General features: G+C 41.9%; 8 protein-coding genes across 9 annotated transcripts; 6 read left to right on the top strand and 2 right to left on the bottom strand.

Annotated features, from left to right (window-relative positions):
* Positions 1-4965: 4965 nt before the first annotated feature.
* LOC119116452 (gamma-aminobutyric acid receptor subunit rho-1-like) lies at positions 4966-16734 on the bottom strand. The gene is made up of 10 exons (XM_037241818.1): positions 16625-16734; positions 13542-13589; positions 13095-13201; positions 12054-12121; positions 11756-11979; positions 11251-11333; positions 10912-11052; positions 10340-10492; positions 8704-8900; positions 4966-7273 (listed from the first exon to the last, which is right to left on the bottom strand). Exons 1-10 carry the CDS (start codon positions 16732-16734, stop codon positions 6971-6973), a joined length of 1434 nt encoding a protein of 477 aa, XP_037097713.1. The 3' UTR covers positions 4966-6970.
* Positions 16735-18930: 2196 nt separating this feature from the next.
* On the top strand, positions 18931-27387 carry tonsl (tonsoku-like, DNA repair protein). The gene is made up of 28 exons (XM_037241817.1): positions 18931-19184; positions 19277-19372; positions 19708-19850; positions 19935-20115; positions 20211-20340; positions 20420-20591; positions 20678-20792; positions 20964-21115; positions 21226-21378; positions 21450-21575; positions 22058-22256; positions 22334-22389; positions 22464-22553; positions 22743-22815; positions 22899-23062; positions 23147-23270; positions 23340-23578; positions 23737-24202; positions 24276-24478; positions 24556-24662; positions 24730-24886; positions 24954-25032; positions 25154-25461; positions 26085-26256; positions 26332-26507; positions 26637-26710; positions 26803-26936; positions 27015-27387. Exons 1-28 carry the CDS (start codon positions 19160-19162, stop codon positions 27212-27214), a joined length of 4314 nt encoding a protein of 1437 aa, XP_037097712.1. The 5' UTR covers positions 18931-19159; the 3' UTR covers positions 27215-27387.
* A 1507-nt stretch (positions 27388-28894) lies between these two features.
* Positions 28895-32033, top strand: LOC119116337 (actin, alpha cardiac muscle). Of its 2 annotated transcripts, XM_037241641.1 has the most exons (9): positions 28913-29012; positions 29969-30119; positions 30192-30320; positions 30490-30600; positions 30676-30760; positions 30875-31036; positions 31098-31289; positions 31362-31543; positions 31611-32033. In XM_037241641.1, the coding sequence occupies exons 2-9, from the start codon at positions 29991-29993 to the stop codon at positions 31752-31754; spliced, it is 1134 nt and encodes a 377-aa protein (XP_037097536.1). In that variant the 5' UTR covers positions 28913-29012; positions 29969-29990; the 3' UTR covers positions 31755-32033. The 2 variants fall into 2 exon arrangements, with proteins under 2 accessions (XP_037097535.1, XP_037097536.1); XM_037241640.1 differs by having other exon boundaries at positions 28895-29012; positions 31098-31543.
* Positions 32034-33632: 1599 nt separating this feature from the next.
* Positions 33633-35160, top strand: LOC119116624 (rho GTPase-activating protein 11B-like). The gene is made up of 5 exons (XM_037242127.1): positions 33633-33802; positions 33879-34135; positions 34219-34379; positions 34470-34595; positions 34750-35160. The coding sequence occupies exons 1-5, from the start codon at positions 33638-33640 to the stop codon at positions 34938-34940; spliced, it is 900 nt and encodes a 299-aa protein (XP_037098022.1). The 5' UTR covers positions 33633-33637; the 3' UTR covers positions 34941-35160.
* Positions 35161-36859: 1699 nt separating this feature from the next.
* On the top strand, positions 36860-38812 carry si:ch211-173a9.6 (olfactomedin-4). The gene is made up of 5 exons (XM_037241672.1): positions 36860-36916; positions 36989-37156; positions 37249-37461; positions 37805-37946; positions 38019-38812. The coding sequence occupies exons 1-5, from the start codon at positions 36860-36862 to the stop codon at positions 38810-38812; spliced, it is 1374 nt and encodes a 457-aa protein (XP_037097567.1).
* A 4221-nt stretch (positions 38813-43033) lies between these two features.
* rps6kl1 (ribosomal protein S6 kinase-like 1) lies at positions 43034-47554 on the top strand. Its single transcript, XM_037241619.1, has 12 exons — positions 43034-43130; positions 43623-43738; positions 43869-44042; positions 44378-44502; positions 44685-44777; positions 44865-44912; positions 45000-45132; positions 45240-46547; positions 46618-46707; positions 46807-46889; positions 47018-47113; positions 47421-47554. The coding sequence occupies exons 3-12, from the start codon at positions 43907-43909 to the stop codon at positions 47529-47531; spliced, it is 2223 nt and encodes a 740-aa protein (XP_037097514.1). The 5' UTR covers positions 43034-43130; positions 43623-43738; positions 43869-43906; the 3' UTR covers positions 47532-47554.
* Positions 47555-48137: 583 nt separating this feature from the next.
* Positions 48138-53952, bottom strand: dlst (dihydrolipoamide S-succinyltransferase). The gene is made up of 15 exons (XM_037241620.1): positions 53819-53952; positions 53003-53036; positions 52885-52924; positions 52655-52716; positions 52505-52579; positions 52372-52427; positions 52040-52148; positions 51729-51911; positions 51552-51628; positions 51363-51460; positions 50173-50303; positions 49806-49879; positions 49627-49710; positions 49171-49338; positions 48138-48747 (listed from the first exon to the last, which is right to left on the bottom strand). The coding sequence occupies exons 1-15, from the start codon at positions 53879-53881 to the stop codon at positions 48613-48615; spliced, it is 1389 nt and encodes a 462-aa protein (XP_037097515.1). The 5' UTR covers positions 53882-53952; the 3' UTR covers positions 48138-48612.
* A 788-nt stretch (positions 53953-54740) lies between these two features.
* Positions 54741-63117, top strand: prox2 (prospero homeobox 2). Its single transcript, XM_037241621.1, has 5 exons — positions 54741-54818; positions 55978-57522; positions 59567-59674; positions 60759-60953; positions 62322-63117. Exons 2-5 carry the CDS (start codon positions 56008-56010, stop codon positions 62487-62489), a joined length of 1986 nt encoding a protein of 661 aa, XP_037097516.1. The 5' UTR covers positions 54741-54818; positions 55978-56007; the 3' UTR covers positions 62490-63117.
* The last annotated feature ends 5197 nt before the right edge of the window (positions 63118-68314 follow it).

Here is a 68314-nt window from a genome sequence, read left to right as displayed (position 1 = left end):
CAACCCATTAAAAGACAATAAGCACCACAACCGCCTTCATTCCAACCGAGTGGCTCTTGTAATCGTTCCCATCAGTCGTAGCTGGGAAGGAATACTGAACATGTTCGTCATTATTCATTCGGGAGGAGCTGTGAATTTGTGGCAATCACATTAGCAGATAAACAGTGAGGCCCAAGGGAGACACCCATGAGTTCCTGCTCCCAATTAACACCCCTGGCTTTCTTCCTCTCACTGTGGAAGACCCAGCGACACTGATTCTACCTCGTGTCAATTTTTTTTCATTATCATTAGGAAACACAGTCGACATGCAATTCAATTTGCATTGACGTTTTAATGAGTGTTATTGTTTACAAGATTCACTCCATGTCTTACCTGATGATAATGACATTTGATTGAGGTGATTTTCTTGCGAGAATTAGTCACTGTCACTTGTACACGATTGGTACGGAATGACTGATAATGTTTATTGTGGGTGATGTTGGTTCTTACGTGCGAATGAAAAATTATTCAAAAGGTTTCTCAGTGGATTTGTACACTGCAAACTACAAGCACATTTCCAAGAGTGCATTTTCTCTCTGAGGTAAACGTCAACTCTGCTTACCACACTTGGCGCTCCTCCTCCATCTCACGCTTGCATGGTAAGGTTGATGTTATTGGAGCAGACAGCATCCTTGCCACGGCTGTCAAACAAAGGAAGGGTTCATCTCCTGTAAGGTTGCTCTGCTACTCGAGGTTTTCTTATTTTAGAGACAATTGCTGCTTTCCAACAATGTGAGCTTGAGCTGCATGGTGATTGTCCTTAACCAAATCTACAAGTCCAGACAATGCCAGTCTTGCTCTTTCTCTCCATTGTAATGACTTTAACCACACAGGGCATCATGATTTTGTTTTGCAAATTACCAAGTCATCCGAGACAGAAAGAAACAATGCTGAATGGGGAAGGGTGGAGTTTTTCCGAATCTGTTGCAGCTATATCAAATCGTTTCATTCAGTTTAGACTGAAATGCTTTAATAGAAAAATATTCATGTGGTACGACCCCCCCCCCCCCCCACAAACTTCATCCCCTGAAGATGTAGAACGAGGTGTTAATATATTCTAGCTCGAAAAACACAAGCGTGCACTGATGTGATGCCAAAGACAGCAATGGCACACATGCACATGAATACACATATATGTACCTCGGGGTGCAATTGGAAATGCATTGTTGTAGGGTACCCCTTCCAAGCGTGAGATGCTGACAGGAGGCTCAAACTGACAGTGTCAGCTTCCTTCAGCAGGGCAGAACCGTCATGTTTAAAATCACTCAACACCTTGTCGGCTTTCTGTCTTTTGGAACAAACTGGAGGGTAACTGTTTCTTGAAAAAATAAAATAATATAGTATATATATATATGTAAAATAAAAAAATATAAATACAATATATAAATAAATTATATTATATTATATTATATCTATTATATATTATATTATACTATATTATATTATGTTATATTATATATGTATATGTATATGTGTGTATATATGAGTATCTTTGTCATTCCTTGACAAATGATTCATCTGTAATCAAGCTCATTTTCCCACTGGGCAAACCTTCCTCTAAAACAATGGGGTGACTCATGGTTTCCCCCCACCCCACCTCACCCCGTCCCCTCACTCCCATTCCCTTTCCATGTCATTTAATTAATGCACAATAGAGAGTGACGGACATAGTCAGTGGTGCGTAAAACCTCGCTGACGGACAGGTCACGTCAAGCGGCCGACTCACTGAGTGCTGTTCAACATGTCCCCCGCCTTGTGAATGACAGCCGCTCCCAATTAACCCCCTGCACACACACAAACACGCAGTGCACTTGCTCACTCCCACGCACCGGGTTGTGTCTTTATTAATTCCATTGACCTCGTTCCAGATCAGCAACTCATTTGCATGTTCCATTTGCAGCACGATGTATATTTGTATGCATACAGATCCACGTTCACTGCCATTTCACAGAGGAGGTCTGGGTCCCTCTAGCGTGCTTCCAGAGTGACGGCCAGTGGGTCGGATCGATCCTGGCTTGCATGTCATGCATTCTCATCATGTTCAATCACGTGTGCGACCTCCCTCTGACCTTTTTAAAACAATGGCGGCACATCGCTTCCTACATCAGCATGGAAACAATAGCAGTTGTCCTGTTAGGTGGACTTTAGTCATTAATAACTATCATGGTGAATTTGGTTTTTGGATTGTTTCCAAATTATGTTTCATTAAGGATGAAATTGGGAGATAAATTGTTGAATATTTCATAGGTACAGTGCTTATAATGAGAAAGCTTACGCAGTACACCAGCAGATGGGGCCATACGCTTCAGAGAACCAGACAACGTTTTATTTACTGAGGGATGGGCAACTTAAATGATGAAGCACTGCACTATTTTTCTACACTTCTACTGGGGGCCTGCAAAGGACAAAACACTTTGTAGTCAGATCCATGACAAAAATGCCGTTTTAAAAAGAACCAAATACTTACACATCTGTTTTTATTGAACCCATGCACATCATCACATGTACATCACTGTAGCAATTTTCAGATTCTCCTTAACCTTACCATGTGAATAAATAAACAAATAAATACATAAATATAAATAAATATAATAAATATAAATAAATATAAATAAATAGGTGGATGATAATCATGATTTTCAAAATTATTATAAACCAATTAAAATGTTAATGACATTTTATACTAGAACTTCCAAAGGTAGTGTGTTATAGGGCCACCATTTCTCAATGCTTTCTATCGTTACCAAAAATCAAAGTGGGAATATTTTTTCGTCCAAGAATACATTTGGATTCTTTGCTTGTATCATTTTTTACCCCTGCAGGAAATCATGTAAATTGATTTAATCCATTACAATGTTCAACTGTAGCCATATATGACAGTTTTTCCATTTTAGCATTCGTAGCTTTCATTTCTTCAAACGTGTTAAACAAAACAAGGTCTGCCTCTGCTTATTTTCTGCTTTTGTGCTTTTGGAAGGAGCCACCAATTTCCACAATACTTAATAAATGAGTCTGTCAAGGGAAGAATACAATCATTCCCCGAGGCCAAGTTGTTTGAGAAAGCTGAACAAAACCATTGGCACTTTCCCAAATGTTGTAGTGGGAGTTTCTTCTTCTCAATTTCAAGGACTTTTCTCGTTTCACCACTTGTCCAGAATCCTTAGCCCACTAAGGCAGTGTTTTTGAAGATGCGAGGCACGTGTTTCACACGGCATACATATTCAGACAACATGCAGACATCCATAGAAGGTCACAAGAACGATCTGCGGCTTTGAGTTAGGACATTTGGGCTCATCCTGAAAATATGCTCTGGATCAGTTCCTGCGCTTCTTGAACATTTTTATTTGTCTGGCTGTGACATTCAACTACTTTCACAAGTCCAGAAAAATAAAACACAAAAGAGTCGACTAGAGTGGTCTGCATTCACTATATTAATATGTTCACAGAGAAGTCCTTCCATCACCGTCCAAGAATGTTCCTCAATTGTTGCCATGGAGACCTCGGCTGTCATCTCATGATTGACTAAAGAAGAAGCTAACCTCCCAACAGAGCCAATTCTTCCACACTCCTGCTGTGTTTCACATTCTCCACACGTACAATTCAAACAGAAATATTTGAGGGAAGAGACCGCATGCAGCTGTAGTAAATCCCTCAGGGTACACCGAAAATAAACAGACTCTAATGTTAGGGTTACGCATTCGTGTGCTGTACTAATGCAGTGGTTTCATTTTTTTGCTCCTGTAGTCCCTTCTTGAACGATAAGTTTGTCATTGTGATATCATGAAGAATTCGCCTTTAACGGATCAATTATTATGAATTATTTCAGGTGAAAAAAAATATTGTTTAAATGATCAAAATATTACAATTGTAAATAATATATTTAAATATACACACCTGTATTTAGTGTGGATCAATATATAAAATATTTGCTTTTGCCTATACATATATAATAGCAGATAGTACCATGGGAAGTATTTTACTTTCAAGAATAATGTAAAAATAATTTTTCAATGTTACTCTGATGTCATATTAGATTTTTTTTAGGCCAGTGGTTCTTATCTACCTTTAATATTGTAAGCCACTCTAACATTATTTACTTTCAACAACACTTTTCTAAAATATAGTGTAATTTTTTTCAATATATATTTTTTAATATTTATTATTTTTAATGTAGAAACAGTCAATTTATTACATAAATTGCACATGAAAGTTCAGCAAAAATCTAAATGTTTGAAAGTTGAGTACAACTAAAATGTGCCTTATTGAATTAAAATAAGAATTTAAGGTACATTACGCACAGTTGGAACATTTCATTCAGCAATACTTTTGTGCACCTCTAGAGGGAGCCTGCATATTGTAAGCATACCACACTTTAAAGAATGACTGCTTCGTATCCAAGTAGTGGAGCTGAAACAACATGGCCTCAGCTGCTTGGAGCCATGTAGTGCACTCCACTTTGCCTCAACTGCTTCAAGACACGATTAATCCACTTTCACACTGTGGACAGACATGAGTGAATGCACACATTTGTCCTACCTCAGACTTTGGCAACGTTCGAGGTACCATGCAATCCGTCCCTTCTTCTACATTGGCACAGATACGTTTAATCACACCAAGGGGTACGCCAGAGCAGCAGGTGGTATAATAATTCTTGCTTTAGCCATGTTGTTTGCCTGTTTACTTCATGTCCATTTGATGCCATCCCTTCCTCCACGTCAGCTGTGTCTTTGCCAAGCCAGATGTACACCCTGAAGGTGGCCAAGGCTCTGGCCATGACAGCTGTAGATGTGCAGCCCACATCTGCTGAGCCCAAGTGAGCGAGGACTTTGCAAAAAAAACTGGCGAGACCTCGAAACATAACAGCTCACTACAAAATATTTGAAGCAGTTTTATGCAAAGGAAGAAAAAAATCAAGCCAGTTGCAGAGGTTCTACAATTTTGCTTTTATTCACCACTGCAATGGAATCCAAATGAAGCAAAAGGAGCTTTTTGCTTAATTTAAAAGGTTTCACAAAAACATGGCATTTACTGTTCAGATATAAAAGCTATTTTATCAAGAGAACTCGAAGCGGCCGTTTAACAGTTCGAAGTGAAACCGTTTATTTTCAGAGAAGAAATCTGGAGCTTCATATTGACTGCAGCATATTCGCTTGCTTCTTGTTATTTTTTCTGCTTTCATGTTTGTTCTCTGCTTATCAAGAACATATTCAAAAGCATGTTGGATTCCTTTCTTTCATAAAACTTTATAAAATGTTGAGCAAGCTTCTTTATTTAATGTTTTTTTTTATTCAGGAACGGTGCCTCTCATCCCACACTTTTGTACTTGAAGGCAATGACATTGATGATTATTCAGTGGCCGAGTCACTCGAGTATGCTTTTCACTTATGAATTCAAACTCGAAGGTCATCGCCTATAAAGCAAGTATTGCAATTTATCGTTAAGCATGCCAGACCTACTATGACGATAACGTTGTCAACCGAATCCAACAGCCACTATTGGGTAGAAATAACTGCAGCAAATTGAATTGCTTTTAGTCTCCTGGCAGCATCCCTGACCAGTTTTATTCTCATCTTTTTATCAATTTCAGAGGGATCATGTCCAGTTCTTGGTAATGTCACCGTGGTGGCGTATTTCTAGCTGTGCTGGTATCAATAAAGAAGAAATAGTCATTTTAATGATAAGGTACATCAGCCAGTGCTTTTTTTTTTTTTCTTTTGTCTTTTTTTTAAAATTTATAACAAACCATTGTCCAATCACAAAGATGTAATGCGGTAGCTTCACAGCACTGATACGAAAGTCACACAAGGAAACGTACATCGAGTCATATTTCACGTGCTGATTGTCTTGAGGAGGTTTAGAGTTGTGTGACTAATTGGCAAATGTGAAAATAGAGTTGATGCAGTGTCTTTCAATGGTCTCCTCAGGGATGGGCAACCTACGGCGCGTGGACCAAAATACGTCCAGTTGATTGGACCCGCCATGCAATTCTAAAGAGAAAATGAAGCAACAAGCATTGATAAACAGGGCCTCACATCGATTTTTCATTGTGAATCCACAAAATGATCAATAGAGTTTGATGGCTAGCACATCAGCCTCACAGTTGTGTTTGAGTTTCAGCTCAGGAATTCCTGTGTGTCGTTCCCATGCTTCTTCCAGAAACATGCAGGCAGACGCTATTGTCCATAGGTGGGAATGTGAATAGTGGATTATCCATATACGTGCCACCCAATTGACTGACAACCAATCCAGAGGTCCAAAGTCAGCTGGGATAGACTTCAGCTCACCCTAATGTATTCATGCACTATAGAAAATGGATGGAATTCAGCAGAAGATAGCTTCTTTTTTTTTTTTTTTTATGTGGGGATTTGGGTTAGCTCTGTTGCTACAGTAATTTAGCATTGGAGACAGTAACACTCTTTTCTATTATTTCATTCTTGTGGCAAGCTGTCATGCTGAGAATCCCTAAAAGACATCAATTTTCACCAGCATACACACATTTGTGACATGTTGAGGCCCCCCAAAAAGGCGAATAAGCAAGAGGCCCTTCACGTCCTAAAAACACCTCCGAGCGACTATGATGAAAATAAAAAGCTCCCAAACAGTTAATACTTATCATCTATAATAAGAAACATATTTGTGCGGTGGTTTCATCCTTCAAGGAGTGAAAAAGTGCTGCTTTCGCCTCTCATAGCAGGCGGTACATTAAGCGACAGCAAACGTCTTTCTATGCACGCCACGAAAGTCACTGCATGACACACACAGATACACATACGCGCGCACACACACATTTGGAGCGGTACCAGTGCAAGTCACCAGTCTTAAGAGGCTTCTGTTGAGAAGGCGACGGTCCTCGTTCCCGGTAGCGTTTCCACTAAGTCCTTACGTATCAGTTCTTCTCAGCTTAGCGCACATTACTCCCCGTGCGTACACCTTACGAGTAGATGGACCAGTAGATGATGTTAAAGAGGATGTAAGCTCCGGGAAAGACCACCCGGGAGTATTTGTCTATGGCGTGTGTGTCGATCCATATGTTCACGTAGCCCCTGGAGGCCTTGACCTGGCCTGTGAGCTGTGGATCGTTCAGGGCCACCTGAGCCAGAATTCGATCTTGGCGCCCGCCGTTCTCCGGCATGCCGTAGTTCCCCGTGGTGTTGATGTCCATGGAGCCGTATCCGGTGATCTGGGGGTCGATCATCATGTCGTCCGGGTTCCCGATACCGCAAGTGCAGGGCAGCTAGGAAATGTTTTTGAAAAAAAGGTTTATTAGTTTGTTGATCTCCTAAAAGCTATAAATAACCTCTGATATTTAAGAAATCCTGTTTGTGCTGTAAATCTTTCCCGGTGGTAACGTGGGTGATTTTGGCTCCATATGCCCTCGCATTTGCCAGATGAAATATTATAGAATGGTTGAGCTCCAGGCCTGCATTGATTGGCCATGGCCCCGAGAGAGGCTTACACTGATGCAATGTAGAAAATAGTCAGTGCAAATTAAGATCATATATTATTCAGTCTGGCGTGTGACGCCTTACAATTCCCTTCACGATGCTTAGCGGCCGATTTGTTGAATTGGTACTCTTGGCTTTAATTAGTTTTCAAACTGTAGTAAATAATGTAAAGTGGATTATTTTGTAGGGCAGACTCAAACTACTCACTCCCTTAAGAGAATTTCATGATTTCAGTACATAGATAAAAAAAAAAGGAACAAGCTAGGCAGGCTTCAGCTAGTTTTTAACCAATATGCAACAATATGCTCGTCTATAGTTCATTTGCGTGTATAATTGATTGATAGGTCTGAGGGAAGCTTAAACTGATGCAATTTTAAAAATATGTCTTTCAAATGAACGTCCACACTAGATTTGCCCGTACTAATTTTAGAGCTGTCTTTTAATATGGCATATCCATCCTGTCCTTTTTTTTTATGGTGGCCTTCTTCATCAAGGTCACATGTGACTTTACCACGAATTAGCACAATGTATTGAGTCAGCCGGAGAAATTCTTACTCCACCTCCACCACATCATCAAACAGTTTTATTCTAGTTTACTTTAATTTAATGATATCCCTTGGCTCATCCTCATACACTTTTATAACAGTCAACAATTACTTTTAAAACTACCAGCACAGCTAATAAAGGCTTCAATTATTTCCCACTGGGAAAATGCACACATTATATTAATCTTTCTTTCCTGTTCCAATTTAGAACTATTTGAAATGTAATGTGGGGTTTAGTTTGTATTTTCACCAGTCACAGAGGCTATTTAAGATGGAAAATATGACTTGGGATTTGCTTCATCCAAATATCTGTTTCATATTTATATATTCTCTTCTTGGTCTCGGTCTTTTGCACCCAGTGGAATAGCAAAACTTCCTCCTGGCAGCAGGAGCATTTATTCATGTGTTTCGCAAATAAAAGCACATTGATTTAAAAGTGAAACAATTTCATCGTTGTTGGCTTAAATAAATCACCCCTCGGCACCACCTTTGTTAGATGAGGCCTTTAAACGCGATGACGGTATAAGTATTTTAATCTTCCTTGGATAATTTGTTTTCTCAAATGCAATGCAGCCGACAATCGTTGAAGCAGACGATGCGGAAGTGCATTTTTCAACATCATGCAGGTTAAAAGCGCCATTAAAAATTCAAACGGTGAAAAGAGTATTACTTACTCTCTCCCTTAGCTTCCTCTCTTTCCTCTCCTGAACTGTGGAGAGGTAATTGACGGCGGCGTACTCGATCACCGACAGGAAGACAAAGACAAAGCTGACCCATAAGTAAATGTCCACCGCCTTAATGTAGGACACTCTCGGCATCGAGGCGTTGACCCCGGTGATGATGGTGGACATGGTGAGCACAGTGGTGATGCCTACCATGAGAAACACACACACAAAAAAAATCCCTGTTTCATTACAAGACCATGTTAAATCAAACCCAAAAATAGAAAACGGTACAGAACGGCGTGAAATTATTTGCACGATTGTGCTCCAAAAGCAAGGTCAGACAAGAAGTAAACATTGTAGGACACAGATTGCCTGCAGCTGTCCGCCGTGGTGGGCCTCTGGCTTGAGATTGTCACATTTAGAAATAAACAGGTTTTTATGTGTGACGCTGAAGGAGAAAAAAACATGCATTCAAAAAAAAAAGTGTTTTTTATTCACTACGCACATGAATACTAAGTGTTATCTTCTTTCTCAACTTGATAAATGTACCTGTTTGTATTACAAATAGGCCTGATAGTTATTCGATTGTTTGGCTAATTGTGTCTTAAAGCAATTGAGAGTAGACAACTTGGACGACGTGACTTGGCAACGATCCTGTTGATTGAGTCGCAACTCGTTTGCTGTCTAAAGAAAAACGACATGTCGGGAGCAATGGGAGCTTCCTCCACTACTCCTCTGGGTAGCGTTATTCTGATTAATAAAACGGTACCATGGAGACAGGAGTCCAGATGATACAAATTGTATTACCTCATTAAAAATAATAGTGTGTAGTCTAATGTCAAATAACCTATGTAACTCCAGTTATATGTCTGGCTTTAATTAAAAAAAATGCAGACATTTTTTAAAGACTAGACACCTGTGAATGAATGTTTTGGGGCATTTTTTGTTTTCCTATTTGTCAGCGCAGTGCTCAAAATTTGCATAATGCTGCAGTGGGTCACAAAAAAAACAACTTTTGGAATATTAGCTCTACCTTGCTTTTGGGTCTATTATGCTACTGCTTTTTAATGTCGCTCATTATGGTGGTAATTGGAAAGCTAAGAGTGTTTTATAGTGGGAGCTTTTCTGTGGAGATTTGACAGCCAGCGTCCTTGAGAGAACATCGATTTAAAACCTGAACAAATATAGCAGAATTAGCTTTTTTGTTAGGTCTACAATGTGCTACCTTTCAGGAACTGAGAGTACGATAAGCGATAGCATTGCAATTTTGGAGGACTCTAATAGAACCTAGATGATCAGATTACAGGAGCATATTTGATTTGGTATCTACTGATTGCTATGATACAATTTGATGTACTCCACTGTGCAAGTCGTGCATTGCTTTCTTCTTTTCATTTCTCCCTTAGTCAGAAAGAGCATCTCGTGCCAATTTGTAAGGGAATTGCAATCTCTAATTGTCATTACAGTTTCTATTACGCCGTTAACGTGTTAATTAAATCTAAATGAGCAGGAAAAAAGTCTTTTGTGCGGCTCAAGGCTGCTAAGGAGCGCCATAGTCACACTTTTCTTTCAAAGTCTTCCCATGTGAACATTATTGCTGTATAATGGGTAGAAAATGATGAGACTCAAAGGGGGCGGGGCTTACCTAGGGGTACTCTAGCAGGTACTGCCCTGCGGTCGATCCAGAATGACACCCAGGATAACATGACCATGAGCGTCGCAGGGAAGTAGGTCTGCAGCAAGAAGAAGAAAATGTGGCGACGCAGGGTGAAGTGGATGTACAAGCGGTTGTACCAGCCTGTGAAGGACAAACCAAACACACACATTTTCACATATAAAATGGTGTGTACAAGCAGTTGATAGGACATGAAACCTCCCAAAGGAAAGGTTCATGCTATTTCTGGCAAGGGAAGATAGCGCGTAAAATCCTTTTAACACTTCAGAGGCTCTTGTGAGCAGGCAAGTGATGAGCGCCCGGAAAAAAAATGCCGCAGGGCCTTCAAAGCGCCGCACAAGTTGTTCGAAGTCATTTGATTCATTCAATGCCACTGTGAAATTTAAATAGTTGTTGCTTGCACTGTTTTCATCCAGCTGGAATTTGTTTTCCGATATTCTCCCACACTTGGGGATCAGTGTGGGAGAGACTTTGAAAGCTAAACGAGGTGAACTGGAATTCTCATGTGGAAGCTTGAACACACAGGAAGGAGATTAGGTAACCTGTGCTGCTGTAGAAAGCCAGTTTGGTGGTGGTGTGAAATTTCTGGATGAGGAACTGGGAAAGGGATATTCTGTCATCCGTGTTGAGGGATTCGTTGCCTTTCTTCCAGTAAAGCATCAGGTCATCGTCCGTGTACGCATCTGTGGAAAGGGGCAGGCAATTAAAAACATCAACCCTGCGATCATTTAGGTCAATATTTCTTTTGTGCACTTTATCTAGCGGCATCAGATGCTGCAGAACACAAGATGAAAAGGAGTTTGTTTTTTCGTTTTCATCTGGGCATAGCTTTTGGGAGTCTGTTGTCAAGATGTGAAAGATGCAATGATGAATCCGCTCACAGCTTTCGATCTCCAGAGAGCACGTCTGGGTATCCAGAGGGAAGCGGCTGAGGTCCATATTGCACATGGCGGTAACTGTGACCCTAAAAGAAAAATATATTTCATATACTGAGCAACATCTTTTTTTAAAATGATGAGCCTTCAATGATTCATTCACAGAATGTATTATATATCACTCCACATTGTGACGAAATGAACAATATCATATTTGTCTCGTATTGTGATTATTACATAACGACAGATTCAAGGTGCCCTTCCCTTGCAGTAGCAACCTTCAACTTTTATTTATTCGTATGCTGCAGTTTCCATTTGCAATTCAGTTTCATCCCCGCTGTGATTCGGGGGAATAGTTTTTATGTAGTTGACCATCTTTTCACACAAAAAAATTCATGAATAATAAAACATTTTTGTGTGTAGGAAGTTGCAAACATGACAGAGATGGATATTTTTCCTTTTAAATGTAAAATTTCAGGAAAGGAAATTGTTTACCGTCCGCTGTGTTTACCTGAGACTGTACAGCACGTTGCCATCAGGATAAACCCTCAGCATGACATTGTCGGTGGTGGTGTCATGGATGAAAGAGCGCTTTGAATGCACAAAGAACATATCCGGGACCCAAATTTTCTTCACCAGGCGACTGTCAAAAGTCATGCTCTGGTTGTTGGTGCTTGGAAATGACAGTCTCTCGTCCTTCCAGTAGTGACGAAGATAAAGTGTCATGGTGAAGTCCTGGAAAGAAAAATGTACTCCTGCATAGCAAAGTGCTGCCCCTGTGACTTAAGCAGTAGTTTTTTTTTGCTCACCATATCCACTTCAGAGATGGTGTCCAAACTTTCGACTTGAACATCTACTCCGACTGGAATGGGAGGACCTAAAATAAAAAATGATAGTGACACAGTGATGCTAAGTTTACACAGATGGCTTTTACTTTCATAGTCACTTATCAAAACATATTTAGTGTCAACGCAAATCAGTCTGGCTGTGGGATTCGAGAATCCATGTGACCTATTTCCGCTTTGAGACTCCACAGCAACATCCTCCGATAAGTGCGCGAACACAATTAGGTCGCAATAATGGATCAAAGTTGATGCAGCGGCAGGATGAAATCCAGCTTGTGCTTGCATTTTTAGAGGATGTGCAGTTGAAGTGTGAAGCAGGGGAAAATATTTGTATTATGATATTTATATTTGAATAACATGAATACTACTACTGCATACTGAGAGTAGTTTTTCTTTGAAAGTTGAAATGCTAGAATCCACAAAATGTATAAACAATAGAAAAACAATTGAATAAGTAAACAAATAAATAAATAAATAAATAAATAAATATTTACATAAATATTTAAATAAATAAATAAATTGTGACTTTTACTTACTATGTTACTTTTTTCTAATTCATGACGCATTTTTTTGGACTGTTGAGACTTACTCCGGAGGAATTTAGTACAAAAAAAGATTTGTGTATATATTCCAGTGTCAATCTAAACTAAACATTATTTTCTTTGTAAAGGAATAATTTTCCTCCGTGAGAGCTCATTATTGAGGTGACTACTGAGTGTGCATTCGCATAAGCTTGTGAATGTTTATCCCACAAATACATTTTAGTCAACAACTCTTGAAATCCCCTTTCTACTCAGCACTAGGAGAGACGAGATAGTACAAAGCGCTCAGCTATGGCTGCTATAGCACTACCTGCTTTGATAAACTACTCGAGCTCAGCTTATAAAAAGAATTGGCCAGTGTAAGTGACAGCACAGCACTTATGGCTTCAAGCAAGCCATAAATATATATTTTTTATTTGCACTACTCAAAGCTAAAAGTCATTAAACACATCTCTTGGCTGACCTCCAAACGCCGGCCTCATGGTGAAATCGTGGTCGTCTATCCTGAGAAGCTGCTCCGATTTAGTCATCAGAGATTTTGTCAAGTCAGGGCTTCTTTTGTAGATTGGGCTGCGGAAAGAAACATATTTGAAGTAGACGTGGGCCATTTGGCTACATTGCTTGGATTTATTGTGAAGGAAATCAATTAATGGGTTTGCTATTACTTTGGATGGGATGGGATCATCTCTAAATGCTCTGAACTACTGTTTTCATTCCAGTGTAATGAGCAGAATAATGTTATGCCATAGTGGATGGCTGCATGGATATGGCAGCTCCATTAACAGTCAATTGAGCGAATAATGATTCCTCTTGCTGTGTAATGAAATGCATTTCTAGTGTTTACATTTCACAAAAACTGAAGATAAATAAAATGCCTCTTTGCAATACCAAAATAAATAGATTTCCTCACCTTCCGGTTTTGTGACCTGAATCATCCATTCTTGTTTCCCTTCGGGACCTGATCATTGACATAAAATAAGAAATATTAGAATGACAGAAAGTAGACTGGACTGTAGTTTGATTTTGGTGAATTTGACCAATGTCATCATTTTTTTGTTTTATTTTACAAAAACCTGAACAGGGTGTGTCAACTTTTTCTATCCACTATATGTACTCAAACAGGCTTACAAGAGCACACATTTCTTTAAGCAGCTCTCGATTACATCACATAGGCTTCCATCCCGGCAGCAGTCACACATGGGCCAAGAGGGCATCATCTCATCATTGCCTCCAAGTTGAGTGAAGTCATGTCTTCTCTGATGTCACTCTTCCAGAGGCGTGCCTTCAATACGTTCATGGCTTAACCGGCTTTCGTCAGACCACATGCGGCACGAGGGCGAGGGAGAAAAAGATGAGTTTCCAAACCCCTCCAAAATGGATTAATGGAGTAGAGCATGTTGTGACAGACAGACAGAGACAAATCCCTCTGACAAGCACAGACGAACATAAAGACGACGGCACAGAAGCAGATGCAAAGAAAGAAAACGAGATGGGAGGGAGGGAGGAGGGAAAGGAAATAAGGGCAAATCATGGGTGCTGGCTTCACACATGGCCGATGGGTGCTACTCGTCTGCTTGCATCCAGCAGCTGGTTCCTAATCCTCTTGGCAGAAATGACGCTCCAATCCCCTCTCGGACTGTCATCAGAGCACAGCCGACCGCCTGTCTGCACTCCGCTTTACCTCGCAGCGCACCCAGTTGTAGGCCTACTTAATCAATCTCCAAGAGCCCCCGTGTTTTCAATTTGAATCGCACAAGTGAACGTCAGGGATGATTTCTCCACGAGGAATCTAACAGGAAACACACCCACAATACAGCAGCAGCGTGTTTGTGTGATTTCACACTTCTGGGAGACGACCAGAAATAAGAGATGATTACCACTATGAGGAGGATTGTGGACCTAAGTCGAAAAACGTGCGCAACTTCAGAACATGCGGCATCTGAAGGAGAAACTTAATTCCGCTTTGGCACCAACCGATTAGTGTTTAGCATTTTTTTCATATTTTTATATTTGTGTTTTGGAAAGGTTTTGGTTTTTTTGGGTCAGAAACCAATGTTTTTGTGAAACTATGCATATTCTACTGCTGATTGTTAACTAATGATCTTTAATATGGAAATATATTTAGTCATACTTATTAATTAAAAGATAGGTTCAGCAACAAGTGGAATTATTTTCTGCAAGCATTTGCAGATCTAACTTAAATATGTCAAAAACCTGACATGCTAGAAAAAGAGTTAAGACATTTTTTAATTACCGTAATTTTCGGACTATAAGTCGCGGTTTTTTTTCATAGTTTGGGTGGGGGGGCGACTTATACTCAGGAGCGACTTATATACATATATATGGTTTTTTTCACTTTTTTGGGCATTTTATGGCTGGTGCGACTTATACTCCGGTGCGACTTATAGTCCGAAAATTACGGTAAGCGTAAAAATATGTCTCGAGACACATCAAGCCATCTCTCATTAAAATTTGCTTTGACCAGTTTCATGGTTAAAGCAACAATACATTTTAAACAAAAAAAAAAACCCAACGCAAAATAGCTGCCCGAAAGACAAAAGTAAGACTCCGGATTTGAGAAGAAAACGACAAGGACGCTTGCAGGGATTACTGCTTTCAATCACGTTGGCGTCCATGACTGTTCTCCCCGTTCTAGTTGACAACCACCAATCAGCCGTGAGATGATTAGCGACAAAATGGTGCACACTCGAAGCCCAAATGACCTGAGGCGTGTTCGTTCTGGCTGATGATGCTTAGCTGTTTAATGTCTCCAACTGAGCTCTCAACATCTGGACAAATGATAGAGAATCTAAAGGCGGCAGGATTATATGATACAGAGCGACTGGCTTTGCTGTCAATAGACTTGTGACTTTTGCAATGGTCTTATTATCCTCAACAGAAAGCAATCACAAGTTCATTGCGACCACCAGTCAGCCAAGAATGTATTTAAGAAGAGACTGATCGCAAAAGAGACAAGGTGACTGCTTGTGTCTGCAAATTGGTTTTTTCGTTTTAACCGTCAAAAACAGCCCAATGCTACAGTTATAGCAACTCTTTTAATCCATGAATAGACTACCTTTTATTTTTTTAATGAAGTCATAAATTAATGATGAAACAGAATCCTTCAGCAGTGCCTCTGCTAAAAACAAATGTCTCGAATGTATAATTAAAGTTGCAACAATTCAATTAACGTGTTCGGATGTGGGGAGCCTTTTTCTTTTTTTTGGAGGGGGGGGGGCATTCTAAAGTAGCCCATTTGTATTTATATTTAAATTACAATTCCTCTGATGTTTTATTTTTTGTTCTGTTTTGTTTTGAATTATTGTATGATGGACTGAGTGAGCATGGTTTCAGTTTTGCCACCCCTGCTTTGCTTTTGAAAGCTACTCTAATTAATTAATCAGGAAGTATTTTCCGCGTATGCCACGCTATTGGCTGGCAACCAGTTTGGAATGTAACCTGCTTCTTACCCAAAGTCAGCTGGGATCAACTCCAGCTACCCGGCAACCTTAATTAGGACACGCAGTAAAGAAAATGGACGGATGAGAGGATGGATTGATTTATTGATTTTGAAGTCACTCTGGGGTAAATATAGATCACATTTGTGACTATTTCCCCCCCCCCCCCCCCCCTCAGCATTTAAAGTCTAAACGCTTGCTAAAGACTTTTAACCATTGGGTTATAACGAGAAGTTTAAATTGTCGTATATCTGGTCAGCCCCAGGTGACAAAATGATTCGCTTGCCTGCGGCGGTTGTGGGGCAAAACAACTCGTCAGTGGTTCATAAATAGAAGTAGGGATTTAGGTTTCCCTTGCGCTCCAATCTGCTGTATGAAGAAAAAAAAAAAACAAACGGGAGGGGCGAGGTAGCACACAGGTGACTCAGGAAACGCCGGCCCACATCCTGTCAATCTAACCTGATGAACTCCTTTTCAAACACACGCAGTATGAAGCGACACGCGCGCACGCTTTTTTGCATTCCCACGTTTGTACCTGCTTTGTGTAAAGGTCTCCAGCTTGTGACCCCGAGACTGAGCCATCTTTCCGGCAGCGCCTGCCAGGCAGGCGAAGATGAAGAACACAAGCACAGTATCCACCCGCATGGCTCACATTCCCCGGAGAACGGACCTCTCTCTCTTTCTCTCTCTCTCCAGACAGTCAGAACGTGCTCCTCTCTTGGGCTCCAACTACTTCCTCAGGCATTCCCTCAGCCAGCGCCTGAGCTCCAACGTTGAAAGAGAGAAGGGAAAAAAAAGGAGCAAAAAAAGCAAAGCAAAGCCAAACTGGTTTATTCTACGGCCCGGGTGGAAAACATCCTATGTCCTCCGGTGCTTAATCTCCACAGTGGGAAAAGCAATTTTGACTAAACCCATAAATCCTTGAGCGTCAGATGGTGCAGATTTGATCCCTGCAGCGAGCGGCGGATGTGCCTGCCTCTCTGCTGCACTCACTGATGTGTGCTCTCGACTCGACTTTGCGCCGCCCAGAAGAACCAATTCCCACAATGATGCAGCGTGCTCATTTGTAAGGTCAACGCTTTGGAGATGCAGACTCACAGAGGCTGGCATTTTGGAGGGGTGGCCTGAGTTACATGCGAAAGGCTAGTTAACTCCTTGTGAGCCTGTCACGACAAAAACCCATTCATCCTTTTTCTATACTATGCCAAAGGACAATTCAGACAACACATGAGATCATACACGGGAACGCTGGAGCCCAGATTGGAACCCCCAACCTCAGAACTGAAGGGTAAACCACTTAATCACCATGACAAAAATGTGCCAGAAAATGAACAATGCAGCTGAATGCCATTCATGTTTCTGTCATAATTGGATGTCGGTGTCGTTATTTCCATGACACAAAGGTCAAAGCCAAAGCGAAGGCATTTAGGTGAGATAAAGCAGCAGGGAGTCTGAAATAAAAGATGGAGAACGCTGTGGAATGCTAAAAAAACAACACCTGTTTGGAACATTCCACAAGTTAATTGGATAGTAAAGGAGCATCCTCAAAGGGCTCATTTTGGCTCAGGAACACGACAAAAAAAAACATTGTCATTTAACGGTAACTGCTTCTCTGGGTTCACGATTATCTAAGATGGATGGATGGAAGTAAAGTGGCAAAGGGTCCTGTGCTCTGACGATTCCACATTTCAAATTGTTTTTGGAAATCATTGATGTTGCGTCAAAGAGGAAAAGAACAATGCGTTTTATCAGCAACACGTTCAATAGATATCATCTATGATGGTCTGGGGGAGTGATTATGTCTTTGGCTTGGGTAAAATATTCTGAGGACGTGCCAGTTTTTCAGATCTGACATCCACTGAAATTGTCCCATTCGATCACAGTTATGCATCTGGAAAGACTAATTGAAAAGTCTCCCACGCTTCCACCACAGATATTATTTATTTCTCTCGTTTTTTATCTCCCCATACAGACGGTTGGATTAGAAAAACTGATTTTGAATTGGAGTGACTCACTGTGGCAATCCCCTGATGGGACAAGCCACAGGTCACTTTCTTTTTAAAAATGAGGATTATTATTTTTTATCACAATAAACAAATTTTACATATGCATTCTAATATGGTCTTTTGCATGATCTAAAAGTAGCCTGGCCCATCTGTCCATTAAAACAAACAAAGAAAAAAACAAATCTGGCCCTTGAGCCAAAAACTGATTAATTGGTTATTACTGAATGGGTCAAACGAGGGCGCTAATTCTGCCTTTCAATGTTGTTGGTGGACAAATATTTCCTCTACTTTCACCCAAATATTTTTTTTTAATTTATATTCGTAATAAAATGTTATCAGTAAAGGTAATTATTTCAAAAACCATAACATAAAACTTGATTATCACAGTGGTGAAACATGATGTGACAGTTGACTCTTCACTTTGCATCACACACATGAGTGTTGTGCCTAAAAAAATAGAAATAAAATAAATGTATACGTAAATGTCACTATTGTCGAGGATCATAACAGATTATAACATAACAGTTGTTTTTGGGAGGAAGCGTCATGTGTCATGTGGTCCCCAGGTAGCCAATCAAATTATAAATTATAATATATGTCTCATTTTTGACTTACAGGCATAAATTACAACTATGTTACCTCTAGTTAAGGCACCATTGGGAATGCTTATCACCAAACAGATTTTGAAATTTTATTTAAGAAGTTTTTTTTTTTTTAAAACACGTCACGGGAGTAAGTTAAAAGAAGTTTGCCTGACAGTCTAAATTTGGGGTGAATGTATATAAATTCGATTGGTTGGCAGCGCGCTGGCGGGGTTTTGCAAAGTTTCCTAACAGAAAGGCAACACATAATCGTGTCAAACGGCACCAGTACCAGTTTGCGATCAGCCATGTAAACTACCGGCAACGATGTATTTTAATGAAAAATACGCGTAAAAGTGTCTGTCACTCAGTCACAATTAGGTTTTTTTTCGACGCAACACATACAGCTGAGCGCGCTCCACCAAGATCAGTCAGTCATTTGCTAGCAAGTTAGTAGCTGGCTTGCCTTGCTTGAACTTCAGGATGAGTTTTTCTCGGGAGAAAAAGTGTAAGTATTCTCTTGATCGATCTGCTGGTTTGCTTTTTGCAGTGATTGCTACGTTCCTGATGTTGTCATTGGTGGCGATTGTTGTTGTGCAGTGTTGGAGAAAGCGAAAAGCAAAGCCCAAGACAGCAATAACATAAAAGAAGAGGCTAACATCTGCAATCAGCTTGGAGAGCTGCTTTCAAGAAACGGCAAGCGCACGATTTCTTTTTACCCTTGCTTCACGGATATAAATCACCACAATATCGAGTGCAAAAGTTTCGTCTAAGTTGAATTGTCTCCAACACATCGCATGCTGGTGGTAAAGGTGCTATATAAATCTAAGTAGTTAATAATTATGATGAGAAGAATAATCAGAATAATAATCACATCCACTTTTGTTGCGTGCATTCATTGAGAGGAATATTGTTTTGTACAAAATCATGTATGAAATATTATTGGAACAATTAAGTATACTATATATTTTTAATAATTCAGTGCTCAATTGGTTGTTTTGGTGTGATTTGTGGGGGGTTCTTTCATCTAGGTGACTATGAAGCTGCTATTGAGGAGCACCAGCAGGAGTTGTCTTTGTCTGAAGTGTTAAACGACGTAATTGGACGCGCCGTGGCAAATCGTAAGATCGGAGAGTGCTATGCAGAGCTGGGGAACATCGAGACTGCACTTAAAGTGAGTCCATGTACATTAAATATAAATATTCACTTGCAAATAGAATCTCGAGACCACACTTAAGTGCATTGTTGTCTTGTGTAGCATCAGCGCCTTCACCTGGACTTGGCTCGCTCTGTTGGAGATCACACTGAGGAGCAGCGGGCGCTCGCCACAATAGGACGGACTTACCTCTTCTGTTTCGAATCTGACCAATCGAGGAAAAGTCTCAAAGAAGCAGAAGATGCTTTCAGAAAGAGCCTCAATATTGTAGATGATCTTCAAGGTGTGAACCTGCTGCTGCTGCTGCTCTCAGCTCCTTTTGTTTATAAAAAAAAAAAAAAAACGTAATGTTTACCTGCCCTTGTGTGTTTTTTTAAGGGACAGTACCAGAGCGAGAGATTCATGAAATGAAAGCTCGACTTTTTCTCAATCTTGGTTTGGTTTATGACCACCTGGGAGAGCCCGAACGCTGCAGCGAGTTCATCCGACGTAGTGTCTTCATTGCAGAGTAAGAGCTGAGAGTCTGTAATCTCAACAGTCAACAATTATCTTGCTGTTAACTCTCTTCTCTTTTGCTCTTAAAAAAGGAAGAGTGGGCTGCTCGAAGATCTCTATCGAGCAAATTACAACCTGGGCAACATCTTTTTCCGCAACGGCCAGCACTCCAACTCGGTGCGCTGCCTCGAGCAGGCCAAAGAATGTGCCCGAAAGATGAAGGACAAGTTCAGCGAAAGCGAGTGCTTCCACTGCATCGGCAAGGTGACAACTTGAAAGGGATAATAAAATGGGGCGATTAAAATTCAAAATTCTTTTTCTGCCTTTTTTTTTGTTTTCTTAACACGCAGGTCCAGCTTTCTTTGGGTGATTTTGTAGCTGCAAGACGATCCCTTAAAAAAGCCCTCTTGTTGGGTTCACAGCAGCAACAGGACAAACAGGCAATGAAGAAAATGTTTAAATATGGTAAAGGAGCTCACTTGTTTTTTGTTTTTATATACTACATTCAATTTATTGTGTGTAAAAGTGTTAAGCCATGATTTGTTTATGACTGTTCTCGAAATGCTATTAACAATATACATTGCATTTAACTGTTGTTTGACTAGTGACACTTATTTTAAAAAATCACTCCCATAGCCGACCGGGGTTTTAAGCTCGAAGAGGAGTTGGGGGAAAATCAAGCCAGAAAACTAAGCTCCCATGAGGCCATAGGGCTGGCGGAACAGCTCGGAGATCTCTACTGCAAGGTCGGCTGCTTTCACAAAGCCCTGGATGCATATCGAGCTCAGGTGATTTTTCTTTTTTCTGCACGTTTCAGTTAATCCCATTTTAAATGTGATCAATAAATGGACTTTTTAAATGAATGCATCCGGATTTTAAATGAATGCTAATTAATTAGCTTAAAGGAGCTGAGGATTTGGGGAAGCCAGCACGCGAGTTGGCGGTCATCCACGTGTCTCTGGCCGCCACCTTCACTGACCTACGGCGGCACAGCGAGGCCGTGCATCACTACAAGCAGGAGCTGGCGTTACGGCAGGGCAGCCCGGCCGAGGTAATCCGATTTCCGATTGATGGGGGGAAATTTCTCGTTCGCACGTCAACCCTCATCTGTGCGTGTGTCAGGAATGTAGCACTTGGTTAAACATCGCAGCGGCACAGGAGGAGAGTGGCAGTGCCACTGAGGATCAGGACAGCGGCTATAATGCGGCGTTTCGCTGCGCTCAGATGTGTGGGCAGGCCAGGTTACAGGTTAGTAGGCCTCTTCATGCGGGAGAATCTCGGAATGTCTGATTAACTCTGGATCAACTTCCCATTACTGACCACAAAATATTAGACACTGAATCGACTGGTTACAGTCAGGTTTTTCACTGAATTAATCCAGGACTGTCTTTAAATCAATTGTTGATTAATTGTGTTCTGCCTTTGAATTGATTCTTAACCATCGGTTACTATGCTCATCCTTGTCACATTTTAAAGACAGCCAAGATGAGTCCAGTCACAGAAAAAGACATGGCACCCACCCCTATTCGAACTGCAGTTTAAAATCCGTGTTCCCATGGTAGCAGACAGCCTTTACATCAGGATTGTGTGCCTTTGCAGACTTTTTTTGGTGATGACATTCATTTCTGAAGACTCTTGCACTGATAGCTGCTTCTGATATTTTGGTAATCGTTTAGCTGCGGGCAGCATGGAACTCTTTCTAAATGTGCATGTGCATCCCTCCCTTGCAGAAGCGTGTTTTGAGGCTATGGTTGGCAGCCCAAAAGCGAAAGAGCTCGTCAGACGCAAATGACACCGAAACTAGATTGCTGGAGCTGTGTGCTTCTAATGGTTGGACCCCAGATGGGAGTGATGGAGAGGAGGATGGAGAGGAGGAAATGGACTACAGTGAACCACTGGATGATAGTGATGTTGCACTCTCAGACTCAGGTTGGCCTGTTCAGACCCCCCCCCCCCCCCCCCCAACACTCCTAAATTGGCCTCTAAATGTCTTGTATTGTTTCCAGATGACGACCTGGAGGGATATGACAAGATGGTATCCGGAAGGAGGAAAGCAGGACGGGTGAGAGAGAAGAAGCATTATTTCTCTCCCGCAACTTCAGTGATCAATTTCTTCCGCACTCTTTCTTTCTGCAGTGGAACAAGAGGAACGAGAAGGGTGAGACGTCCCTCCATAGGGCATGCATAGACGGCAACTTGAAGCAAGTCCAGTACCTGGTAGAACAGGTGAGTCCAAGAAAAATAAAAAATTTTCATGAATGCAGTCATAGCATGACCTTAGTTACCATAGCAACAAAACATTGTGAGTCATAATTTATTTTTAGTGTTGTTTATTTCGAGTTGATGCATACCGTGAGCTCAAAATAGAGATACGAACCAAACCGTGAATTTTACAAACCGTTCCACCGCTATCAGGGCCACCCAGTGAACCCCAGAGACTACTGCGGCTGGACTCCCCTGCACGAGGCCTGCAACCACGGTCACTATGGTAACTCATAAAATTGCCGTACTCTATATATTTCTTTGAAAGAATGCCAGCCCACCGTCTCTGCCTCCTTCATTTTCATCCAGACATCGTGGCCGTGCTGCTGGACCACGGCGCCAACATAAACGACCAGGGTGGCAACTTGTGTGAGGGCGTGACACCTCTCCATGACGCCCTGACCTGCGGCAATTTCCCGGTGGCCAGACTCCTGGTGGAACGAGGGGCCTCCATCAACCTCCGCAACGCTAAAGTGCGTTTGTGTTCTTGTGTACTCGTTGCTGTGTGTGAATATGAGTCACCCACATAAAGACCTTGACCCATTGCTGTCTGTCAGGGTGATACTGCAATGCACACACTCCGTCATTGGCAGAGGACATACAAAAAGGAGCTAGACCATGAGGCCAAGCAAGAGTGTGCAGCTACAGAGCGACTTCTAAAGAAGGCGATGTCAGGAGGAGGTAATTCATTTTTTTGCACCCAGCCAAAACATTCTCTTAAATCAGATCTCATTTCCTTTCCGTCCACAGCGCTCGTCGCTGCTCCCCCTCCCAAACCTTTCGACGCTCTGCAAGACAGCCAGCTGTTTGATGCCGAAAACTCAGAACCACTTTCATCCTCGGAAGGGGGTTGCGCCTCCAGTCAAGACTGGCCCAGCAGCAGCAATCGGTTAGAGGCCAGTGCTTATCCAAGCGTCAAGAAACGGCAGCTCGGCAGTTCATCAAAGCAATTCGGTGCCAGAGGGACCGAGGCCGCTCTTCTTTATGGGGTAATCACACTTGGTGTATTGATATAATGATTATCAACACCCTGCCTCAATTCGTTATCCATGTAGCTTTATTGTGACCGATAATGTGTACATGACAATTGAAAGGGAATGAATTTTTTTTTTGTGAGTGGAATCAAAAAGGGGAAATTTGTTTTCAGAATAAGATCAGCTCTTCAGATGACAGCGACTCCGACAGCCCTGTTAGTCCCCTACATCCGGTCCGCCAAAGACTCTCAGTCCCAGCAGCTCAATGTCAAAAAGATCCAACTCCAAATCAAGAGGCAATTACCACCCCCGGCATGGAAAGCGGACCAGATCCACCTGCTTCCTTCGTCTTTGCCCAGGACGAGTACCAAAGTGCCATTCGTGGTCTGGGTAGCGCTAAAACCCTCCTGCAAGGCCGCTCAACACAACCTCACACCCCCGTCATGCCTGGCCTTTCATCCAGCAGCAAATCTGCTCTGGTTGCAGAGGAGGACTATCTGGCTGATGACTGGCTGGTGGATGATTTGGTGGAAAGTCAGCCCAAAAAGAAAAGGTTTCGACTTGAGCAAAATGGAGCATGGGAAGACAAAACTGTATCTTCAACTGCGAGAGCGCCAAACTCTCAGATGTCCTACAGGAGTGAGAACTCAGGAAATATTTAATCTCTTTATTGTGTCCATAGTTTCTACATGATTGAATTGTATTCTTTCAGGTTCTACACTTGTGCCATGTAGTAATAGGGGCCCCTCTGTGAAAAGAAACAACTCTGTGAAGCCTCAGCAGGTGAAAATGACTCAGATGCCCGGTATGGTCCGTTTGGGCAGACGAGAGGTCAACAGGTCACATAGCCCCACCCTGACAGATGACGAAGCGAGACCTGAGACTCCTCCACCACCTCATCCAATTCACACGCAGGTCTGACAAAAATAATGTATTTCATGTATTTATTCTTCACAAATCTTGTATTTCAGTGTAATTTTGTTTCCTTTCAGCCTCTGACTCAGAGGCCGGCTGCGTCCACCCCTATTTCACTGCCTCCGCCGATAAGGATGAGGGTCAGAGTTCAGGACGACATCTTCCTCATCCCAGTTCCGCAAAGGTTAGACGACACAACGAAAACATTTAGTCGAGTTTATATCGTGATTTTAATCTGTCATCTACGGCAGCGAGGCCGAATCTTGCACGGTTTCGTGGCTCTGTGACCAGGCAGCGCAACGTTACTACCACAAGTGTGGCTTGCTGCCTCGCCTGTCGCTGCAGAAAGAGGGCGCTCTGCTATCCCCGCACGACCTTCTGTTGACTATCCTGCACACCAATGAGGAGGTTTGGAGCGCATTCACGGACATCGTTGTCCTAACAACATGAAGACTGATCAGGAGTGATGTCGCAGGTGTTGGCTGAAGTGTTGTCTTGGGACCTCCCCCCTCTACAAGAGCGCTACAAGAAGGCATGTGTCAGCCTGGCAGTGGGTGAGCAACTAAGCATCTTATGAAAAGTTGGCTTTTAATGCACTTATATATATTTTTTAATCTCACAAGATTTAAGCAGAAAAATTGTGGAAATAAAATACCAACGTGTTTGTCCCCGCAGAGGAAAATAAGCGTGTCAGCCGGCTGTGCGAGGTGCAGGATGGGAGCTCCTCTGTGTCGGCGTGCGGTCTCGGCTTGGCCGCGTCATCCCTCGCCGCTCTCCTCCGTGCCCTCAAACTGCAGGACAGCCTCATCGAGCTGCGCATGTCAGGCAACCGCCTCGACGATAAGCTCCTCGGCGAGCTGGTCGCCACCGCCGCCACCATGCCTCGGCTCTGTGTGCTGGACATTTCGTCCAATCAGGTCACAGGAGTAGGGCTTGAGAATGCAGCAAAAGCCTTAGAGGGACTCAACCATCCTGCATTTCCAGTAAGTGCTCTGATCCAGATTGTGATGAATCCAACTTTTTTTTTTTCTTTCAAACAAATATACAGTAAGAACTTCAAGTTGAACATAATCTATTCGGTGATGCTGTTTCATAAAAGTATGAAGAGAATTTAATAACTGTAACAAAACTAAAATGAAGTAAAGATGCCTGGCAGACAATGAAAATAGAAAAATAGTGTTAACAGTGTGATGCTTCCCCCTAGTGGAATATTGCTGCAATAATAAATTGTGTAGTGGAGTGTACTATTTGTTACCGTATGTTTGATCTAAATCACATACAAATATGTAATTGATATTTAATTAAGTTATTTACTTGTTATGGTTATTTGTTTGTCTCTTCGCCCTCACTTGGGGTGACACCATAAAATTAGAAGAAAAAGAAAACACACAAGTTAATTTTAGATGCTTTTGTCAACAAGGTAGAGTTTTTTTGTCGTCCCACATCATGTTTTGTTTGACATTTGAGGCATATTTTTCCAGAACATTTTTGGGAACTTGACCTACATCCACCCTGAATTTTGCCAAAGATAACATACACGCATTTAAATAGCAGTGATTTATAGATGTGACTCTTTCAAAATATTGTTCTTTGTTTTTCCTGTTAGTGTCTGAAGGAGTTGAACCTCAGCCTGAACCCGCTGGGTGACAGTATATCGGAGGCTCTGTCTTCACTGCTGTCCACCTGCCCGCTCTTGGCTGAGTTGTCTCTGCGCGGCTGTGGCCTGACATCTCGCTTCCTGCAGCAGCATCGCTTGCTGCTCGCCAGCGCTCTAACAGGTGGCAACATTTGTCCTATCAACTGATACACACCAGTCCTCACAGTAAATGACTACATTGATATTGTTCCCACAGCCACAGGCCACCTGAATTCAGTTTGTCTTTCCCACAATGCACTGGGCTCCACCGGATTTGAGCTTGTGCTGAAAACGCTGCCTCTGCACACGCTCACACATTTGGACCTGTCTGCTGTGCGTAGAGGCACCACTGATCACCCAGCGCTGGAGCACCTCACCGTCCTCCTGTCACAGGTACAAGCACTAGCGTGTCATTACAAGAAGTAAACCTGCACCCTGAATGGACCTACAGATTTTTTGATCGACTGTATGTATTATAAAGTACATGATAATGATGTGCAATAAAAATGTTTTTGTCCTTAGGAGAACTGTTCACTAACACACCTCAGTCTGGCAGCTAATGGGTTAACCGATAGCAGTGCAGCGACCATGGCCAGGTTTGTCTGATACAGGCAATTGTGGGGGGGGTGATTACTTTTACATGCAACCCAAATATTCTTTTGTCAAAATTGTCTTGTTGTCTTTTTAGGTGTCTCTCTACATATCCGAACCTAGTAGAGTTGGACCTGTCAGGAAATCCATCCATCACCTCAGTAGGATTCCACAGCATCCTCAGCGCCCTCCGAGAAGCGCGTCGCCCGTTGACGTTACTAAACCTTCAAGGTATTTTGTTTATGGTTGTGACAAATCAAAGGGTGTCCAGTGTGGATACTTTAATTCTATTTGTTGCACCGCCATCAGGTTGCCAGGTGTCAGGACCTTTGGATAGCGAGGATCTGGACACTTTGTCAGAGTTGGTCAAAGACCTGCGTCTTTGCTCTCAAGGCCTCAACAAGCTGGACCGGCAGGCTTTAAAGCAGAGCTGGAAAAGCCATCAACCTCACGGTTATTTTGTAGACCGAAAAGCGGCGTATTTCCTCTCTACTACAACCTCCTCGTGACCTTACAGTAGCAGATATTTAGTGGAATGCAGCAATATTTTATCTCACAATTCCCATTTTGTGTGACTACTTACATGTTTAACTTATTTATGTGATTGTATTTTTTATATAAATGTTTAGTTTTAGATGTGTACTTGTTAAAAAACCAAGGAAAACAATTAAAGAGGCTCAAGTTTGTCCTATCAAAACACATTTGTTTAATTATTAATGAATTCACCTCTTGTCCCCAAATAGTGGCTTTAGCTTTATAAAATTTATAGACTACGAAACAAAAATGTCACAAAAGCTGATATTGTAATTTAAAATAATGATTTACTGCGGTGTTGTATGAATGGCAGCCAGTGGATGCACTGATTAATTGTACTCTACCTTTTTACCCATCTAGAGAAAGCTCACGTCACACTGCAATGACCTTCTCTACATGTTTGGAAAGGAATGGTGGAGGTCACTACCAAACAATGTTGCCACATACCACCCCACTATTATATATCTCAGTCTCCATCTCTCAAATGACTGAAACGAAAACAATATCTGTACAGACTATGCATGCTATTGTAGTACAGTATTTGCAAACCGGATGATTTATATCTTTGATGCTACATTTCTGCGCTCGGGGAATGTTTGCGGCACTCCCCGAGGCGAGGAGTTTACCTCATAAGGTTCACTATACATCAAAGAAAATAATCAGTTATGTGGGCCGCACAAATATGGAGCTCATCTTGGCAACAGGAAGCTCAGGAACCTCAGTGGCTGCTCATCAATGACTCTGCTGCTGAGCATAACCCTAGAAGGAGAAAGCTGAGCCAATCAGGGTGCAGCTCTGAAACTCTTGACAGCCACTCACACACAGTGTGAGCACACTCGGGCTTTACCATCAGCTGTTGCGCGCATGGCGGAGGCTCAGCGCACATACCAGCCGCATGGTTCACACACATATGCAATGTTTTCATTCCCTTAACAAGAGAATAGCGGCGCTACCTTGACTGGGTCATCAGAGTGAGTGCTGGAAATGAAACGAGTGACTTGGAACTGTAAAGTTACACACCGTAGCTCAAAATAACGTGTGGAGCAGGGATCTCCCGTGTTAATTTCATAGGATGTAATTTACATTAATAAATCACAACTTGTATACAATGCAAGGTGCCAGACTGCCCATAAATGGCAGCATTTTGCTCCTAATATTTGAGACTGCAAGTCAATTTTTTGGATATACTATATGTGATCAGTTTGTTATTTTTTTGTTTTTTATTGTTATTCTTGAAGTTTTTAAAAATATTTTTGCCACTGTGCTCCTCGATAAGAAAAGTTAGTCCTAGTTAAAAAAAAAAAAGTTAGTATGAAGTCCTGTCATCATATTGTGGAAAAAACTTCCTATGCAAAACTTCTTATGCAGTAGATTAAATGACATAAATAATCTAATAAAATTGGATGCAATAAATTGTAAATTGTATACAATTTATGCATCCATTGAGACCTACTGCTAATATTTTAGTTTCACTCTCAAATGAGTGAAAAAATCTTCTCACATTTCTGTTCAACTGTTGCAGGGTGTGTCGACTCGCCTTGTATATCTGTGATCATAACTGCACATAATTTTACCGTGTAGCAGTCACATCCCTATTTGCTAAACACTCTCTTCAGTCTGGCTTGTGCATTTCTTTTCTAGCGGCACTTATTTGGACTTGTGTGGACTTTCAGACACGCCCCCCTAGCCACAGACCGAGGGGTCTTATATAAGGAACTCATCTCAGCCTCTGTCCTTGTCCCAGTGGAAGCATCCGTCTACAAGTGCACCTTGGTGAGTATGCCTATTGGAGTCTTCTTTCTATTATGTTCATTAAGTTCACTTTAAACATGGCGAAAATGTGATTTAATCTGTTACACATTTCCATCACAAAAAGGACTGCTTGATTTCAGTTATCTGAAACAATTAATTGCTATGGTGAAATTTCTTAATGAGCATAGATAATATTTGCATAATGGTGCCCAATTTCATAGCACACTGTTAAAGAGTTTGCCAAATGTGCTCTGTTAACCCATAAACAGGGTTAAGTGGTAGCAGGGGTGATGTCGTAAAACAAAAGTGGTAAAGTGAGGAAACAGCTGGATGCCGGCAGATCTGAAATAGGCGGGAGAGGATCTAAGTGTCACTTGTGTTAACTACTGTGAAGGCCTAAAATAGACCACAGGTCTCTCTTTCTCTCTCACTGTTATGACCCTTTTTGGTGCTACCTCAGCAGCTTCTAGGAACAATCATGGAGATATGCTATCAGTCATTCTAGAGTAGGGGGTCCTGGGTGGCTATTGGATTTTGGAAAACTGACAGATGGGTGTGGCCATATAGGAAGAAGATTAAAAAAAGGCTTAATTTATATATGCAATAGGCTATAATTGTAATCTCACTAATATAATTTACTCTATTTTTATTGTATTTAAATTGAAGCTTTTATTAACCAATTTTTTGGAATTATTATTTTTTAATTAAAATTATTAACACAGCCAATACTAATTGTCTACAGCACATATTAATTCTCGACGGACGAAATGGAAGAACAGATTGGATCATACTTTACCCACAGCTGCTTTACAACAAGGTCCAGCTCAAAATACAAGGGCATGTCTAATTAGCACCCTAAATATAAACGCCAGTGTCAAGTGTTAAGTTAATAAATGTTTCGGATATTACCGGCGGGTCACTAGAAAGTCACTTCATGCCACACATCTAGTGAGTGTCTGTTTCTTCTCTCAACACAGACCACTCCAGTGAAGCCTAAAAATGTGTGACGACGACGAGACTACCGCCCTTGTGTGCGACAACGGCTCTGGCTTGGTCAAGGCTGGATTTGCCGGAGATGACGCTCCCCGTGCTGTCTTCCCTTCCATTGTTGGAAGGCCCCGCCACCAGGTTGGCTTGACTTGACTACTTTTTCTATAAAAAAAAAGGATAGAAAGTTGAACATGTTGATTCTTTTCCCAGGGTGTGATGGTGGGTATGGGTCAGAAGGACAGCTACGTCGGTGATGAAGCCCAGAGCAAGAGAGGTATCCTAACCCTCAAGTACCCCATCGAGCATGGCATCATCACCAACTGGGATGATATGGAGAAGGTGTGTATAGACATCGACGCTCATTGACGCCATACGTGGCAGCTGACCTTCCAGATCGGGAACATTTCACACGAGCACAATCGGCAAAGCTATTTTTAACCAAACTTCGAGGACCAGGTTGCTGTTGTTGTTTTAGTCCTGAGAGCAGTTGTTGTCTTTTGTCAATCAGATCTGGCACCACACCTTCTACAATGAGCTGCGTGTGGCCCCTGAGGAGCACCCCACCCTGCTCACTGAGGCCCCTCTGAACCCCAAGGCCAACAGGGAAAAGATGACACAGGTGAGAAATGACAAATAGCATAGAAAATCACAAGTTTTCTTGACATTTTAACATTCTGCTGGCCTTATTTTGCAGATCATGTTTGAGACCTTCAACGTCCCCGCCATGTATGTGGCCATCCAGGCTGTTCTGTCTCTGTATGCTTCTGGCCGTACCACCGGTTAGTACAATGCAATGTTTCCAGTATCTTTTTATTAGGTACACTCAAAAGATAAATGTTGTATTTCTTTATTTGGCACTGAATAAAGTTCTGTCTCGTTTCTTCTTGTCAAAGGTATCGTGCTGGACTCTGGCGATGGTGTGACCCACAACGTCCCCATCTATGAGGGCTACGCTCTGCCCCATGCAATCATGCGTTTGGATCTGGCTGGTCGCGACCTCACTGACTACCTGATGAAGATCCTGACTGAGCGTGGCTACTCCTTTGTCACAACTGGTAAGCCCACTTATCACCCACGCATTGGTGTCCTCCCTAACTTCATCACTGCGTGCCTTAGCCGAGCGTGAGATCGTGCGTGACATCAAGGAGAAGCTGTGCTACGTTGCTCTTGACTTTGAGAATGAGATGGCCACCGCTGCTTCCTCCTCCTCCTTGGAAAAAAGCTACGAGCTCCCCGACGGACAAGTCATCACCATTGGTAACGAGCGTTTCCGTTGCCCCGAGACCCTGTTCCAGCCCTCTTTCATTGGTGAGTTCCTCCCTTTTGTTTTGATTCTCTCCCTCTTTATTTTGAACTTACATTGTGATTATCATCTATCAGGTATGGAGTCCGCTGGTATCCATGAGACCGCCTACAACAGCATCATGAAATGTGACATTGACATCCGTAAGGACCTTTACGCCAATAATGTGCTGTCCGGTGGTACCACCATGTACCCTGGTATTGCTGACCGTATGCAGAAGGAGATTACAGCTCTGGCTCCAAGCACCATGAAGATTAAGGTAAAAAAAAATGTTGATGCTTTATCCTGCTGCAAAACACTAAATGTCATGTTTATCCCTACCATAGATCATTGCCCCACCTGAGAGGAAATATTCCGTCTGGATCGGTGGCTCCATCCTGGCTTCCCTGTCCACCTTCCAGCAGATGTGGATCAGCAAGCAGGAATATGATGAGGCAGGCCCTTCCATTGTCCACAGGAAATGTTTCTAAACACACAATCAACATCATTCGTCTTTGTCCGCTATTGTCTCCTGTATATACATATTCTGTTGTAATAAAACTAAGCCCTCGTGAGAGTCCCGATTTGTCGTCTTGCTACGTGAGCAATGAAGCTGTTTGCGCTGTTATTGAAAAACGAATATAAGAAATGAAAGGCAATGCCAAGTCAATCAATTAAGTGGAACGGATAAATAATGGTTGTATATGCACAGTGATACACATCTGTCATCACCAATTACTTCCTGGCATAATAAAAAGCAACCTTGGGCCATTCATCAATAGGTTTGTACTTTAATTTGTGCAATTTAGAACCTCCTTAGACCATGCGTACATACAGATAATCAAAGATCAGCATTCAGAAACAGAAAATCTTTACTCATTATAGCACTTACATCCCAATATGGGTGTGCTAAAGACACAGAAAGACTTTTTCTTGGCATTTTTCCACTCAACTCTGGCATTTGTTTTATTTGTAGAATGCAGTTTTATTGGAACAAGGTTCCTGTTAAGATGTTACAACTACACTTTAAATTGGTCTAGTCAAATAAATCATAAAAGTAACACAATCTGTCTTGGACACTTGCACAGAGGACAAAGTGTTCCACAGTTTGCTACATTTGGGGAAGACTGACTATGAAACAATTCTCAGCAGCGTGTGTGCGTGTGTGTGTGTGCACGTGTACGTGTGTGCATGTGTGTGCATGTGTGAACATGTGTCCAAAACAGTGTTCTTCATCATCTCACCAACATGGTATTAGAAGAGAGAATTTTGATTTTTACGTGAAAAGAATTACAGTGATAATGTGGTGAATAAAATAAAAAAGTTAAACTATAACTCTATGAGGCACATTGAAAATTCTATCCACAAAAACTAAGTAAAAACTAAACAAATTACACAAATACTGTAAAAGTGAATAATCTAGAAAACAATAAACAAGGGGTTGTATTGCCCCCTTGTGGTGATTTATTTTAATGCATCCATAGGAAATGTTAAAACTACTGTATTTAAACTCGATTCTTCTGCTTCAGCTGCACTTTGCTTAAAGTTTTTCTAGCGACCACATCTTTGACGTCATCATTTGACAGTTTCTAGAAACTTTTTCTTTTTTCTCTCTGAAGAAGGTGACTCAGCCAATCGCGTGCCCCACCGCCTCATCCAGCCGCTCATCAAAGAAGTCAGCAGTAGAGCGAATCTGGATGCTGTCTGGGAGCAGATTGATGAAGACACCCGTTTTGGATGGACGTATTTCTTACCAGAGTTCTTTTTATTTGCGTAGCATCTTGAAATATTTGTCGTTTTTTCCTGCGAGTATCAGCTAACATTAGCAGATTGCAGCGTGAAACGACATTTGTCATCTTGTCATCGGAGCGCCGAGCGAATTGGATTTTATCCCTCAAAACTGTTTTCTTCTTGATAATTTTCAAATAAGAAGACAGAATGATCGTCTTGGGGAAAAATGTGATTCGCCAAATTGCTGTGCGGCATCTTCGGACAGTGTATGGGATCAAGATCAAGAACGGGAAGAAAAAAGGTGTCAGTTACAAATCAAAAGCGACAAATTCGGTAAGTTTCACCAATACAAAGTACCTTTTTAAAAAAAAAAAAAAAAAAAGTTTCTCAAACTATCGATCTAATCTAGTATTTCACTTCTTTTGGTACAGACATGTCATTTTAACATTTACAGGGTAATAGTTACAGTGTGTGACGACGATCATTGGGACTTTAACTTTAACGTTTCTGAGAACATGACTAATTCAATACATTTTCTTTCTCATCTAGCTCTCCACTTGTTCTCAGACGAAGGTTTTTGGGGTGCCTTTGGAGATCTTACCATGTTCCCAGACGGAGTATGGGAGCGTCCCTAGGTAAGAGGATGCGCTCATTTGCATGGTTTGAATATTGCTCAAAGTGTAAGACTAAACATATAAACTGCTTTGCTAGCTTCCTGGTGGACTCATGCACAATGTTGGAGGCGCATCTTGACATGGAGGGCCTGTTCAGAAGATCAGGCTCTTTTGCTAATGTGAAAGTATTGCAGGTAAGTGATTCTACTTTGCTCTCACTGGGTATTGCTTGAAAGTTCTTTCAGACATGATTTCTTTGCACGCTTCCAGACAAAACTGGATTCGGGTGAGGAGTGCCTGTCTGCCGCGCGTCCCAATGATCTGGCTGGCTTGCTGAAGCAGTTCTTCAAGGACCTGCCAGAACCTGTGCTACCTATTGAGATGCAAAAGGCCTTTCTCAAGGCCCAGCAGCTCCCCGCTAAGGAGGACCGCACCTCCGCCACCATGCTGATTTCTTGCCTCCTGCCTGACAAGAATCTGAGCGTCATGCGTCACTTTGCTGATTTCCTCCAAAAAGTATCCAACAGGTGCTTGCATTTTTTTTCTTTTGCCTGTTCCAGGAAGGACTTTTTCTTTCAATGTACTAACTGATATCTGGGTCTCATTCCAGGAGTGCAAAGAACAAGATGAACATCAGTAACTTGTCACTTGTCTTGGCTCCCACCCTTCTCCAGTCTGAAGTAAGAACCAAGATGAACAGCAACACAGAGAAAGACCTCCAACTGGAGACTGCTGTCATTCACTGCTTCATTAAGAACGCTCACAACTTGGGTAAAACTGCACACACCTCAACCACTCGTCTTTTCAGCCTCGGTTAGTCCGGATCTTATTGATTTTTTTTGCTTTGTCTGCATGTCACAGGTATGCTGCCACGAATGCTAGGAAAACCATCCTCCACCACGATGGAACATGAGCCGGATATGCCCGATGACTTTGACGAGATTCACACAAACTCTGGAGAGAGAGGAATCATAGGTGGTGTCGTAGGTAAGACATTAATTATAGTCCAAAATCTTTGCATTACTTACAGCATTTAAATGGTAAAGGGATGAATATTTTAATTTGTCTCAGTCACACACAAATGACACATAAATGATCTCAGACTCAATCTCCTTTCTTGTTTTGTTTGATTTTGTTTCAGATAAGATTAAAACTGCTGTGACTACACACAAAGCGCAGAAATGGCGTCGCTACAAATACAAGACAGAAAGGCAGGCTTGGTTCTGTAGCCCAAAAATGTTTCCTTCAATGTCACCTTGCCATCTTACCACTCAAATGCCAAATACATCTGCAGACACAGAGATAATACTATTGAAACATCGAATGTTGTAAATGAGATGGTCACTGGTGAGAATGAGTTCACAGTTTTTTCTGTGGGCTTGCATTGATTGTATATTTGTATACAAGTAAATATTGTGACGTGTTTAAAAAAAATCAGTTATTTAAAAATCAATATGCATATTTAATATGGATGTATTTTTGTACATTTGCTTTGTGTGTTTGTTCATCTCTGTTTGTTTTTGATTCATTAAATACAACATGTAAGAAAGAACGTGCAAGCTTTTTAATTTACAGAACACGTATGGTTGATAAAGTTGTATTAAGGGAAAGACCAATTTAAGGTCTTACCACTAGATGGCAGAAGACTCGTGTCAATTTGTATTGGGCCCTTACATTAGGATTGTGTGTGAGTGTGGACAATTTGTGTTAACTTTGATATCACTAAACAGACATGTTCATTGTCTGCTTGGATATTGGGTTCTAATTTTGATCATTGTAAAAGTGGTTATAAAAGTTAGCAGCAACCAGGGACGTGCGGTCAAAGGAGGCAAGGGAGGATGCGCCTCCCCTGCCATCATGAAAAGGGGAAAAACAAATTCAATTGTTTTTATTATAAAGTCATTTTCTTTTTAATTTCAATAGTTATGTATCATTTTGAACCAAAATCGCTGAATTTTTATAGTTATTTTAAAACCGAAGACGATTCGCTCGGAGGAGCCAACTTCCTGCCTAGCCTCCTCTGAGGATTGCGTAATCACACGGCTGCCTATGTTGACAGGCGATGCAGTTAGACTCAACTGCTCGCTATCTTTATGTCGTTGTTTAAGTGTTCAAACACTGTGGCTATACTAACCAATTTCCGTAGTTACGCTGATGTATATAATATCTAGTGTTTTTTGTCATCTGTCTGTAACGTCGTGTTTCTATAAATTTGAAAAGAGACATTACGGAGGCTACAAAAAGTTCTCCAACCTTATGGCAGGGGGTGCTAGTGAGCCCGGGGTGCTTCATGCGCCTACCTGTAGAATAAGAGATCTCCAGTTCAAATTTACAGTGAACACCTGAGGAGCAGTCCTCCATTTATTTCGTTTTACATTCGTTTTGGGGGTTTTCCTCCCCGTTTTTACATTTCGTTTTACAATGGAGGATTACATATGGAAACGATTTTCAACTATGGATTTTCGGTCGAAGCAGGAGGTCATCAGTAAAGGAAGAGCAACTCCGGAGTTAAAAGGTTTGATTCGGACAACGGGCCTTCGGAGTATGTCATTTCAAACGGAGTGGTACGCACGATTGAAAACAAGTTTTTGATTCCATGTGCTTTATTGAGTGTTTTTATGTGTGAAGACTGCTGATATGAGATTTTAATTAAAATAGTTCTAATTAAATAATGAATAAGCCGGAGGAGGGGGGGGGGGGGGTGACGTCAGTGCCTCCCCAATCATGAACCTCACCGCACGTCACTGGCAGCAACGTATACTATTAAAAGTAAAATCTATCTGTTTGGTGAAACATTGAGTTAGATGCATTAACAATAAAAAGAGGGACTTTATTTTTTGGGAAACGTAATTAAGCTTCTCAAGTTGTCCACCTCTCACAACTGTGCATTACACAGCTAGTTAGGCGCTACACAAAGAACGATCATTGTGAGTTTAATCATTAAACATGGAAAGTGTCTGCAATAAATGTGATATTCCGGCTGCCACACATGCACTAAATTAAGCAAATAAACCTTAAACATACATCTAGATGTCACTTCTACATGTGCTGATTTTCTCATCCGCCCCTACGATAACATTAATACTGTCGTCAAAAGATTGAGTGTGAACCAACATCTGTGCTTGTGTTTCGCAGAGCTCAATAAATCTGGGAAGACAAAATATGTGCGTGATGAACTGATAAGACATTTGGTTTAAAAGAGCTTTCAGCGAGCTGTCCAGGAGACACTTGGGAGGTGGAAGTGAGACGAGATGCTGTCCACTCTATTCCTGCTGCTTTCGGCCATGAGCCCAACTCTTGCCTGGATCGTAAGTGACATCGATTGAACTTGAATATCATCGCCACTCTTGACCTTTGTTGTTTATTTCTGCCTTTCTCAGCCAGTGGAGGACTGGGGGTCTGGTAATGTGACATCATCAGTGGGAAATTTGGGTGAATGTGTTTGCCACGTGTACCTGCCCGACACCATCTTCCCGGCTGATCGGCTGCAGCACATGCAGGATGTTAGCAAGGATCTGATCCAGGAAGTGAAAATTCAAATGAACAAGGTATGGTAGGTGATGTTGATGACATCATACAAATCACAATTTTAGGCATATGTTGAATAACATCCCATTTCCTGTCAATGCAAATGATGTAGATAAATACTTATGAAGGAAGACTGGAGTCCAACTTGGGAGAACTGAAATTATTGCTGAAGAGAGTCACCATCTTGGGCTCAAGTGCTGACGACTACATCAAACTGGACTTTGAGCTGCTCAGAATTGAACTCAGAGAATTTGAATCTCTGGTGTCTCAGCTCAAAGATGCCTTCAATTCCTCCTCACCCATGTTTGACTCTTTCTATACCGAGGTAAAAACTAATTTAAATTTAGAACCTGTAATGATTGATTTTTCAATAATAATTATAATACTAAATGAAAATAAAAATATTATTAATAAACAATTTTACATGTATAACAAGTGATTAAATTTGATGTTATTTATTTAAAATGCTGTTTACAAAGCCTTTGTGAAATTTCAGTGAAATTACAAGTAGTAAATTTCGACAGCAAAATTATTTATCACTGCAATATTACCAAAATTGGCTTTGACTTTGGAGTTCATGATAGAAACCAAACATTTTTTTTTCCCTTTAACATTTAGCTAAAGTTATTTTTTTCCCCCCACTTACATCCACTGACCTTTCATTATAGATCCGCAACATGACTCTCATTGTGGACCAACTGGAGACATACGACAAGAGCAACCTGGAAGTGATCCGCATCGAGTTTGCCAAACTGCAGAGGAAGCTAGAGGAATGCCAGAAGGAACAAGAGTTCTTAAAGCCAGATATTGGTCAGTCTACTAAAAAAAAAAAAAAAAAAAAAAGGTAAAAGTCAGCCCTTGTAACATTATTTTCTTTTCCAGGCAACTGCAATCACACAGGAATCGTGAGACTCAGCAAACCCATAGTTGGCACACTGAACTCTCATTTGCAGATAGGTTACATCTACGGTGGATGGGGCAAAGACTCCAAACCTCTTAAAGGTTCTGAGTCCATTTACTTCTACAGTGGGTACAGCAGTACCGCAACAAGTCGGTTCTATTTTTACCCAGACTATAAACACCTGCTTCTGATGTCATCATCTGGTTACATTGACTTTGCTGCTGGTTATGGAGGCTATGGTAACAATTACATTGTTCACGCTAACAGCATTTATTATCAGAGACAATCGCCCTTTAGTATGGGCAAGTTCAATCGTACCGATAACACGTATGATTCAAGAGTGATCCCATCGGCCAGTACGGCCTTCTCATACAGTTACTCAGATACCCAGAACATGGATTTTGCAGCAGATGAAAAAGGATTGTGGGTAATGTATGCCTCAGATGAAAGCAAAGGTAAAATAGTCATCGCAAAGATTAACGAGAAAGGCTTCGGCGTTGAGAAAGTATGGAACACGGCTGCGTTCAAACAGATGACCGGCAACGCCTTCATGGCTTGCGGAGTTATGTACGCCACTAGGCAGGTGGACTTCAACACCGAGGAGATCTACTACGCCTTCGACACAAACGACGGTGAGGGGAAACACCTCAGCATTCAGTTTCCCAAGTTCCAGGAGAAATATTCCAGCCTGGACTACAACCCCACCGATCAGCTCCTCTACATGTATAACAACGGCTATTACGTGTCGTACCATGTCAAGTTTGACATGGCGTAACACTTTGGGATCATATGCATTGTGATTGATGCAGTTGATCTTTATTGACCATTTTGCTCAGTGTATGCCTACACCAGTGATGTGCGGTGAGGTTCATGACTGGGGAGGCACTGACGTCACCCCCCCACCAGATAAAAACACTCAAACCACATGGAATCAAAACATTGTTTTTGATTGTGCGTACCACTCCGTTTGAAAAGACATGCTCCTAAGTCCCGTTGTCCGAATCAAACCGTTTCACTGTAAATTTGAACTAGTGTTGGCTCGTGAGTGAACAATTCGTTCAAAAGAACGAATCATTTCAGTGAACAAGAGTGAACGAATCACTTCCTAAAGTGATTTGTTCTTTTTTTCCGTTCATATGACTTCAACCAGTAGGTGTTGGTAATGCGCATTGAAGCTGGTGCCACCTCTCCGTAAAACAAAACGAAGAAAATGCCGTAACTTCCCGTTCACGAACGAGTCGTGAATTGCATTTCCCGTTCACGAACGAGTCGTGGATTGCATTTCCCGTTCATCAACTGAACGGATCTGTGAGTGAACGAGTCGGTGTGTGAATTGCATTTCCCGTTCATCAACTGAACGGATCTGTGAGTGAACGAGTCTGTGTGAATTGCATTTCCCGTTCATCAACTGAACGGATCTGTGAGTGAACGAGTCAGTGTGTGATTTGCATATCCAGTTCATCGCGAGAACGGATCAGTGAGGGAACGAATCCTGACTTTCCCGTTCGCGAACGAGTCAATGGGTGAACTTCTTCCTTCCCGTGCATCAACGGATCAGTCAGTGAACGTGTTGCGTCTCCCTCCTGGCGTGAACTATGTAAGCCAGAATGTAGATTTACGATTTGCCAAGTAAAGAAAGAACCACTCACTTCTTTTATGCACGTTGTCTCCAAGCTAACGGTTTAGTGCATGAAGGGATGCGCCGTTATGCAAAAACGGGGAGATTATGCTTCTCTTTGGGTAATCTTTATTTTATAACACTTATAGTAGTTTTTAAATAACGTGTATGCATATATACGCATGAATATTGTTATCCTATATGTCTACTGCAATTTCACATTAGATTGCTGGTTTGAAATGTACTATTATTATTATTTTAATAAACATTTATGTCAAAACTTGTCTGGTGTTTTATTCCTTGTTTTATATTCGCCAATTAAAACAAAAATCTGACATTTGGTTAACTGCTTTATATGACAATATGTATGTGTTTTACGTTGTTATATGAGTTGGTGTCCCCCAAAATAAATGTCGGCATAACGGATTTTTTTTTAACCTTTTATTCAAACACATTAAGTATAATAACACCATCAACTACAATCCAACAAATACAAAATTAAAACATCAAAGTCGGCATAACGTGTGTCGGCTGGCATAGCAGCAACGCTGTCACTCACTCGTGAACTTCGCAAACGAACCTGAAGATGGCGGTGTACCTAATAGTGTCCGACTGACGTCACAAATCAAACAGCCAATCAGAAAGTGGGGGTGAGGGAGGGTGTGGCACTTTTCACTTTCAGTTAAGCTTTGATCATGATCTTTCCCTAATGAACTGGCCTGTTATTAGGTACACTTGAAAATGGCGGCGTACCTAATGGAGTGTCTGCGTGACGTCACAGATCAAACAGCCAATCAGAAAGTGAGGGCGGGTGTGGCACTTTTCACTTAAACCAGGGGTGCCGACCTCCAGTCCTCGAAGGGCCGCGTTCCAACATGTTTTCCAAGTGACCCTCGTTAAGCGCACCTGCGTGAAAAGTTTTAGCTCCTTTCACGTTCTGCAGGAGCTAAAACTTTTCACGCAGGTGCACTTAACGAGGGACCGAATGACGTCACAGATCAGATAGCCAATCAGGAGGTGGGGGTGAGGGCGGGTGAGGCACTTTTCACTTAAACCAGGGGTGTTGGCCTCCAGTCCCAGAGGGGCCGCGTTCCAATATGTTTTCCAAGTTACCCTCGTTAAGCGCACCTGCGTGAAAAGTTTTAGCTCCTTTCACGTTCTGCAGGAGCTAAAACTTTTCACGCAGGTGCACTTAACGAGGGACCGAATGACGTCACAGATCAGATAGCCAATCAGGAGGTGGGGGTGAGGGCGGGTGTGGCACTTTTCACTTAAACCAGGGGTGTTGGCCTCCAGTCCCAGAGGGGCCGCGTTCCAATATGTTTTCCAAGTTACCCTCGTTAAGCGCACCTGCGTGAAAAGTTTTAGCTTCTTTCACGTTCTGCAGGAGCTAAAACTTTTCACGCAGGTGCACTTAACGAGGGACCGAATGACGTCACAGATCAGATAGCCAATCAGGAGGTGGGGGTGAGGGCGGGTGTGGCACTTTTCACTTAAACCAGGGGTGTTGGCCTCCAGTCCCAGAGGGGCCGCGTTCCAATATGTTTTCCAAGTTACCCTCGTTAAGCGCACCTGCGTGAAAAGTTTTAGCTCCTTTCACGTTCGGCAGGAGCTAAAACTTTTCACGCAGGTGCACTTAACGAGGGAATCACACGGACACTCCATTAGGTACACCGCCATTTTCGAGTGTACCTAATAACAGGCCACTTTATTAGGGAAATATCATGGTCAAAGGTCACAGGTGTCAAGCTCTAGTCCTCGGGGCCGCGTTCCAATATGTTTTCCAAGTTACCCTCGTTAAGCGCACCTGCGTGAAAAGTTTTAGCTCCTTTCACGTTCTGCAGGAGCTAAAACTTTTCACGCAGGTGCACTTAACGAGGGACCGAATGACGTCACAGATCAGATAGCCAATCAGGAGGTGGGGGTGAGGGCGGGTGTGGCACTTTTCACTTAAACCAGGGGTGTTGGCCTCCAGTCCCAGAGGGGCCGCGTTCCAATATGTTTTCCAAGTTACCCTCGTTAAGCGCACCTGCGTGAAAAGTTTTAGCTCCTTTCACGTTCTGCAGGAGCTAAAACTTTTCACGCAGGTGCACTTAACGAGGGACCGAATGACGTCACAGATCAGATAGCCAATCAGGAGGTGGGGGTGAGGGCGGGTGTGGCACTTTTCACTTAAACCAGGGGTGTTGGCCTCCAGTCCCAGAGGGGCCGCGTTCCAATATGTTTTCCAAGTTACCCTCGTTAAGCGCACCTGCGTGAAAAGTTTTAGCTTCTTTCACGTTCTGCAGGAGCTAAAACTTTTCACGCAGGTGCACTTAACGAGGGACCGAATGACGTCACAGATCAGATAGCCAATCAGGAGGTGGGGGTGAGGGCGGGTGTGGCACTTTTCACTTTCACGTTGGTAAGCTTTTTCCCTAATGAAGTGGCCTGTGATTAGGTACACCTCATGGACACTTCAATAGGTACACTACACGCGGTAAAAAAAAAAAAAAAAAAAAAAGAATAAATAAATAAATAAGAACGTGTAGCAAACGATTCGGTGAACGATTCTTTTGAACAAATCTTTTGAGTGAACCGATTCTAAAGATTCAGTTCACTAAAGTACTGAATGCACATCACTAGTACAAAACAGTGCAGACGTTCACAAAGCAACATGTCGCAATAGCCGAACAGTTAGTGACACGCGCGCTTGCTCCGTGAGACCGTGGTTCGATCCCAGGTGAGCGCATACACATGAACTTTTATTTTTTCCAAAAACATCAGAAAATACCTAAAAGTCAAATTATCTGTGTTAGCACCTGGGGGTCCAAGCATATTTCAGGACTCAGGGGTTCAGTGGCCCTGTAGCCCCTCTAGCTCAGCCAGTGGTGCTAACCCCTTTTCTATCATACTTGCAAAATAATGAGGTCATCAAAATATAATCAATACTGAGCTTTTAGGTCCATAGACCAGAGCTCTTGCCCTTTTCTTTAGGGAAAAGAGGCATCCTTCTTGCATCCCCCTCCTTCCCTCTGTCAGTCATACAGGGTTACCACTGCCCCTCTGTAATCCTGCCCTCCCCCGGGGGGTGAGAGAGTGAGGGAGCAGCCTAGTTTCATTTGCTACTAATCTCCCATCACTTTAGAATCCGAAAATTGATGTTGCATATATAATGGCGATAAACCATTTTACTATTCATACGCTATTGATTATGCTATTGCAAATACAATTTAGATTGCAAGTAAAAGTACAAAATGACAAAGTCCTCATTCAATGCCTTCAAGAAAACAACACTGTCTCTTTAAATCAGACAGCATCTGGCGTGATGAGAGTGGGGGAAGAGAGGGCTGCGTGCAAAGTGGTACCCGAGCGTGACATCACGCTCAGCCAATCGGAAGCCAGGCCGGTGGTTTCTCCTCCTCCACTGCTCCATAGAAGATAGTGGTTGATGCTGATGCTGCTAACTGGCACGCGCTCGGCCTCATCACATAAGGTAGTTTATCTGTGCTTTGTCATCGTTTTTTCTGTGGTGTGTGTTTTGTTGATTGTAACCGAGGAATGTTTAGATACCGGTTAAGCTTCAATGCATGCCGAGTAAATGATGGGTGTGGAATCTCTAGATGATGATGTCGCCTCCTACTTGAAGGATGTGTGGCTTGTGGTTGGCAGATTTACGAGAAAAGCAATGCTATGTGTTACCACCATTATGCAATCGATGGCCAGACTCAATATTACCGTATTTTAGTTTGAATTATAAGACCAATTTGTATTTTTTAAGCTAAAGAGCCTGCTTGCATGTAACAGTATACTGTAAGGTGCAAAACACTGATGCTGTGGTCGTCTAGAATGACAAATGATGATAAAACATTCAAATATTTAGAACTGTCTTTGCATCCGTCCTTAAGGCAGGCCCCATTTTTTTAATTCACTTCCTGTCTGTTCTAATGACGGTCAACTATTTAACTCTTTGCTTCCACTTTTCCAGCCCATCATGCTCGGTCAAAAAGACCAAAACCTCGAGGTCACTGGAGGCGAATCACGGCGATCCCAGTGAGCCCTAGCAGAGATGTGTCCTGCTTTTCATGAGACCAGGAAGCAAAGGTGAGCCTACAAGGAATCAATTGAAAACACTTTTGAATGACTCAACATTCACTTCTTGTTCAAAGGTTAATTAAACAAAAATAGTAAACATCTTCCAATCGATGCTAAATACATCTTAACATTTGCTCAGGCCCGACTGGACCTTGACAGGCCCGAAACAAGGTGAAGATGGCGAAGCGTGATTACTTGGTGGAAGCAGCTAAGCAGATTCGCATGGCTCTGGACAGCGAGGTCAACGAGGACTATGAGGCAGCTTTCGCTTATTATAAGAATGGGGTGGATTTACTGCTAAATGGGGTCCAATGTAAGTATCATTTTTAATACTACTACATATTGATATTATTTTCCAAATGGTGAGGCATTGAGAATTAGTCAACCCAGCACTGGGTCCAAAAGCAACTGAGCCAATTCTGGATTATTCGTGCCCATCGAATGTATAAGTGTGCATTTTATTAATTATCCATAGCCACATGAAACATTAAAAATTGTATTTGTGCAACGCAAGGCATGTGACAGGAACATACAGACCAGAATAAAAAATAGGAAGTTAAATATCGGAACTTCCACTGTGACAAGTTTACTTCGGACAGGTCTTGTATTATAGGCAATGATGGATTTGAGATTGAGTGTGTCTTTCAGTGGACCCAAACAAGGAGCGTCGAGAGGCTGTGAAGAGGAAGACGACTCAGTATTTGAAGAGAGCTGAGGAAATCTTCATAACGCACCTACAGGACAACCTCGGGAAAGGCAACTCTCATTTAGGGGTATGAATTGATTAAAAAGTCCTGAGGGAAGTTCCTCTGGTCCGTTTATCTTTAATGCTACATTCGCTAACATTGATTATCAAAAGATTGGATGATGTCAGATGAATTATTAAATGGGAAGATATCAAGAGAGAAAGTCACAACATAAAATGTGTCAAATGATGATTTCTTTGTGTCAGCAGGGCTACAGCAGTCTGAGATTCCGACCTGTAAGACACTTAAGCTCTCCTGTGGAAGATTTAGAGATGTGTAAGGTGGTCGGCGTCAATGATAAGGTAAATGACTCCATTGTGCTTCTGTTGATTGAAAAGGACATTTGACTGACAAGACAAAAAAAAAAACATTTTTCTTCCCGTGCATAGGTCCTAGTTGTCCAAAGCTTGGTTAATAAAGAGACATTTGTTGTAAAGGTGGGTGTATATTTCTGAGCCATGCTTTGTGACCCCACACACCGTTTTCCTTCTAGAGAAGCTGATGTCTTCCATTTACTTTTGCAGAGTTTGATGAAGTCCAGCTGGGAAAGCCGAGAGCAGCCGACCATCATCCCTCAAGGAGTGCCGTACATGGTGAAGCTGCTGAGATATTACGTCAGCGAGGACACAGTTTACCTCCATCTTGAGCACGTTAAAGGTAAGAAAGACACCAAGTGCATCTTCAAGCTTGAAGGATTTTACAATGTTTACAAAAATAAATTGTGAATTCCACCAACTTCAAATCCTGTGTCTTCTTTCCTCAAGGTGGGAGGCTCTTCTCCAAACTTCACAAGCTGAGAAAAGAGAGAGCCAAGGAACACCCAGAATGCCTCACATCCAGCCAGCATCACAAAATGAGGAGCAGCTACACCTCATCTGCAATCTGCACAGACTACCAGAGCAGCATCAGCATGCAAAGCGGTCCTCAGAAACTGATTGACGACAGCCCGGATGGGGACGACCCTTGGGAGGAGACCCAACGTCGTCTGGACAGCTGCGGGACTCACTCCTACATCGAGGAGACGGGTTGCCTGCAGAACTCCCGCTCGGCCGCATCGTTCTATAGCAAGCTCGACCGAGCGACTTTACTTTCTGGACCCGCCAGATCGCAGGTCAGCGCTAGTATCCATCCACCAGCTCCTACTTTGTGTTTGCACTCCGCTCAAGCTCAGGACAAGCCCGCTCTTCCTCTGTCTTGCGCTCGTGTCAGTCAAGCTCTGGACGTTATGTCGGAACTGAATAACAGCAAAGCTGGAACTGGGCTCATAGAGTGCAGTTCTGACTTTGAAGTGGCTTGGAAGGCTGCAGATCCAGCACTGAGAGGAGACCAAATCAACCCCTATGCAGCCACTGACTTGAACCTGAAAAAGCAAACCTCATGTATAAAAATAGATTCTCCAAACACTAAAAGTCATATTTTAAGTTCCTCTCCGGCCATTTTACATCTTCCTCTTCATTGCCAAACACAAATTCACGGAAGAGCATGTTGGGACGGCCCGGGCTTTCATCAGAGTTCCATTTTAAGTGCGACTGACGAGGTTACAAATGTAGATGTGAAGCAAGCCGGCAGTCCTAAATTAGAAGAACAAAATGGAGTGGTGGTCCTCAGGAGCACAGACCGAGCCGTGTTCTCAGACCATAGGGAAGCACGGACCGACACGGGAAGCTCCTGGCCTTTCTCAGCGAGGGAAACAAGTTCAGTTGATGTGAGAGACGGTGTGGAAGAAGCCCGAGAGCTCCTAAGTCCAGGAAATGTGGTCTCGCCCACAGAGGGATCCTTTTCTAGCTGGTACTCGCCTCGCCTGCTCGGAGCCCAAACGAGGACCGAGGGCTCACCAGTGAGGACAGAGGGGCAAGGAGATGACCAGATCATTGAGGTGGATGGATGGTGTCACATACCTCATTTACCGCTTAAATCCTCAGATAAATCCAGCCGTCAGACGTGCTGGGGGCTCCCCGAATCCGATGTGCGGGTGTGGGCGGCCCAAATCCTGCTGGCCCTGGAAAGCCTTCATCAGCAGGGCATCATTTGTCGGGATCTCAACCCTAGAAATGTTCTACTGACCAGCAATGGTGAATATCATGCAGAACATTGTATGTGGTTTGATTCGGTTAAAAATCTTTTCGCTTCATATTAATACAGGAAAGGCGTGCTTGACTTTTTTTGGACAATGGAGTGAGGTTCAGTCGGAAATTGACTGCGATGCCATGGAACAGATGTACTGTGCACCAGGTAGGTTCTAACCTTTAGTCTTGTTAGAGACACTTGGACAAAATTGTTGTTAACCCTAAGTTAATCAAGCAATCACATATATATATATTTTGTCACCAGAAATTGGCGGCGTGTCCCGAGTCACAGAAGCTTGTGATTGGTGGAGTCTAGGGGCTCTCCTGTTTGAACTTCTCACAGGAATGGTCAGTGATACTCACAAAAGCAAATTTCCATACACTCTAACCTTTACACTGTTGAATATTGCACAACTCTTCGACTAAGGAGCTGAAATGCCATTGTTAATGTAATTTCTTGCTCTCTGCACCTTCAGCCAGTATGGCAGCTCCACCCGACAGGAATCAACTCCCACACTCAGCTGCTAATCCCTGACCACCTGAGCACCACAGCAGCATCCCTGCTCACTGAGGTGTGCAACACATTTATTTTTTTGCATTGATATTGCTCTGATCCCCGATTATACACATCTTAGGTTCCGCTACCAGTCGTCTCGAGAGGGGTTGGACTCTGGATGATATTGCTCTGTTAAGAAATCACCCAAGCAAAATGTACATTAGATCCTCCTGGAATTTGTCCCAAAAGTTACCCTAATTTTGAAGATGATCAACGATACATTTGTCGTAAATAAATCAGATTCAGACCAATTATGTGAAATCGTATCACTTACCATGGCACGCTGATACGTGAATTACAGGCCTTTGCTTCTGCTTCCACAGTTACTTCAGTTTGATGCTGGCTATCGTTTGGGGTGTGGCGGTGGAGGAGTGAGCGACATCAAGTGTCACCCCTTCTTCAGCAGCGTCTCCTGGAAGGCTCTGAGCTGCTAACTGTGCAGACACCTTTGCACAGGGACCGCTGTGACACACTGGAAATGAACATCATGCTAAACATGTCCAAATTGGTAGTGTGTGCTATCTAAAGAAAGTTGACGGTGACAAGGAAAATGATGACCACAAGCAGTCCCATCAGCCACGCACTTATAAGTTCACTTCAAAACACATCACCAGAATATGTCCGACTTTTGATAGTTATGACTTTTTTTTTTTTTTAAATATATCCAATAAATAAAATAAATAAATAAATAATTACCATGTATAGTAAGGCCATTCCGATAAAACTGAACCAGCACCTTCCTCAGTATGGGTTTTTCTGCACTAACCATTGATCGATCAAAACCTTATGGAAACCCATATTGTTCAACAGAAACAATGTGTTCCCATCACAAATGGCCAGAACATGATCACCATGCATGAAACTTGTTTAAGTTATGGAAAGAGATAAAAGTGAAACAATATATTTCATATCCAATATATTACTGCCATAGTTGTACTATATCGCAGTCTCTGGAAAGACCTCAAGGTAGAGATTCATGATCGTGAGAACCAAACGACTTTCAATAGAATACGATCTTCCCCAAAAACACATGACGCAAGTCCAGTCGTGTATATTTTTATTAAAACATTTTTTTCTTAAATATCTAGCAGAGCATAAGGAGAATGTTCCACATTACTGTGAAATATCATCAATTCTCCAATTAGAGTTAACTTTGGACATAATATTGTGTTCCTTTGTTTGAATGAATTCATGTTCTCTCACCACGCATGTTTCACCTCGATTTGTCATTCCATAATAACTTGACCATGTTTGTATGTAGAAAATTACATATGTCGAACATACAAGATTGAATATACTATTTGATCTAAAGACCAGAACCCGGGGAATTCTCAGATAGTACCAAACCCATCTATCGCTGCCAGCCTTATATTGCACAAACCAACTGTCAACCCCCCCTCCCCAAAAAAAAAAGAAAAAAAAAAAAAGAAAAAAAAAACCTTTGAGTGATGTTCATAGGGTGGGTGTTGCCACTGGTCGCTTGGGGCGGTCGGGCTTGGAACTGACTGGGGGCGCTCACATGTCGAGGAGCAGCACCCTGGGGTCCTCCACCACTGACTTGATCTTGCGCAGGAAGGTGACGGCCTCTCTTCCGTCCACAAGGCGATGGTCGTACGTCAGGGCCACGTACATCATGGGACGGATCTCCACCTACAACCATCACAACAAAACAAATTTTTAAAAAAACCAAACTAAACCAAAACTATTTATACAGTGCGCTCGCATGACAATGTTTACTTATGGCCGGTGTGTTAAACGGATCAATCTGAAGTTTTACATCTGGTAGCAAGTGTCGAATTTGAATTGAATTTCATACTAACGTGGAATAAGGCTCCACCCCGTGGTACGTGATGGTACTGCAGTAGTTGAAGTTTTCTCTTTTTTTTTTTCCCCCCAAAATTTTATTTCATACATCCTCCTTAATGCATTCCGAAAGTGCCCTAAACACTATATTAATCTGCCACAATATTAGGCACACATCATTTGTGGATGTGTTATATTAAAAATTGCATTTAGAAAGCTATACTTTTTCCACACACTAAGATGCTGAAGTTCCACATGGAGACCACAAACCTTGCCAGCCACTGCCACAGGCCTGTCAAATATTCCATGCATGCCCAAGATAGCAGACTGAGGAGGGTTGATGATGGGTGTCCCAAACATGGAGCCGAACACGCCGCCGTTGCTGATGGTGAAGGTCCCTCCGTCCATGTCTTCAACGGCCAGCTCGTTCTTGCGGGCCTAGAAACAAATATACACATACACCTCTGATGAGCTTCATCACAACAACGCCACATTCTTCACAATGCTCGCTTCTTTTGCAACACCATCCTTTCATTTCCTGCACTGTTTATCCCATTGCAGGTGACTTTGGGCAAGAGGCCATTGCAGGTCTCCTTATAGACCACCAACCAGTCAGTCCAATTTACAACTCTGAACAATTTACAGCGGGGTGTCGAAACATCTTTTGTCCGATAAGACACAAGGGCCACATTGGCATTTGTCACTTTAGTTTTGAAAAATACAAACCTTTTCGCCCAACATATTGATGGTCTTCTCAATGTCGGCAAAATCCATTCCTTCGACATTCCTGATGACAGGAACAACCAGGCCCTGAGGGAGAAGTCACAAGGAAAACCTTTGTCAAGTATGTTCTTAAACACATCCAATGAGCGTGGCATGCTCGCGCACACACACAAACGGCTTACCTTTGGCGTGGCCACAGCCACGCTAATGTCGACATAGTCCCTGTACACAATCTCTTTGGTTGTGTCATCAATAACTGGGAAAATACAAGGGAGCAAACATGAAAAGTTGGAAACAATTATGGTCATACAGAGCAACTATTACGAATTTCACACAGTCTTAGATTATTACAATTATTAAAAAAGGAGACACCCAACAATCTACTGTGGTTGCTCTAAGTAGGTCAGCAATGGAAAAGTGCAGTAAATACATTGGGTGGAAGTCAGTGGTGGTTTTGAGGTTGGGTCCGAAAGAAACCTTGACACCACCGTGCAGACACTGAGTCAAATAAAATCAAAGTGTAGGCAGCACTTGTGGTGAAGCTCCTACCAGCATTGACAACTGGTTGGTCAGTGAGCGCGTAGGCGGCTGCCTTCACGAACGCGGACATGAAGCCTAACTTGACGTCGTGCTTCTTCAGGAAGCCGTCCTTGTAGGCCTTTCTCATTTCAGAGATGTTGCTAGGAGGGAAATGCAAGGAAAAGTCGCAAATGAGCAATCTGTTAAATATGAATGCTGTTTTTAATTGAACCTCTAAAATAAAAACTTATCTTCAAATCTACTGAAATGCATCTGTTTAACACTGACATGTTTCCAAATAAAAGGCGAGTACCGGCAGTTTTGTTACCCATCATGCTCCAAGCACAGAAGACAAATTATTGGTTGTGACAATTTGAATTCTTCAGGTAATGTGGGATTGACTTTCTATTGCCGGTGCTTGCTGCTTAGTATTTGCTACACTGTGCTAAAAGTTCAAAACGTATTTATTTCAGCAGCTTTAAAACAAGATAATGACCCTTTGGGAAGCTATTGTGATGGGCCGGCTAATCATTTTACCTTTGCTCACTTTTATCTTTCTTTTTAATTGTTTGTTTTCCTGTCTGTAAAGCTCTAGGGTTTCGCTGCTAACGCAATTAGCCCCTCCCAAGACACAGACTCTGTGAGAAAGGAGAGAAGAAGCGATAAAAATCTTCACTTTCTCGACTGTGTAAATCTTATTGGGCTGACATAAAAGCCCATATCAGTGGAGGCTGCCCTTCCACTCAGGGCACAGGTCTCTGCGGGCCCCCGTAGATGGTGCCGCCTCGCGCTCCGACCGCCTCCTTCGGCTCCAGATGAGCCCGAGCCTGGGAAGTCTTCCTCCAGACCGTCAATGTCAATCCAATTAGGATACATGGAAAAGCTTCAATGGCCGAAAGCTGACACCGCGCATTTGCGGGCGAAAGAAATCCTCAAAGTGTCCTCTTCAGCACCGGGGGCGAGTGCAGACAATAACATTTCCTTTTAAATTAATAAAGGCCGTTTTAACATTTCTTATCTTTGTTTTAGATGGATTTATGACCAAATATTTACATTCCGGCGTTTCAGACGGGGATCCGGTTTCAAAAAGCTTTTTCTATTGGGCAGATTATAATCTATAACCATTTGTGATGGTATCAATTGGCTGCACTGACAAAAAGTAGTAAACCTGAAATGCTTGAATATGCAAAAATACATTTAAAAACCGATAAACTTCTTACCTCATGTCAATCTCATTAAAGGTTGTCAACATTGCGCAGGTGTTTTGGGCTTCCTTCAGCCTTTGGGCAATTCTCAGTCTCATGCGATTCATCTTAACCTGAATTCAGAGAAAAGTTTTAGCAAAAAGTTCTTGCTCTATTACGAGCCATTCAAATAATTTCCTTGTATGTTTTGTTTTAGGTGTTTACCCTGCTCTCCGTGCGGGCTGCTTTGGCCCCTCCATCCACAGGAGCTGCCGGTGTGGTGGTGGGCTTGATGGCTGACACTGTGGAAAAGGACACAAAAGAAATGGTGGACATCACAAGATATCCTGAGCTTTTGCCCACAGAGCCAAAAGAATCACGCATTTTGGAATAAGTAATTACCTGGTATGGCGTCCATAGGGTGTTCTGGCACAGGCGGCACAGGGGGCATGGTGGTGGGAATGGGGCCAGCAGCTGAGGGGGTAGGAGGGGGAGGTGCAGCAGCAGGTGGTGGTGGTGGTGGTGAAGGGGCAGCTGCTGCCGGGGCCTCCGCTTTTGGGGTTTCTGCAGCTTGAGGAGCTCCAGCTAAAGAGGACATCAAGAAAACAATGAAGCCGAATACCACTACAGTTTGGGTGACAATTGATTCTTGAAAGCCATTGACTGCTATGCATCAAAGAAGTGATAAAGATATTTTAATGATGACTACACACGGCCTTTTCGAAGCTTGAAGAGGGGCGTTCCTCCCTCGACTTTGCCTCCATCAGGAACCAAAAGCTCCACAATCACCCCGGAAGAGGGTGAAGGAACCTGGACGGATGTCTGGAAAGAAAAGCAGTTGAAATATATTATTCCTTGAATGTTTGAAGGTATTTTCAAATACTCCCATAGTATGAGGTCACCAAGACAATTTTAAGCCAATGCACTGTATGCTTATGTATTTTTAGAGATATTCATCAAGAACGTTGATAAAGATACTGGATGAAGATCTGAATAGTCACCAAAATAATCAACAGTCTTGATAAGTGGTCTTTATGATACTCACCTTATCAGTTTCAATTTCACACACCACTTCATCCTCAGAAACAGTGTCCCCCACAGCTGTAGTGGGAGAAGTTTGTTTAGGAATGATGACTCGACACAATGCAAGGTACTGAGGTGAGGATAAAGTGGGCTACCTTTTTCCCACCTCACGTCCCCCTCTGTAACAGACTCCGCAAAGGCAGGGGTCTTTACGGTGAGGACTTCATCTCCTTAGACACAAAGACAAGATTAGAACTCTCGTCTCAAATATGTTACGTACATAATATACTAACAATGAGACCTACTGTAAGCAAGAGAGGTCCTGAAGTATTGGATTTGGAAGACACTGGAGCGTGGATCCGATTTTCTTTAGAAGAGAAAATAATATGAAAACATGTAAATATAAATAGTTATCAATTCAACTATAATTCATGCATAGTGACAGTTAAGGACTTAAAAATGGCTCGCAAACAATTGCTCAAACGCAAGAGGAACATGTTTCAAAGGATGCAATAAAGTCAGGGAGCTCTCTTACACAGTGTTCTTGGCAGTGAAAGGGTAGCTAGTTGTGATAGCTGAAAGAAAATGAGAGACATCAACAACTTGACAGAAGAAACAATACTCAAAAGCACAAATATATACATGACAAATACCTGCTGCGCCTCTGCGAGTCAACACATTATTTCCCTATGCAAAGACAAAAGAGGATAAAGATGACAGGAAACAAGCATGTGATTATATGACTCATTTTTCTATTAAACATGACGAAGAACTCTTCGCTGAAAAATTCTAATTTTCAAACCTATCCACATATTCTGGACAAAGCGGAGTGGTAAACGTCTTGATGCAAAGAACGGATAGCACCCGGGGTCAAAGGTAAAACGTTAGATGATGACAATCTTGCAAGCAAACATGTGTGGCTTACCCGTGTGACAGTGAGTCCAAAGAATAAAGCAATTGAAAGACTTATGTACATCCGGCTTTATTTCCTTCTTTTTGACTTTTACTTTCGAAACACTGTCACTCAGAAATGATTTTCTATATTATAGGCATATTCAAGCATGCTTGTCAAGTTAATGAGCAAGTTCAATCTAGTTAACAAAATCACAGAAATTAAGTCAACTGACAATAGCATATCACTGCTAGCTAGCGAGTAATGTAAAGTAAAACTTCAATACTACCACAAGATTTTACGATAAAAAAAACCAATTAGGGCAATACTGACAACATTTGTGGATAAAATAGTTTACAGAAGTAACACGAAGAGCAGAAAATACTTAAAAGGCAAGGTGTCATACTGTCCTTGGCTTCCAATGTTACGGCCTGTTCCGTGGCCTACAGTAGCTAGGCTCATGCTATGACTAATGCTATAGCTATGCTAACCATGACAGAGGTTGAACCAACGCCCGCCCAAAGTGATTGCAAACAAGAGTAGCTTTCTTTAGTCACATTTGTGCCTTTTGGCCTACCTGGCGGATCGCAGAAAGGGAGCGACCAAAATTCCTGGAGAGACACCGGGAACGGGACAACATTTTGGCCGTGTGACAGCTGCCTGTCAGCGGAGGGGAGCGGGTCAAAGAGTCAGACCGGAATGGAGGAAATGCTGCGGGACAAACCAAGTGCGCTAAATTAATAGGGGTGTTGGGTGGGAAGAAAAGTCTCTTCTGACACAATGGCAGTATCCAATTTAAGTGTGGCGGTGTTATTATGAATCTCATAAACCCTGCACACATTCACTATAACACTTCCCAAGTTATTGTTCTTTATTTTGTATTAATGAGATACATTGGAATGATGATAATTTTTTTACCTGAGGAGCATGTCTGGATGAAGCAGCCAATCATATTACAGTGTGGCGTTTACTGCCTTCAATCTTACTGGGATTCATATTAACGCAGAAAGCGAACCCACGCTGCACGCACTATTTCACTTTAGCTGATGTATGTACATAATAAAATACATAAATGTTGATGTGATTGTTTTTTATTTAATTGAGTAATTTGTCAATTAATTACACTTTTAGAATGAAATAAAATGTAAATAATATTATTATGGTGCAGGAAGATAAACCGTTTTATATGAAATAGAATTACAAAAAAAAAAGTAAATATAATACCAAAAAAGACCATGCATAATGTTTTCCTCCCCTTCCTAACCTCATTTACGAGGGATCTGGTCAAATCCAAAGTGGCATTAATCACGCCTGTGCTACACACTCTTGCATGTTCATTATTTTTCCCTCTGCAACTTTTAGACAAATAGAATTACAGAACTGAACACATGGATATGCACAGGATTTATCAAGCACCGCATGATGCTTGTTGGCAGGTTCGAGGAGCCAGCGTGGGCTGCCACTCAACTTTTCTCGTGAGTGATGCGTTCATGGTCACGCCTCCAAGGGCACTACAATGCATCTGCTGTTACACTGCTCACATCACATTGAGCGTGAGGCCATCAGACCGGCAACAGGTAAGGGAGATCCCCGTCACATTACTCATTTATTTTTGTTCTTTAACATCCAAGTGGTGTTCAAACCATCCATCCCATTGTTTTGTTGTTCTATTTTAGAAGCTCCGATTATGTGATAGTTCAAATTTAAAATTCACAAACACACATACATATATATAGTGCCCATATTTAGTTTGTAAAAATAGTTTTTTTTTTATTAATAAAATATATTTTTTTATATATAACTGATGGTTTTCAAGACTTGTTTCAGAGTACCGTACCTTTTAAACTGAATACTTTGACGTAAACTTCTTATTCCAGTCATTCAGTAACTGTTTTGATAATCAAATCTCACCGGTCATCTTGACTTGAACTTTAAATTTTAGAAAATATACTGTCAAGGTGTTCAACAGTTTTGCTTTCTACAATATGTGCATCATTGTACATTTCTTTAAATTGCATTTGGAATCATGAGAATTTACTTTTCTACACATCCAAATAACATTATATTAACAGAGATTGAATAAAAAAAACACACATTAATTAGCAAATTTTAGTTAACATTATGTGCAATGTACATTAGCGAATCAAAACGTCAATTTTCAAATACCATCTTCTTTTAAGAATACCCTCAAGGTCTATGATCAATTTCATGAAATAGAAAAAAATGTAAACGCCAGTGAGGACAATGAAATTTAAAAGAGAAAGTGAATGCATGTCTGTTTGTTGATGACATAGAAAAAGATTGATAATTCCTCTTCTAAATGATTTCTACATCTGTACAATCTTTCTTTTACCCTATTTGTTTCTACCACAAGATCAAAAGGAAGAAAGCCTTATTGCCTCCGATCAAGGTTTTGCTTCCTTATTGTCTTGCAAGTTGCAAATACCACAGCATTTTCTGGTTTCGACAGTGTGACATTCATACTCTAAATTGTATCTACATTTTACTGTTTAAAAAAAACAACATCTGTTTATGGGTGAAGAAATCTGTACCTGTTTTTTGGCCTATAAAAAAGATGAGATAAGCACAAATATGAATCATTAAAAGATTTTTCTACTTCTGTTCACAGAAAAATTCAGACTTTTAAAATGTGCAACGATTGTTTTTCCCATTATAACTTTAAATGCATTTATTAGTTACTTACTTACCCGTGTTCACTCTTCCCCATCTTTTCAGAGTGTGATTTTACAAAGTGTGTCGAGCCTAATGAACATGAACCTCAGCCCTAAAGAGCAGAGTGTGAACAGCTCAAATGAAGGCTGCCTTGAGGATGACAAACACAGTCCCTTGCTGCCTTGCTTGCGCAGAAACATCTACGATGAGCCACTTTCCTCATACCCCAACGGCTCGATCATATCGCAACTTCTCCGAAAGACCATGCACAGCAAAAGGGCACTTGATGAAAGCCATTTTTACATTTCAAACTCGACTGCCACTGACTCTGGACAGGATGACCGCAGCAGTGTGTCGTCAAAGGACAGCACAACAGAAGCATCCTCCCCCACTTGCCACATTTCAACAAGATACAGCGCAGAGGTAGATCCGCCCATGACGGACCACCTTCAAGCTAAGCGAGCCCGGGTGGAGAACATCATCAGGGTGATGGCAGGCTCTCCCAACAACAAGCCAATTGGGGAGAGCGAGCGACCCGAGGTTGATTCCCGAGACACCAGAGAGTTTCGAGAAGCGTATCGGGAAAATAAACGCAAACAACGGCTCCCTCAACATCAGGAGCACAGTATTGGAGGGCCGGCGAGCGGAAAAGCTGATGATGATACTAACACCAAAGATGAGGAGTGTCACAAACTGAAAGAGCAGCTCCACAGCATGCAAAAGCTTCTGCGTCAACTCCAGGAAAAATTCCTTCAGCTTTATAAGCAGGAAGGTGCAGATCATGAAGACAAGGCAGCTGCTGATTTTTACACTCCGGCGGGAAGCAGCTACACGGGCACTGAAGATTTTGAGAGGAAGATTAGGATGAATCCAGAGTGTGGCGACAGAATAAAAGTAGTTAGTCATTCGGCTCAACAAAGAGAGACTCAGAACCTTCGGGAAATGTTGAAGCAGGAGCTGTCCAGAGCTTTGAATGACTGTGTGGACCGTGTGTTGACAAACGTGTCCTCATTAGGACTTGATGTGTCCTCTCAACAGCGAATGTGTCCATCTCCAGAAGTGAAGATCAGTTCAAGTGATAACAGAAAGAATCAACAAGATGCTTCAATGCAGGAACATCCGCATGCTGAAGAGAGCTCTGCCAAGCCCCACTCTTTGGACTATTATGATAACGCAGAGCCGCACCAAGACCAGACAGAGGCGCTCTCTTTGGTGGTTCGCAAACCGGTGACGACACCTCTAAGCTCGGTCGCCTCCGCAGTGAAGCGGCCCTATCCGGTCCACCAGACGCCATTCCAGTTCAACTACAGTGCCCCGCTGCATGACAGTCAAATCCTGGAGCACCTTCTCAAGTATGGGCCACATTCTAACTTTGGGGCTCTCCACTGCTTGCCCCATTCCATGGAGAGCACCTCACCTGATCCAGTAGATCTTCCTTGGGACACAATCGCATTGAGATCCAAAGTGACACCCAGTCACCTCAGCCACCACTCTCGTCCGTCTGCTCTGGGGCCTGTGACGGTCGACACTCTCTGCCTCCCCCATGTCAAGCTCGAGTGTGGCGAGCTGCAAAATATGGCCGAGCGAAACCCCTACATGTCTCTCAATATATCCTTTCACCAAAGTTGTTATTGAGACAGAATATCTGCTTTTCACCTTTTTACATGATGCAACATGTGGTTAACATAAACAAAGTGTGAAAGTAGTCCAGAAACTTAACATATTTTTTAAAAATATTTTGAATCTGAAAGAGCAGACCAGAGAGAAATTACCTGTAAGATCTGAGTTATTCTATCACATAGGCAAAATATCAAAGAATTAAGTGAATCGAGGAGTAGAATGATGAATAAGAGATAATAACATGAATAAGCAACCCTTAGATATCGTATTAGGTACAGACATTCAATTAAATAACCTTTGTCAATTTATGAGGAAAATTATGAGACATTATTCAGATTTTTTTTTGAATAAGTGGTCCAGAGAATGGATGGATGGATATTTATATTTATTCTAGGTATTTTTCTTTCACTTGGTGTCACTTCAGAATTACGATTCGTCGAAAGCTGTCATGAGTTTGAGCTATGGTGGCCCATAGGGGATTAAAAAAAAAACAAAAAAAAAAAAAAAAAAACAGCAACCAAAAATAAAAAGAACACAAAACACCAACAATGATACGGCAAAAAAGCTCACACAAATGTTTGCTAAACTCATCTGCAGAACAAATCTTAGCCTCAATTACTTAAAAACAGAAACAGAAAATTCTACACAAATATATTTTTTTGTTAGGTAGAGATTATTAAGTGAAAGATATTCACATATGTAATTGCAACATCACTTGAAAAAAAAAAAAAGGGGCTTAAAAAAAAAAAAGGGAGGCAGTCAACAATATTCTATAGTATCGACACACTGTTCGGTGGCGTCTTATATTTTCATGCTCCCCTCACTATAATGGAGCTTTGAGTCACTGGTCAGTTTTAGAACAGATAGTAACTTCAAGGAGAATTTATTTCTTTGATCTCGTTCCCCTCCTATCGAAAATTACTGCGTCTTCTTTAATCTGACCAGAGTAATGACTTTAAGTCCGCAAAAAGACAAATAAAAAGGAATACAAGGCTTTGATAAGAACTGCCAGGAACAAACGCCGATTTTTCAAAGGCTGAGAAAGCATCGTGTTCTGTTTCAGGAAGCATCTTTTTTTTTTTTCATACTTGAAAAGGTGCAGGATCTATTTCTCCATCATCATAGTAATGGGGGTGCATAGAAAAGGTCACATGTGAGTGCTGGTGGAAACCACAAGTGGCTCCCAACCATAACACTTGAGCTCTTGTCTTGAGTATATGTTATTGTGTACCTTTGTCAGAATGCACACAACTGCACAAAAGTGCAAAATGACAGCGGCAGCTTGGACTTGTGTGAACAACGAAAGAAAATCAGTGTGAGACAAGATGCTCCATTCATATCTTTCACCATTGATTGCGTTTGATTACATTTCCGGAAGAAATTATTTAGTCAAAATATCTTATTTTTCATACTTGGGAGAATTTTTTAAAATTTAGTTTTTATTTTAGCTTTTGAGCGCTAATGACTCTGCTACTCTTTGAACAATAGCACATTAATTTTTCATCCCGGTTTCAAAGGTAGGCTTTTCTAATAAATGTATTATGTTGTGGCCCAATGAGAAAATTTTGTGACCTGAGGCATGTTGGTGGACTACAGAGGAAATGCTCCATAACATCTTCATTGCCACAGGGGAAAAAGTCAAATAGAAACAGCACTCATTAAATTGTTGTAAATATATCTTTTTAATCTAAAGCTCTAAAAAAAAAAAAAAAAAGTTTGCAGAAGTAAAATGAAACCACCCTTTTTTCTGAAGACAGAGAAGAGAGTGTGACATATGCTGTCTTTAAATTAGCTCCTCTTTGGTTTTAACAGCCAGCCATGAAGTGCTTTCCTCGCTAATTAAAAATCCCTAATCTAATTCGTAATTCTGTTTTGCCAATAAACACATGTTAGGGTCATTATTGACTCCAGCTAGTCTTCAGCTAAATGAAATTTAGCCCAAGATTGATGCAACACAATACTCTCCTCCACTATCACCTTGCACCACATGTGACTATTTGTCCGTTGTGTTTGCCTTAACGTGATCATGAACATCCAGGAGGGTCTCACCCCGAGTCACTTGAAGAAAGCCAAACTGATGTTCTTCTACACTCGCTATCCCAGCTCCAATGTCCTGAAGACATTCTTTCCCGATGTCAAGGTAATATACTCTAACATCAAACTGTTTTGTCCAACTCCACCGCTATCGACTTTAGGACAGAAAAGAGCCGGCCGGCAGTGTGTCGGAGGAGAGGAACAAAAACGCAGAGGGTTTAAAAAACAAAGCCGCTGAGCTGCTAGTGTGTCCTGGGGGGCAAAGGGAGATACAGAGCCATTCTCTGTGTAAAAAAAGCCACTCCAGTCAGCAAATGGAGTGACAAAGGACTCTCATTGCTATTGAGTGTCAACAGAGTTGGTATTAGAGACTTGCTGGGTCTAAACACAACATCCTGTTGGCCTCGGTCTTGTGTCTCTAGCTGTTCTTAGCTCCGGGCATCCGTTCTTTTTGTCTTTGCGTGGTTTTTTTTCACATCAGGCATGCTGCATAACAAACTTCTCCCCACTTCTTCTGTCCTCTCATCCTCTCTCGGTCTGGGCCCCTGCCTATGTTGACCCCCGGGTCAGGGGGGAGGATGCCGCGGCGGCGGCCTGCGAACGTCTCCTCCTTGCTTACAATCCGGCGCTGGGAAGTGGCACGGAACAAAAGAGCGCCTAATCCCGATGTCTGATTCCATTCTATCAGCTGGAGTCAGCGAGAGGGAAGCTTCCTTCTGTCCTTAGCACATCGCGTTCACACCCATCACACCAGTGGGAAGAAGCGTCTTTGATGCCTGCCCAGCCCTTAGGCATTTTTTCCCCCCGCGCCTCTTTCACTCATCTTTCTGGATGACAAGATAGAACAACACGACTAATGTCAAGACTGCGTTTAGAAATACACAGGCCTGGCAGGTGTTTTCTTTTACGCTGGACATTGATGGGAAAAGATCAGCGTAATTTGTGTCTCGGATAAATAGGCTGACAGACTATTAGCTGGAATTTTGCCCCACAGGTACTGAAACGCAAGTTAGTGCAGTCAATTATTGCGAGAGCCTTCAAAGTCCATTAAACCGATTTGATTTGAGAACACGGAGCTTAATCATTTCTATTGAAATGAAGTCTATAATAACATTTTTCATCCTGAAATTCGTCTTTATTCTTTGCCTTCTAAGAATTAATTGAATTTTTTTCATTTTTTCTGTCTCCAGTTCAATCGCTGCATCACATCTCAGCTGATCAAGTGGTTCAGCAACTTCAGGGAGTTCTACTACATCCAAATGGAGAAGTTTGCCCGCCAAGCCATCGTGGACGGCATCAGTGAAGTCAAAGACATCAGCGTCAGCAGAGACTCGGAGCTATTCCGTGCACTCAACATGCACTACAACAAGGCCAATGACTTCCATGTAAGTGCTGTCACTATTTCATCTTTTATATTACTTTTATATTTTATATTACTATTATATTGTCTCTCGAGATAAATTTGGATCTTAAAAAATACAGTCCACATATTGGTTTATGTATAATAAATCCAATCTTGTATCTTGTCATATCGAATAATGTATTGCTTGTGTATGTTAAAAAATACACAATCACAATATTTAAGGGAAAAAAATTAGTTTGTTTTTCAAAGTCATTCAGCCCAGAAAATGGATAGACAAGCACTTGATCAGCATTCCAGTTATCACCTCGCATGTGACTCACGGCTCACCTACGTCCTCCGACTGCACCTGTGGCTTGCCAGCCTTCGCCGCCATTATCTAAACTCCAGAGTGATGTTTTATCACTCTGTGGGAAGAGGAAGCCGCAAAATCCCGCTAAAACAACTCCGGATTAGAGAAGCCCGTACGCCTGAGTGAGGGTGAGATTGCTACTGATGCGGAATGCTGAGAAAGACGCTGCGGACTGCAAGGCAGAAGGCCACTCAGTGGGAAAGGGATGGGACCGTTTTCTTTACCTTGGGACTAAGACATTCCTTTCCCAGGGATGCTTTGTGTCAGGAGATGAGGGGAAAGAAAAATAACTAATGCCAACAACTAGTGCTGACCGCCTGACCGGTTGATGGGAAACGAGGCTGTTGTCTCTCTTCTGACTGCACCTCATGAGCCTGATACTATTGTTGATTGAATTGCATTAGAAATCTTTCTATGAACTCTGAGTAATAATTGCCAAGCAGAATAGCAAAGTCATATCAGTATTTCAATTTTTAGTTTTAATTACCGTGTTTCTCAGTAAAAGGAAATAAAAAGAAAACAAACAATATCTGCATAACACTTAATTGGGATTGAGCATTTGACTAACATTTTTAGTTTTCCTGATTGACTATGTTGACAATTAACTTGCTCGTTTTTTTTAAAAGGAGGAAATGACTAAGGGCCGAATTTTTCTTCTGGAACATGTTTTCTCAGGATTAATTTTGAAATGAAAAAATATTCTTCTTCTTCTTCTTATTATTATTATTATTAATAGTAGTGGTAGAATTTTTTAAACAATTTCATTTCCACACCTTTCTCAGAATTCATAACAGTCGATTAATTGATTACTTTTGCCACGCTCTTCTGAAGTGAAGAACTGAAGAAAAGCTTGATGTTTAGCTTTCTCCTCAGATCAAGTCAGGCTAATTAAGGCAGCCTTTGTTGTGCTGCATTTGTTATCATGAGTGATGAAAACAAAAAATGATGGGCTTCTTTAGCGAATTCCAACCAAGATGCCGTGTTCCGTGTATCTATGCCCGCCCGTCTTCACTCAGTCTCTCCACTTCCTGTCTTTTCCAGGTTCCAGACAAATTCCTGGAGGTTGCCGAGATTACTTTGCATGAGTTTTACAAAGCTATTTCTGTGGCCAAAGACTCGGACCCCTCCTGGAAAAAGGCCATCTACAAGGTCATCTGTAAACTAGACAGTGACGTCCCAGATGAGTTCAAGACGTCCTCTTATTTGTAGGCCAAAGCGGAAAAACATGTGATGACAAATATAACGTAGGAACTGATGAGAAAAGTTAGTCACTTGCGTATTTTGATCATTTCTTGTAGTGCTTTTTACTAGTGAAGTGAAATGTAGCTGTTGGATTATGTTGGATGACTAGGTAGGTTGTTAATATTCTTGTTAAAATGAATTATTCATTTGTGTATTATACATCTTGTGTTTACTTATATAATCCGCCTCCGCACAATTAGTTATTGAGTTTGTAGTTGTTTAGAAAAATGTACGTAATCCTTTTAGTGCCATATCTTGGGCGGAGCTCAGCTTTCTTTTATTTGTTGTTCTTTTTTAGACCACAAAGTAGTTGAGACTGAATCAACAGCATCTTTGATTATAAACAATAATTAATTTATTTCTTTGTTCATTCTGCCCATCACTTTACAATCAACTTGTAGTTTATCTTGATTTAGAGTATTGTATTGAGACAGAAAAAAAAAAAATGCACTTGCCGTTTTGTGTTATAATGTTTTGTGAATTTGCTGTACACCAGTTGCTTAACATAAAGTGCACGTGGAAACAAATGTAAAGTACAATCCGGATATTTCAGTAATATACTACATTGTAATGGATGATAATGGAATTAAAGATGCTCTAAATTATGACAACACGTTTTATTCTTTCACGGTAATCAATTCCGTTAAAAGCTTTCTTTTCAGTTGCACGTGTTGAAATATGAAAATACTGTGTCCAGCCCGTCAGCCCTGAAGGTGCCTCTAATCCACGTTGACCCCAACTATTCTGTTCACATTGTCCACCAGAGTCAATTCAAGTCAACTTTCTAAGGCCTGCATTCATTGTGTGGCCTCTGCGGATGCCGACAACTGCCATTTTCTTAAAAAACGGCCACAATGCATTCCCTCCTCGTGACTAATGCCCGAGGTGACCTCATAACACAGTTGTGCCACCGAAGCAGAATTCCACAAACCCACTGGTTCTTTCTTCCAGGCAGCCCGGCCGCTCAAAAGCACACTGATTGCAAAAGCATGCGCCATGCGCACAAGTTGGACGACATTGCAAACGTTGCTTTTTGATGCCTTTAAGGTCATCAACCTTTTTAAAACTAATTAATGGACTATTTAGCTAATTAGAAATCTGCAACACATTATCTCTATAAATCTCTGCAAGGGTCATTCAAATGAGCATTACAATATTCCTAGGAAATCACAATGTACCATCACTGCTGAGATTTTTTTTTTTTACCTTCGCTGGCCTATAAAGGAGGATTTTATATTGCGTTTCTGTCACATAACGCTAAAAGTTACCTTTATGTTATGTGACCCGAGACAAGACAACACAATATATAAGTGCCGCTTTTTCTTGCCAATGTGTTGGTAACAAACCAAACATTTAATTGGAAAAGCTGTTAGGTAGCCAAGCACCAATTACATCAGAAATGATAACATTAAGGAAATTAAAACATTAGTTGGATTTGTTGATGAGAAAGACAGGAAACAATAAACGACACTAATCTTTTAATAGACATGTCTTTTCAATTAGAGCTGCCTTCTTCAGCAAATTGATTTACATCCTCAGTACAATTAAATGCCTCCGGTTGAAGCAGAGAGCTTTGCTCCAATTAATTTGCCTGGTGACATTTTCAGAATAGGACTTGGTAACCTCTGATATAATGAAAGAAAACAAAGACAAATACCTTCACTTGTTCAATTGCCTCCGGCTGACAAGGCTTCCACTTAAATGGGTTGATTTAAAAAAAAAAAAAGTTTGATGAAGCAAAGTTGGTTCAGAAATGAAGATGAAAAATGCCACAGACCAAGATGAAATTGAAATAGAAAATCACACAGTAATTTAGTGGATTTCTGAGAAGTATATATATAAGTCTAATCATGAATGAGACTGTCTGCACGTGAGCACAGGAAAGATAAACGTCGCCATCTAGCGAACATTTTAAGTATTACACCCACCCCCCTGCCTCAATATTAAATCTCACACACTTCCACTGTCAAAATATAATCCCAAAAATTATTATTATTGTATTGTTGAGTTTCCAAAAAAATATACATCAGCGAAGGCATTTTCCATGCAATTGAATTGACTCTGACTTTGGATCTTCTTTAACAAGGGAGGATAAAGACGGGATCAAGCGGCTCAGGAGGCTGTGAAGGAATGGAATCAGTCAATTGGGAGGTCTGAGACATTCTGCCCATTTAATCTCCACGCTCGTGCTTGTGTACAAGCTTTTTTTTGGGGGGGCATAGCGAGCAAGGGGAGAGCAACTTAACAATAAGGGAGGTTGACTTTAGACTGCCCTTCAGACAACCACTTCTTGGTGTAGTTTGGTGCGATCACCAGTAAATCTTTATTAATTTTAATTGGAGCCTCCATTTAAAAGAGCAATTAAAGCGGATTAATCGAGCCCATCCCGTATAATGTCTTCTGTTAATTAGTTTGTCAGCACTGTTTTAATATCGCTTAATGACTTCATATTTCAGGGATGACATTAAAGGGATGCTGAAGGAAAAGAAATGGCCTTATCACAGTGCGCGGCTTTAATAGAAGATGTCCCCAGCCAGTTGGCAAGGTCAGGCCCGTGGGCCGCTAGGGAGGAAGATGCTGCAGGGTGGCACCACGCTGCTACGCTCCTGGGATACAGTAGCTTGCGCGCACGCAGTGATGTACTCTATGCCATTTAGTAAAATGTAGTTCGTCACGCTCTATTACGAGGAGACCTCAAAGTGTAGGAGGCATTAAAGACAAGGGTAAAACTCGAAGGTCAAAGTGTTAAAATGTTGTATTCGCATTAACAATAGATATCATGACGGCTTAGTTTTCACATTGACACACTACCAGCTGTACAGTACATTTGATATATTTTACAATAAAATCACACGTTCATTTCCAACATCAGATCTGAGCAAATTTCAATTGGTTTAATTGTTTAAACTTTAATTTAAATGTTTTTGAAAAGTTAACATTACGCCACCTGTTACAAAATTGATGTTGGCTAATATAGTGCAAAAAGCAAAAAATCGGAACAATTTGCTTGTATGGAATTTATACGTATGGTTCCATTCAGATGTATTGGGACATTGGCAATCATTTTATCATTTTAATCATTTTATCTCTAGACACCACCATAATAGATTTGAAAAAAAAACCGACCAAGATGTGACTAAATTGTAAACTTTCATCTTAATTCAAAGCAACCAGGTTCTCTGTCATATGTTGCAAAGAAACACCTAAAGCACATCCTCTTTTCTTATTGCAGCCCGGCCTGGCACGCATCCCTGCTAATTTGAGTGTGCCCTCGCACCTCCACTCTCCTCAGCAGATTCATAAATCTCATTCCCATTATCCCGCTAATTAGCCGGGATTACAGGAGCATGTAATGCCCCTACTTCCCAATAGATTGATTGGAGGATGGTCTCTTTGTTTTGAAATCACTTCCTGATTGATGTACAGAGCCCTAGTTTGCAATTGTAATGGCCCAGATGTTAACAATCAAATGCGTTTCCGCTCCAGGAAGTAACAGTCTGTCATGGAAGAGGAGCCAGCCGAGCGTGTAACGACACATCACAGGAGTGTGGGGAAGGAGGGATGGCAGAGGAGGGGAGCAATGGAGAGATGGAGGGGTGAAGGGGGGGGGGGGGCAGTTACGGTAGCCCTGGCACAAAAAAGGCACAATGTCCAAATGCACAACAGAACTCAACTTTACTTATTGTGATCAAATTCCAAACTGCATATTTTCCTTTAACCCATTCAAAAAAAGCTGCTTTAATTGAGTCATTTAATTAAAGAAGACGGATAGACAGAGAAAAATGGTTACATAAGCCGCAGAACCAATTCCCCAAACTTGATCAGAGCATCAGGGCTGAATATATGATCGGCTTGAATCAGGACAATTCCGAATCAGTAGAGGGCACTATTGTCTTACCAAAGTGTCTCCCTCACTTTCTTCCTCATACCTTTTCCCCCCCCTCTTACCCTTCACCGATAAATCACTTTCCCAGATAGTTAATGGATATAGAAGCAGATCATGAGTGAGCTATCTGTGCGGCGATAATTTAAGTGAAGATCCCCACGCTGATTGCTGTGAAAGGTTATTTATTTCAACAATAATGCGGGACACAAAGGGGGAATCTGGGTGAGATTACCTGCAGGTGCACGCTAGAGTGCTCATCTCCAATGGAGCAGCGTGTAAATTGGGTTCACTTTCCCCAATGAAAATACAGACTGCAGTTTATTTCAACTTTATGCACATGGAAGGCTGCGCTTCCCGCTCAAGGGTGGCTGGGGACTGGCTATATGAGGGGAGGGTGGGCTTAGACCTTGAAAAATGTCTCTTTTGTCCCTGAGTTTCCTGAGGGCTGAACTATTGAGATTTGGTTGTCCACCACGACAGCTTTCACCCCTCTAATTAAATGAGCAATAAGGAAATTGTCTTTAGCGTGCCGGGGCTGGATCAAAATAGGCCCGAAATGTGCCCTTGATAAACGTTGCATGTCTGCATGCAACCACGGCCACTATTGATTGGCTGTAGTTGGTGGAGCACCTTGGGACAGAGAAGACAGCTTGGTACAGGCTCTCTGCTTCTCCTTTCATGCAGAAAAACACATGATTAAGCCCTAAAACTGACATGTCCAAAAAGTCCTGGGGAGAGACAAGAGGAAATGGCTCCATATGCTGCCCCATGTGGTCACAACAACCCAAATAAAAAGTGCGGCCTGCCGTCCAATAATCTCTAATCGCAGTGGTCTGCCAACAACTGTAAACACGCCGAACGCAACCTAAAAGCCTCGGTGGACTTTTCTCGACACACTTGGGTATACGATGTAGCTATACTTTTACATGTCTGTCATTGCTGCAGGCTTTCAACTATGCTGTCAGCTAAGATATGCATCAGACATGGATTCAATGCAGTGTCAGATATAAGCATTGGGTAAAAGGATAGGAGCCCTTGAGCTGCATGATAAGCACTGTCACACAGACATAACATATGTAGCTATGCTATGCTTTGCCTAACGCACCAATGGGATTTGGTTGACTACCTGGAGTGGTGGGTGAATGGTGGGAAATGACAGGAGCAGCTAGAACTGCTTCAGATTTCTAGGTTTGGGGTGGGGCCTTGTGATTGCACTCCATCAGAGTGCGCCTTATAGTCCGGTGCGCCTTATATATGGACCAAATTCCTAAATTTAAACTGGCCCGAAGCATTGTGTCATGAAATCAATCATAAGTGGCCCGCTGAAGACTATGAATCATGAATCAAAAAGACTATGGATCATTATTTTGTGATTATAAAGTAATTTGTTGCATCTGAAGTTGAAATAAAAAAGATAAAATGGAGAATGATTTGATTTGGATTAAAAATCTGACATGATGGTGCGCCTTATAGTCCGTTGCGCCTTATATAAAGACAACATTTTAAAATGGGCCATTCATTGAAGGTGTGCCTTATAGTCCGGTGCGCCTTATAGTCCGGAAAATACGGTACTGTCATTTAAGACACGTTTGGTGAGTTTGCTCATCAGGGTGCCCGAAGCTAAGCAGGCTTCTAAACGCAGCCTCTTGTCCAGATGGGTGGATCAAAACCCAAATCCCAAGTGGCTGCATGGGGACATTTGGGTGGCCTGTCCTGGGGGAGTGCATGGGACAAGATGAAACCTGTCTGAGACTGGCAGCTGTAGCGCTCCCTCCTGGCACAGGACACCCGAGGGTGGACCTGCTGCTCAACTTGTGCCACAGTGGTGTGTGACAAATGGCCACATGCTTCTGCTGCTCTGCTTTGTTTGATCAGATTGGAGGACAACAGCAAACATCGTTAAGAC

Source organism: Syngnathus acus, chromosome 22 (assembly GCF_901709675.1).
Source record: "Syngnathus acus chromosome 22, fSynAcu1.2, whole genome shotgun sequence".
Classification (NCBI taxonomy): domain Eukaryota; kingdom Metazoa; phylum Chordata; class Actinopteri; order Syngnathiformes; family Syngnathidae; genus Syngnathus; species Syngnathus acus.
Note: the sequence above shows the minus strand (reverse complement) of the source record. Positions and strands in the feature narration are given on the sequence as shown.

Bases quoted from the DNA above. Each gene is read 5' to 3' on its own strand.
- rps6kl1 (XM_037241619.1), top strand. From the start codon at position 43,907: ATGGCGAAGCGTGATTACTTGGTGGAAGCAGCTAAGCAGATTCGCATG. The intron at 44,043-44,377 runs GTAAGTATCATT...TGTGTCTTTCAG, and splicing joins ACTGCTAAATGGGGTCCAAT to TGGACCCAAACAAGGAGCGT. The intron at 45,133-45,239 runs GTAAGAAAGACA...TCTTTCCTCAAG, and splicing joins CCATCTTGAGCACGTTAAAG to GTGGGAGGCTCTTCTCCAAA.
- LOC119116624 (XM_037242127.1), top strand. From the start codon at position 33,638: ATGCGCTCATTTGCATGGTTTGAATATTGCTCAAAGTGTAAGACTAAA. The intron at 34,136-34,218 runs GTGCTTGCATTT...GTCTCATTCCAG, and splicing joins CTCCAAAAAGTATCCAACAG to GAGTGCAAAGAACAAGATGA. The intron at 34,380-34,469 runs GTAAAACTGCAC...TGCATGTCACAG, and splicing joins TAAGAACGCTCACAACTTGG to GTATGCTGCCACGAATGCTA.
- prox2 (XM_037241621.1), top strand. From the start codon at position 56,008: ATGAACATGAACCTCAGCCCTAAAGAGCAGAGTGTGAACAGCTCAAAT. The intron at 57,523-59,566 runs ATATCCTTTCAC...GTGATCATGAAC, and splicing joins ACCCCTACATGTCTCTCAAT to ATCCAGGAGGGTCTCACCCC. The intron at 60,954-62,321 runs GTAAGTGCTGTC...TGTCTTTTCCAG, and splicing joins ACAAGGCCAATGACTTCCAT to GTTCCAGACAAATTCCTGGA.
- tonsl (XM_037241817.1), top strand. From the start codon at position 19,160: ATGAGTTTTTCTCGGGAGAAAAAGT. The intron at 20,341-20,419 runs GTAAGAGCTGAG...CTCTTAAAAAAG, and splicing joins CGTAGTGTCTTCATTGCAGA to GAAGAGTGGGCTGCTCGAAG. The intron at 25,033-25,153 runs GTGAGCAACTAA...TTGTCCCCGCAG, and splicing joins ATGTGTCAGCCTGGCAGTGG to AGGAAAATAAGCGTGTCAGC.
- dlst (XM_037241620.1), bottom strand. From the start codon at position 53,881: ATGTTGTCCCGTTCCCGGTGTCTCTCCAGGAATTTTGGTCGCTCCCTT. The intron at 52,925-53,002 runs GTATTTGTCATG...ATTTTCTTTCAG, and splicing joins GACTCGCAGAGGCGCAGCAG to CTATCACAACTAGCTACCCT. The intron at 51,629-51,728 runs GTAATTACTTAT...CCTTTTCCACAG, and splicing joins CCCTATGGACGCCATACCAG to TGTCAGCCATCAAGCCCACC.
- LOC119116452 (XM_037241818.1), bottom strand. From the start codon at position 16,734: ATGCGGGTGGATACTGTGCTTGTGTTCTTCATCTTCGCCTGCCTGGCA. The intron at 11,980-12,053 runs GTGAGCAAAAAA...TTTTCTTTCCAG, and splicing joins CCATCTCTGAAGTGGATATG to GACTTCACCATGACACTTTA. The intron at 8,901-10,339 runs GTAAGCCCCGCC...TTCTCATGGTAG, and splicing joins ACCTGCTAGAGTACCCCTAG to GCATCACCACTGTGCTCACC.
- si:ch211-173a9.6 (XM_037241672.1), top strand. From the start codon at position 36,860: ATGCTGTCCACTCTATTCCTGCTGCTTTCGGCCATGAGCCCAACTCTT. The intron at 36,917-36,988 runs GTAAGTGACATC...TGCCTTTCTCAG, and splicing joins GCCCAACTCTTGCCTGGATC to CCAGTGGAGGACTGGGGGTC. The intron at 37,157-37,248 runs GTATGGTAGGTG...CAAATGATGTAG, and splicing joins TGAAAATTCAAATGAACAAG to ATAAATACTTATGAAGGAAG.
- LOC119116337 (XM_037241640.1), top strand. From the start codon at position 29,991: ATGTGTGACGACGACGAGACTACCGCCCTTGTGTGCGACAACGGCTCT. The intron at 30,601-30,675 runs GTGAGAAATGAC...CTTATTTTGCAG, and splicing joins ACAGGGAAAAGATGACACAG to ATCATGTTTGAGACCTTCAA. The intron at 31,544-31,610 runs GTAAAAAAAAAT...TCCCTACCATAG, and splicing joins CAAGCACCATGAAGATTAAG to ATCATTGCCCCACCTGAGAG.